A 72,089-nucleotide genomic window follows, 5' to 3' on the forward strand; every position below is an offset into this window, starting at 1 on the left:
TACCACAGGTATTTAAGAAAGAAGAATTTTAGTGCTAGTCAGAGGAAATGAGCACTTGAAATCAAAAACTAATGATTCAGTATCTAAATTTATTAATATGTGCATTAATGTGGCTTGCTAGGATTTTTCAAGTTATTTAAAACAATTTTATGTGTTTTTACTTTTAATCATTTTGGTAAATTAGGAAATAATTCAGTAAGTTAGCTAATAGTTTATATATTTTTATGTTAACCCTCAAACAACAAACAGTTGGAATACATCCAAGTTGTACTCAGTTTTAGTATAATTGTTGAGCTATATATCAATAAAAAGAGGAAACAAAGAACTTTAAAAATGCCACTAAGCCATGTTGCCTAACTGCTTTTCTTATAAACTACCAGTGCCGCAAATGACAGTTGAACATATATCAGAATATTCCCAGATATAAAAGCATATTAATGTTAAGAATTCAAACCTCTTTTTAATATGAGTTTTAAAATCAAACTAATGGAGCCTATTGACCTCCAGATAAAGTTTGTTGAGTGAATATATGTGCTATTTTTACTTCCTCTTAAAATCTGATTAAATTTCAGTGAAGAGTCTTTTAAGATATAAACCCATTACAATAAACAGAATAACAGAAGAAAACAGAGGAACTATTTTAGAAGCTGGAAGGCAGATGGGAAAATGGTAGCTAACTTGACACACTGAAAAAAGCCAAATCTGAAACCCTTGGTATGATAAATTTAAGAAGCAATCTCATTTAAACAGAGATCCCTAAACACATGAATAACTTGCAGAAAAAAATATTTTTTGGAAATGAGTTAAATGAGCACTAAAAGCATAAGAATTGGTTGAAAACTTGCTTTAAAATCACTAAGACTCAGATCTCATCTATCACAATGTCTTGAAGTTACAAGTTTTCTCTTATGCTGACAGAAAACTATAGTTACGTTTTGTGACAGCTTTACTGTGAATTCATATATCACACTACTTACTCACTTAAAGTATATACTTCAATAGTTTATCGTATATTCATAAAATTGTGCGACTGTCATCACAATTTTAGAAGATTTTCATTACCTCAAAAGACACACCATACCCATTAACTATATCCAACCCCACATTCCTTCCAGCTCTAAGAAATCATTAATCAAATTAGTTAAATGTATAAAATGTTAATTAATTAAATTGTAGTTAATTAACCTTTCAGTCCCTATGTTTTTACCTAATACTCTGTGTGTGCATGTGTGTGTGTGTGTGTGTGCTGGCATGTCTGACTCTGTGACCTCATGGACTGTAGCCTCCAAGACTCCTCTGTCCATGGTATTTTCCAGGCAAGACTACTAGAGCAGGCTGACATTTCCTTCTCCAGGGAATTTACCTTACCCAGAGATTAAACTCGCATCTCATGTCTCCTGCATTGTCTGGCAGGTTCTTTACCAGCTGAGCGACAAAGAAAGCTCAACATTTAATATAAATTGACTAACCCAATATATGCCCTTTTATGAAGATTCTTTCACTTAGCATAGCATTTTTAACTTATCTATGTTGCAGTACGTAGCAGTATTTGTTTTGCAAAATAGCACTCCATTGTTCATATACACATTTTGTTTATCCATTTTTCCACTGATGGACATTTATTTCTGCTTTGGAGTAATTTTGAACACAAAAATACTGCTGTGAGTATTTGTGTACTTGCTTTTGTGCAAGTATATGTTTTTTTTCCTTTTCTTTTAATCTTATTTTATTAATATTTATATATTTTATTTCTTTTATTTCTTTTGGGCAAATATGTTTTATTTATTTTATAAAGAGGAGAGTAAAAAAGCTGGTTTAAAATTCAACATTCAAAAAATGAAGATCGTGGCATCCGGTCACATCACTTTATGGCAAATAGATGACAAAACAAAGGAAGCAGTCACAGACTTTATTTTCTTGGGCTCCAAAATCACTGCAGATGGTGACTGCAGCCATGAAATTAAAAGATGCTTTCTTCTTGGAAGAAAAGCTATGACAAAACTAGACAGCATATTAAAACAGAGTCATTACTTTACTGACAAAGGTCCATCTGGGCAAAGCTATGGTTTTCCCAGTAGTCATGTATGGATGTGAGAGCTGGACCATAAAGAAAGCTGAGAGCTGAAGAACTGATGCTTTTGAAGTGTGGTGTTGGAAAAGACTCTTGAAAGTCCCTTGGACTGCAAGATCAAACCCGTCAATCCTAAAGGAAATCAATTCTGAATATTCATTAGAAGTACTGATGCTGAAACTGAAGCTCCAATACTTTGGCCACCTGATGAAAAGAACTGACTCATTGGAAAAGACCATGATGCTGGGAAAGATTGAAGGCAGGAGGAGAAGGGGACAACAGAGGATGAGATGGTTGGAAGGCATCTCCAACTCAATGGACATGAGTTTGAGCAAGCTCTGGGTGTTGGTGATGGACCGGGAAGCCTGGCGTGCCGCAGTCCAAGGGGGTCGCAAACAATTGGATGTGACTGAGCGACTGAACTGAACTCAACTGATGCTTTATTTCCCTTTGGTGTGAAATGCCTAGGACATGGTAATTCTATTGTTATCATTTTGAAAAACTAACAGATTATTTTCAAAAGTGGCCGACCATTTTACATCCTACCAGCAATGCATGATATTCCCAACTATTATTCCCATGATATTGTCACAAAAACTTACTATTGTCTGTCTTGTTTATTTAGCCATCCTATGGGTATGAAGTAGTATCTCATTATGGTTTTTATTTACACTTTAGAGGTATATATTTTTGGAAATAGTATCAAAAATACTGCCCTCTGAGATTCCACACATACACAGAAATTAAATTAAAAGCAGTGTACTGAACATGGAAAGCTTTATCCTCTCATTCTGCCCCCCCAAACTCTAGCAGCTATATAGAGGTGAATGGAAAAAAATCCACAGGCATTCTGAATAGCTCAGGAGGAAGTGTCTGCAATATAGACAGCAAATAATCCTCAGACAAAATCCCATTAAAAAGGTAAAAATTGATAAGCCCCACCTATACAACTCAGAGTTTCCAATCAACTTTTCACTGCTTTAATTTTAAATATAAGCTCTGAGCCATGGATTACCAGACATTTTTCAAGCCTGTAAAATCAAAGGCAAAAACCAACAAAAACAGGAAAGAAGTAATTAAAGCTAAAAGAAAAACAAGAGCTGTGTAAGGAGGAGAAGACTGAAAATATAATAAATCTTAACATCACTATTCTGAGAGGATAAGTTATTGCATCCATGAACCCACATCCTATTTACACAGCGCTATATTAAAAAACTGTAGTGGGTAGCCATTCCCTTCTCCAGGGGAATTTTTCCGACCCAGGGGTCAAACCCAGGTCTCCTGCATTACAGGCAGATTCTTTACCATCTGAGCCACAGGGGAAGCCCATATAAAGAAACATTCAGAAAACAAAAGCAATAGCTTTCAGAGTTTACAAAAAGAGGATTAGACATGAAAACCTCAATGGATAGTTTAGAATAAGGAAATCTTCTAGAAAGTACGCCCCAAAAAAAAGAAAATGAAAAAAACAATAAAGTAAAAAATGCTAGAAAATTTCAGTAGTTTCAATACCCAAATGATAAATGTTTCAGAAATAAAAAACTGTGAAAATAGAGGGAAGAAACCAATAAAAGCATTCAAGTCATTTTCAAGGTGCAAAAAGACCTGAATTACCAGTTTAAGAGTTCACAAAGTACCATAGTGAAATTATATAAGACTAGAAGCAAAGAGAAGCTCTTTCAAACATCCAGAAAAGAATATGCAAAGACAGGCTTCTAAAGGCAGTGAAAGGAATGTAATAAATTTTTAGAGCCAGGGGAAATTAATTCACCCCTCTTGAATGCAGTCACCTACTTCCATCCAGGCCACCCAGTCTCACCTCAGTCCTAGAAGACTGTAGTACCTGGCTTAATATCTTACCCACTGACACTGTGCTTCTAATGATTTTTATGATTTCAATGTCCATGAATATTTCACTGACACTTCCCAAATCTTGGCCTCTTAATTCCTTGACCACTTTACCTCCAATAATCCTGCCCTTCCTCTGTCTCCTCAAAAACTTCATTTCTTGTCATTACCAGTAACTAGACCACTCTCACCAACCATAATCTTAGTTTCTAGGATCTCATTCACTGACTACCACCTTCTATCTTTCCCTTTCATTCCTGCTCTCTCTCCAACAATCCTATGATCCACCATTACTTCCAATCTGTTAACCCTACCCGTGTTTCACTGCTGTCACTTTCCGCATGTTCATTCTTCCTCACCTGGTTGAGATTCCAACACCATTCATTGTAATCAGTCTCCCACATACACTCTCAATCCTCTTGCCACATTCTTCCTGAAACATACTTTCTCAGTGGAATTTTTACCCCAGTTAAATCAAATGTCTAACCAGTCTACAGTCTATGCTGACATGTAAGCAGCTGAATAAAGCTATAGAAGAGGCATAAAACTTTGCTGACTGCTCTCAATTTAAATTCATAACCACTATCCCCAGGTGGGGCTTTAGAGTTGTCTGCAATTCCAATTTCATTTCCTTTTTACTTTAATTACTTGTTTTCCTATGTATCTATTTTAATATACTGAAATAAGAATCCTATGAGGGCAGACTTGTTGTTTTGCTTACCAATGTATCCATGGAAATTAAAATGGTGTCTGGTACACAATAGATATATTTATAATTTGTTGATTTAATTGTACATCTTCTTTCTTCTCAAACTCCAACGATTCTACCCTCCTAACTTTCAGATGATGGTTTTGCCTGTTTTACAAAGAAAATAAATGTAATCAGAAAGACCCAAATAAGTGTAATAAATTATTTTTACAAATTGTTTTTTTTAAGATGCAATGACAATTTAATGGAAAAAAGGAAGTCTTCTAAACAAATGATGCTGGAAAAATTGGACATGCATATGCAAAAAAAACCCCAAATTATGTCTCACACTATAAAATAATTAACACAAAATGAATCATAGATCTAGTGATAAGATGAAACAAAAAACTTCTAGAAGAAAATATAGAACAGTATTTTCACAAATATTTTACATCATTGAAAGCATAATGCATGAATAAAAATCAATAAGTTGGACTTCATCAAAATCAATAACTTTGGCTTTGTGAAGATTCTGTTAACAGAATGAAAAGACAAGTCTCAGACTGGGAAAACATATTTTCAAATCACATTCCTGACAAAGAACTTGTATCCAGAATATATAAAAAACTTTTAAAACTCAACAATATTTTCTTTCATGAAGCAACCTTTTTTAAAATTGAGCAAAGAAACTAGACACTTTACCAAAAAAAGATGTACAAACAACAAATAAACACTAAAAGATGTTTACCATCCCTAGACACTAAACAAATGCAATTTAAAACACAATGAGAAATCACTGCATACCTATTGAGATGACAAAAAATATTGACAATACCAAATGCTTATGAGAACATGGAGCAACTGAAGTGTTCATATCTTGTTGGTTTTAGTTAGGAAAACAATTTGACAGTTTCTAATTAAGTTAAACATACATCTACCATAAGGCCCAGCAACTCTATGCTTAGGAATTTACCAAAAAAGAAAAAGAAAATTTGTGTTCACGCTAAAATCTGTATGAGTTGTTTATAACAGCTTTATTTGGAATTGACAAGAAGTAGAACAACGTAGCAGAGAAGACAATGGCATCCCACTCCAGTACTCTTGCCTGGAAAATCCCATGAACGGAGGAGCCTGGTGGGCTGCAGTCCATGGGGTCGCTAAGAGTCAGACACGACTGAGCAACTTCACTTTCACTTTTCACTTTCATGCATTGGAGAAAGAAATGGCAACCCACTCCAGTGTTCTTGCCTGGAGAATCCCGGGGATGGGGGAGCCTGGCAGGCTCCTGTCTATGGGGTCGCACTGAGTCGGACATGACTGAAGTGACTTAGCAGCAGCAGTAGCAGAACAACCTAGATGTCCTCCAGTCAGTGAAAGGATAAGCAAAATGAGGTACATCCATACAATGAAATACTACTCAGGAATAAAAGGAGCAAAACACTGATTCATGCTACAGTGTGGATGAATCTCCTATGCATTTTTCAAAGTGTAAGGAGTTGGACCTAAAATGCTACAAACTGTATGCTTTCACTTTTATGACTTCTTGGAAAAGGTAATACTATAGGAATGGAAAACAGATCAGTGATTGCCAGGGACTGGAAATAGGACAGGAGGTGACTACAAAGGGCCAATACAAGAGAATTTTTGGAGTATATCAGGATGGCAATGATAGACCCAAGACTTTATGTCTTTGTTAAAGCCTTGGAATGGTGCATAACAAGGAGTCAATTTTAGTAAGTGCAAATTTAAAGATAAAAGAAAATGAGAAAAATATTACCTCACACTCCACTAAACTCAATTACTTATCCACATTAGGATACAAATACTCTCCCTTCTCTGACATTAAAATGAATGAGCCCTTTCTTTCCTGTTTCACTAGTTGAGCTGGAACAACTCATCTCAACAGCTCTTGCCCTTGGATTGAGATTTATACCACTGTTCCCCTAATTCTCAGGTCTTCAGACAAACTGAATTGTGCTACTGGCTTTCCTGGATCCAGCTTACAGACTGCAGGTGGTGGGATTTCTCAGTCTCCATAACTATGCTTCAAAATGCCTGAGTTTTAGAAAACAAGGGGCAGAATTATTATATCAGCAAATCACTCCTATCCCTCCTGCAATACCTATTTGGCATCCATCTATGGACAAAAGCCTTTGTGGGAGCTATAAAATCCAGCCCCAAACACCCGGAAACCCAGGGGGAGCCTCATTCATGAGTCCATAAGGTAATAGGTGTGCAGACCTCAGTCCTGGCTGTGGACCCTGTGGCCCAGGGACCAGCTTCAGCTCCTCCCAGTTGTAGTCCAGGAGTTCCTGGAGAATGCTGTCTCAGACTATCACACAGAGATTGAAAGAGCCTTCGTGAAAGCCCAAGAATCAGGAAAGAAGTTCCAGCTCACCACTGGAGACTAGATACAGCAGAGGGGACAAGAGGAAGAGCTTAATTTTACTAGCATCATCCCGCTCCCAACACAGCACAGCTCAGTGCCAAGAGAGACATTTTGGCCCATGATATCTCCTGCAGGGGACAGTGAGATGTGTGAGTGCCTGTGCAGGACACTGCCCTTTCCTCTCACTCCATCCAGGCTGCTGAGCCTCGAGCTGTATGATAAGTGGGCAGGAGGAGGCTGGGAAGGTGACAGATAGAATTCACAGAGGGCATTAAAGGTATATGGGTCATCCTACTAACCAAGTCATGCATGCATGCTAAGTCACTTCAGTCCTGTCCAACTCTTTGCAACTCTATGGACTCTAGCCTGCCAGGCTCCTCTGTCCATGGAATTCTCCAGGCAAGAATACTGGAGTGGGTTGCCATTTCCTCCTCCAGGGGATCTTCCTGACCCAGGGATCCAACCCACATTCCTTCTTATGTTTCCTGCATTGGCAGGCAAGTTCTTTACCACTCATGCCACCTAGGAAGCCTTCCCACAAGCTTCTGGGGCATCTCACCACAAATTCCCCCAACTGGCCATGGGCACCCCAATATGCTATGCTCTTCACCCACCCATCCCTGTGCAGGTTCCCAGTGGCAGCAAGAGGGAGCTTTGGCAAAAGGCTAATGAGCAAGCAAAGAAAGCTGGCCCAAAACTGCAAGCTAGGAAGAGACAGCAAGCTTGAACTACAGCACCAGGTACAATGTACTTGGGAAAAGCAAAATGGAGGCTGTCAGCACACATCCTGGTGCACTGCAGGATTGAGAGGAGGAATACCTGCTTAAGAATTCTGCCACGAGAGTACTATTCTCCGTACTCATCTTATCCAACCTGTGAGCAGCATTTAAGAGTTTATCACAGCCTCCTTCACACTTTCTTCAACTGACCTCCAGGACAATTGCTCTGTTCTCCTCCTACCTTCCCAGTTACTTTCCCAGTTTACTGGCTTGTCCATTTATCCATTCATTCACCAACTATTTATATGAAAGTGAAAGTCGTTCAGTTGTGTCTGACTCTTTGCAACTGCATGGACTCTACAGTCCATGGAATCCTCCAGGCCAGAACACTGGAGTGGGTGACCATTCCATTCTCCAGGGGATCTTCCTAACCCAGGATCAAACCCAGGTCTCCCACGTTGCAGGCAGATTCTATACCAGCTGGGGAAGCCCAAGAATACTGGAGTGGGTAGCCTACCCTTTCTCCAGTGGATCTTCCCAACCCAGAAATTGAACCAGTGTCTCCTGCACTGCAGGGGGATTCTTCACCAGTTGAGCTACCAGTGTACCTTCTCTGAATACCAGATACTATTCTAGGTGCTGGAAATACAGCAGTAAATAAAATGGGCAAAATTTTCTGATTTAGGGGAGCCACATGCTCCTGATGGGACTTCTTTGATGACTCAGCAGTAAAAAATTCACCTGCAATGCAGGAGACTTGGGTTTGATCCCTGGGTCAGCAAGATGCCCAGGAGAAGAAAATGGCAACCCATGCTATTACTCTTGCCTGGGAAAACCTATGGACAGAGGAGCCTGGTGCCTACAGTCTATGGGGTAGCAAAAAGTTGGAAAAGACTGAGCGACTAAACCACAACCACTATCATGCTTGTGACATAAAGTTAGTTTACAGATAAAGAGGGAAAGAATTCCCTCACTTATTTTCTTCCCTCAGTCTTTTCTCAAGTTGATTAAGGTTTCAGAGAAGGCATTTCTGAATGAGTGTTTGTCATTATACAAGTCTCCCACTCTCCCCACCGATGTCTCAATTATTTTTTCACTCAAGGGTTTATCACCATCTAAGGAACTATTTGTTGTTGCTCAGTTGCTAAGTTCATGTCCAACTCTTTGTAACCCATGAGTTATAGCATGCCAGGCTTCCCTTTCACTGTCCCCCACAGTTTGCTCATCTGTTGTCCACTGAGTTGGCTGATGAACTATATATTTGACTTATTTATTTACATTTTGTATGTCTCTCTGGAATATAAATACCTCAAGGCCAGGGCCTTTATCTCTTTCATTCATTGCTCCAACCCCAGAATACAGGACCAAAGTAGAAGATCACAAACTACCTATTGAATCCATAATCCTGAGGAGCAGCAATATTACATTTTACAGATGAGATGTTATACAATTGATCAGAATCACACAGGATGTACTGGCAAAACCCAGAAGCTGAATAAGGAAAGCTGCTTCTTTTTTTTCACTTTGCCTTTAACCAGCTCTGCAAAAAATTGTCATTGCAAAAGAAGAGAGGGAAAATCACATGAACCACTGCCCTTCAGTTGCTTTTAATAATATAAAAAGAGCAGAAGATATTGAAAGGGCTGGGAATCTTTTCAAATATTAACAGTCTTTGGCCCATTTAGAGTTTATGTTGAGCACCTAAAAGGAAGTGCATACAAAGGCAGAGCCACCCATGCCAACTCATCTATTTTTTCCCCTTCCCTTTCTTCACATGCCTTGCAGCTTGACTCACTCCAGTGGAAGACTACAAATATTCACTGAGCTATCTGGTGTGGGTAATGGACACCCAACCCATGTGAGGCAGTCAGAGGTTGAAAAGTGAAAGGAAATGACTTAGAAGGAACAGGAGTCCAAGAAGTGACCAGCAAACTGTGAGAATGCACAGAAATAGGAGTAATATTGAGAAGTAAGCCAAAGATCATGCCAGGAAGTTGCCCTGGAAATCAGTGCTGGTATGGTCCCATTGAGCTGCTGTACTGAGGAACACAAACCACTGGCTAAAACTGTAAAAATGTCAAGGCTATATCAGCGGGCCTACTTACATATTTATTTGATCCTATACCATTTTGAATTTTTAACAGTTTAGGTCTCAGAGTTATCCAAAAGTACTTTTATTTCTACAATATTTGCTAAAGAAGTTTTCCATCTGATATAGGAAGGCATTTCTGCACTCATCTATTTTAAATAATCAATCCCTTAACTGCCAACACAAGCCAAATGAAGAATTAACATAAAGCTTGGAGATTACTGGGATGGTTGTCAACTACTTTATTTTTTTAACTTTGAAACTTTTTATTTGGAAATAATTTCAAACTTACAAGAGGTTGCAAAAATATATTATGGTGAACACTCTTTACCCAGACACTGATGCTGGGAAAGACTGAAGGCAGGAGGAGAAGGGGGCGACAGAGGATGAGATGGTTGCATGGCATCACTGACTAGATGGACATGAGTTTGAGCAAGCTCTGGGAGTCGGTGATGGACAGGGAGGCCTGGTGTGCTGCAGTCCATGGTGTCATAAAGAGTTGGATGCAACTGAACTGAATTGAACCTTTCCTTAATATTTTGCCCCATTTTTTCGGTTTGTCTTTTTCTTGGATATAATTGCTTTACAATGTTGTGTTTGTCAGTTTCTGCTGTACAAAGAAGTGAATCAGCTATATGTACACATATATCCACTTCCTCTTGAGCCTCCCTGCCCATCAATCCCACCCCTCTAGGTCATCACGGAGCACCAAGCTGAGCTCCCTGAGCTATACAGCAGCTGCCCACTAGCTATTTAACACATGGTAGTGTATATATGAGGAGAAGGCAACGGCACCCCACTCCAGTACTCTTGCCTGGAAAATCCCATGGACGGAGGAGCCTGGTAGGCTGCAGTCCATGGGGTCGCTGAGAGTCGGGCACGGCTGAGCGACTTCACTTTCACTTTTCACTTTCATGCATTGAAGAAGGAAATGGCAACCCACTCCAGTGTTCTTGCCTGGAGAATCCCAGAGACAGAGGAGCCTAGTGGGCTGCCATCTGTGGGGTCGCACAGAGTCGGACACGCCTGAAGCGACGCAGCAGCAGCAGCAGCAGCAGTGTATATATGTCAATTCTAATTTCAAAAATTGTCATTTTGTGATTCTTCACTTCACTAGAACTCTGAGAGTGCTGACAGGACTGCAAACTTCCTTGTCCCAACTGGATAAATTTCCTTGGACAGTGAAGGGATGGAGAAACAGAGGGAGGTATTTTATATTTCTCAGTCCTACAAGGGCACAGATCTCTGAATCATTCCCACTAAAAAATATCCAGAAACCTGAAGAAAATAAGAAATGAAATTCCAGAATAAGCCATCAAGTTAAGGAAAGAGCACAAAAACAAATATAGCCACATTGCTGGTTGAAGAATAACCCCACAGCTGGTCTAAGATTCTGTCAACACAGCTTCCAGGGAGCTCTGGGGAAGCAGGCCTGGTTCCCATTCTAGAGCCTCAAGTTCAGGAGTTTATCTGGATGGGGCTTGCTCAGCCAGGAAAGGACGAGTGATAAATGAGACATGTATTCATGCCCGAGGGTTCTGCTCTCTGCCTTTTTCAGCAGTCACCTTGTGTGTTGTCTAAACCTGAGATTTATGAGATAAATACACCTATCTCAGAAGAGAGGGCCTCTCAGCACACATCCGGATGACTTAGGTATGGTCTATAGACATGCCCCAGCCTCACACTTTACAGTATGTAGAACGCTGACTTGGGGAAGGGGGTTGATTGGTGTCCCTCCCGAGATGCTGACAGGCTCTCACTGACTCAGACATTGCCCTTCACAACTGTCTGCCCTGCTGACATCTGGAAGCTAATACCTCCATAAATGTCCTGAGGACAGCTGCTGACTGTACAAACTTTCCTCTGTATTATTTGGAAAAGGAATCTTATCTGATTGACCCAACAAGTATATTTGTCTTTCTACTGGTACAAATCTACTTGGGACAATTGACAGTTGTCAATACAGAGTTTGTGCACGGAATTCAGCATTTTGCCGTGGGGCTTCAGCTGACAGGAGAGTAAAAGCCCTATTTTAATATATTCTACACACGCACACAGAAAATCATACATAGAGATTTATACATTCATACATATACATGTATACATAAAATAGCATATGTATAAAACATCTACATATATATTTATATATATATGTATATTACACATATGCATATATACATTATAATACATTCAAGGAGGTTTCCTAATTGTTTTTAGAGTGAGACTGGTGTTACAGAAGAAAAGAATTATAGGCTTAAGTAGTCTATTAAACAAAATTTTTTTTTTAAATATAAACATACATGGTTTGAAGAAATTTGGCTTCATCTTTATGATAAAAATATTTTCCCAAATTTAGTTACAGATTTTCACATTTTCAAACTCCCCCAGGAAGGCAACAAAGTACAAATTAATACAGCAGATGTAGGTGATGCCCCAACACTGTCTAGAAAGTTTATGTGAAATTGAGCCTGAAACTGAAAGCTTTGACTCCCAAAACCACTAATTTTAGAACTATATTGCCCATTCCCACAAAGACTGTGATTTCCCCCACATCTAACACCACACTTACTCAGAATGAGATTAAAAAAAAAAAAAAAAAAAAACCCAGTGCTCCTGAATTAGATGAATCCTAGAGAGTTTAGCATCTTTGCCAAAGGAATCATCCTCTCCAGTTGGGGTGGTCTTACAGAAGAATACAAACTGGAATCTTTTAACAGCAAACTAGAATCTTAGAAGTCAAATTATTCTCCAACCTTCCCATTAAATGATCAAAAAAGAAACTAGCCATTTTGCAAATATATAGCAAGTAATATTTTTCAGCCACTGAACATAGCAGAAAATTATTTATTAAAAGAATTATGGTTTATAAATGTCATTATGATATTGTAATATTTAAAAAGTCAGCAGATTACATCAGAATGATGGAAAACGCCTCACCAGAAAGCAGCATGTTTTCTAAATAAAACAAAGACCATTAGTTTTGACACTCCTTCTGCTTCTGCTGCTGCTACTAAGTCGCTTCAGTCATGTCTGACTCTGTGCGACCCCATAGACGGCAGCCCACCAGGCTCCGCTGTCCCTGGTATTCTCCAGGCAAGAACACTGGAGTGGGTTGCCGTTTCCTTCTCCAATGCATGAAAGTGAAAAGTGAAAGTGAAGTCGCTCAGTCGTGTCCGACTCTGTGCGACCCCATGGACTGCAGCCTACCAGGCTCCTCGGTCCACGGGATTTTCCAGGCAAGAGTACTGGAGTGGGGTGCCATTGCCTTCTCCGCTCTTTCTGCTAGAGCACTAATTAATGTAGCATTTGCCTAAAAGTACAGAAACACTTCACTTAAAAAAAAAAAAAAAACCTGTATATATATACATATACATGCTTAGATGCTCAGTTGTGTCTGACTCTGCAACATGAATTGTAGCCCTCCAGGCTCCTCCGTCCATGGGATTTTTCAGGCAAGAATATTGGAGGGGTAGCCATTTCTTCCTCCAGGGGATCTTCCCCACTCAGGGATTGAACCCGCATCTCTTACATCTCTTGTACTGGCAGGTGGATTCTTTACCACGAGCGCCACCTGGAAAGCCCAGTATGTGTTTGTGTGTGTGTGTGTGTGTGTGTGTGTGTGTGTGTGTGTGTGTGTGTGTGTGTATAATAAAATTATAATTGTTTACTATTTGAACTTTATTAGTAAAACTAGTACTGTAAATAGCCTCTTCTTGGTTTGACAAGCAGTAGAGAAGAATCCCCTGACTTTCCTTCCACACAAATGTAAAAATGTACAAATAAAGATTTATCTGTGCTTTTTCTTTTAAACCTTTTTAAGTCCTTTCCTGCTTCATTCCAGGTACTTGCATGTAATCGTAATGAAAGCCTATGAATCAGGCTTTATTGTTCCCACTTTATTGATGAGAATAATGAAACTTGCAACATGTAGATAGACAACTTGCTGAAGGTCTCACATCTAGTGAGTTGCAGAACTGAGACCAAACCCAGGTCTTCTGGATCCAAATCCTAAGTTGGTTCCACCTTGCAAGGTTATTCAGTTACATACATGTGTATGTTTTATTTTGTAAAATGGCATAGGAAGAGAAAATGATTCCTGGGAAATCCAAATATTGAGGTAAATTGAGGTGAATGTGTCTTTACTTTTTCCTTCTGTGTCCTTAACTCCCCTTTCCTGGCTACACATTCACTTGGCACTGCGGAATATTAGCACTGCCCAGGAAAATTCAAGGAAGTTGAAGGTGAGCAATGAGGATTCTTCTATATCATTAAATACTTTCACACTCACTGCATTTGACTGGCAGATACAAAGAGGCTTCTTTGTGACATCCATCACCCTGCCCAGGACTGTTCCAAGTTTGGTCTCAGTGACAAATACTTGAAGTTAATCATGCGTTTGTCTCCACATTTACCTTGAAGACATTGATCAAGCTGTGCTGACAGAGTTGTGATGAAATATCAGGCTCTGGGAAATGCTGAGCTGGCTTTGAATCTCCTGTGGTTTGAGCACAAGGCAACAGCTCTGTGTGTGTGGGGGGGGGGGGGCGGGGGCAAGACAGCTGTCAGTTTTCTTTGGCTTTAACTTCTCTCTCTTCAATCTGAGGCCACGTATGTTTTGGTCAAAGTTGCAAATTCTATAACTGTCCCAGATCTTTATCATGAAGTTCATGACTGGCAATAGAAAAAAACAGACTTTCAGGCTAAAAATAGTATCATTTAAGTAACTGAAGGTCAAAGAATCATAATATAGCCCGGGGAATAGACTCTCATTTATTCTCTGTTGCCTAAACAATGAAACAGAACTTCTTTAAACTTCTTTATATAATATCTTTAAGAAAAAAAGTGAGAAAGAGAAGAATAATGAAAAGATATTTGTCTTACATGGTATTAAACTTATTCTAAAATTTTAAAATAGATAAATTTACTCAAATATACATTTTCTATTTTGTTTCTGTTTGAAACAAATTATACTTGCTTATGTTACTCAATATTTTTTAGAGGTAATTACATTTAAGTTTATAAACCTATATCACTCTGTACATGGTATACAGTTCAATTAATCACCTTTTACAGTAAATTTCATTTAAAAACAAATTTAAAAGTAGCAATCATACAAAATTATTATGCTACTATGCTAGATACAAGAACTAAAGTAAAGAATTTTGTCTCTTGTATGGTGATATACTCTCAGTTCAGATCAAGCCTCTGGTTTATGCTGGTAACAAATATATACTCTGGACAAATACAAAAAATTACTCAAGGGTTCTAAAGAATACACAAAGCCGAGAAAAGTAGACAAAATTGGAGAAGCAACCAGACTGTTCTTCCTCTTTTTTATAGCTTTGCCCTGAGGTGGAAGGGATGGTACAGGCAATTAAATTAGGGGGGAAAAGTAGTGACATTCACTCTAGGTGCTCACTCTAGACACCTCAGTTCATTTCAAGAGAAATCTAAGGATGGAAGTGCAAACACACAAGCATATTTCAGTTGATAACTCCTGCACACACATCACCTCCCTTTCTATGTGTTGACTCTAAGCTTGAAATATCCCTGGAATCATTCCCTCTTTCTGCAGTAGCTTTCCCAATAGTTTTGAGCTATGTTTTTTTCTTCTCTCATTTCTCCAAGAGCCCAAAGGCATCTGCTTTTTTTATTTTCAGGAACTTCTACCAAAATCTTATCTGCTGATGGTTTCCTTATTTTAACTTCAATGCTTCTACAGGTTAATTTTTTTTTAATAAATTTTCTGCAAGTTTAAGGATTTTAGGTAAAGAAGAAGGCAAACATAGTACTTCAGTCTGTCCTTATTATTGGATACAATTTAATGATTGATTTTTAAGGTTTATAAGATGTAATGAAATGTGCATTTATAGTCATTATTGTTAGGCCTGAAAACAAATGAACATAAATTTTTTACAAACTGTTATAGAAATGAGGCATACAAACATGCAATTTTATAATACATATAAATACATTCTAAACATTCATATTTGCCATATAAACATTAAAATATATTTTAAATATTCCTGATATATTTTAAATATTCTTTTATATACAAAAAATCACACCCTTAAGAGGTTGTTTACTTTAGCATTATTTATGAAGCAAAAAAAAAATAGTACATTCAAGATATCTAACAATAGGTGAATAATGCATAGCACATCTACATGTTAAAGTACAGTAAGGTATAGAAATAAAAATTTTAATTCAATATTTAATATTATGTGCAAAAGTTCATAACTTACAAAAATCTGAACTGTTATACACAGTACTGTGTCAGTTTTTTTATATTTAGTTATATGTACACATTCCTGATGAAGAAGGAAATAGCAACCCACACCAATATTCTTGCCCGGGAAATCCCATGGACAGAGGAGTCTGGAGGGCCACGGTGTCACAAAGAGTCAGACCCAACTGAAGCAACTTAGCACACATGCACACATTTTTAAAGGACTTGAAGGAAATATATTAAAATGCAATTGGTACCTAGTTGTTGAATTACTCTAACTTAATCACTAGCTACTATTGTTTCTACCATGAAACCTAAAATATTTTGTTTTTATTTTCCAACTTTACAAAACAAGCACATATTATTATAATCAGAAAAGACATGGGCATAAAAATGTCTTTTTAAAAAGGTAAGTTCATTTTTAAATATTTTTAATAATTGGCAAAAATAAATAAATCTGTTCTCCTAGCTTCCAGTTAATCTAGCTCTAGGCTGTATTTATTTTTCTACTTACAATGAAAGCTATTCAGTCTCCTATGGTCAATTTTTTTTTTTTCAGAGTAATTTCTGGTTATTTCTGCTTTGTCTTGATGATACCTATTATTATCTCTGTATGAAGACTCCTTCAAAATATTTCTACACTATCAAGAAGGATTAATTCAAAGCAAATCCAACTAACAATAACTGAAAGGGTTAGAAAAAATAATTTTACACTTTTCCCATCACTTCCTCCTATACTAATGAATTTGGGGACACTTAAAGCTGAAGGTCTTAGAATTGTTGTCTTTTGTGGCTTCTCTTGTCTATCATGAATGATTAAGTGACTTATAAAGACAATTGTTAAAAAAAAAACCAATTATGTTTGAACCTCTAACTAATCATTTTCACTGCAATACAATATCCTGTTCAGTTCAGTTCAGTCGCTCAGACCTGTCTGACTCTTTGAGACCCCATGAATCACAGCACACCAGGCCTCCCTGTCCATCACCAGCTCCCGGAGTTCACTCAGACTCACGTCCATCGAGTCCATGATGCCATCCAGCCATCTCATCCTCTGTCGTCCCCTTCTCCTCCTGCCCCCAATGCCTCCCAGCATCAAAGTCTTTTCCAATGAGTCAACTCTTCACATGAGGTGGCCAAAGTGTTGGAGTTTCAGCTTCAGCTTCATTCCTTCCAAAGAAATCCTAGAGTTGATCTCCTTCAGAATGGACTGGTTGGATCTCCTTGCAGTCCAAGCGACTCTCAAGAGTCTTCTCCAACACCACAGTTCAAAAGCATCAATTCTTCAGTGCTCAGTTTTCATAATAAAGTCCAACTCTCACATCCATACATGACCACTGGAAAAACCATAGCCCTGACTAGATGGACCTTTGTTGGCAAAGTAATGTCTCTGCTTTTGAATATGGTATCTAGGTTGGTCATAACTTTTCTTCCAAGGAGTAAGCATCTTTTAATTTCATGGCTGCAATCACAATCTGCAGTGATTTTGGAGCCCAAACAAATAAAGTCTGACACTGTTTCCATTGTTTCCCCATCTATTTCCCATGAGGTGATGAGACCAGATGCCATGATCTTCATTTTCTGAATGTTGAGCTTTAAGCCAACTTTTCCACTCTCCTCTTTCACTTTCATCAAGAGGTTTTTTAGTTCCTCTTCACTTTCTGCCATAAGGGTGGTGTTATCTGCGTATCTGAGGTGATTGATATTTCTCCCAGCAATCTTGATCCCAGCTTGTGCTTCTTCCAGCCCAGTGTTTCTCATGATGTACTCTGCATAGAAGTTCAATAAGCAGGGTGACAATATATAGCCTTGACGTACTCCTTTTACTCTTTGGAACCAGTCTGTTGTTCCATGTCCAGTTCTAACTGTTGCTTCCTGACCTGCATATAGGTTTCTCAAGAGGCAGGTCAGGTGGTCTGGTATTCCCATCTCTTTCAGAATTTTCCACAGTTTTTTGTGATCCACACAGTCAAAGGCTTTGGCATAGTCAATAAAGCAGAAATATACGCTTTTTAGGAACTCTTTCTTTTTCGATGGTCCAGCGGATGTTGGCAATTTGATCTCTGGTTCGTTCCTCTGCCTTTTCTAAAACCAGCTTGATCATCTGGAAGTTCACAGTTCACATATTGCTGAAGCTTGGCTTGGAGAATTTTGAGCATTACTTTACTAGCATGTGAGATGAGTGCAATTGTGCAGTAGTTTGAGCATTCTTTGGCATTGCCTTTCTTTGGAATTGGAATGAAAACTGACTTTTTCCAGTCCTGTGGCCATTGCTGAGTTTTCCAAATTTGCTGGCACATTGATCGCAGCACTTTCACAGCATCATCTTTCAGGATTTGAAATAGCTCTAATGGAATGTCATCACCTCCTGTAGCTTTGTTTGTAGTAATATTTTCTAAGGCCCACTTGACTTCACATTCCAGGATGTCTGGCTCTAGGTGAGTGATCACACCATCATGATTATCTTGGTCGTGAAGATCTTTTTTGTCCAGTTCTTCTGTGTATTCTTGCCACCTCTTCTTAATATCTTGTTTCTATTAGGTCCATACCATTTCTGTCCTTTATCAAGCCCATCTTTGCATGAAATGTTCCCTTGGTATCTCAAATTTTCTTGAAGAGTTCTCTAGTCTTTCCCACTCTGTTGTTTTCCTCTATTTCTTTGCATTATTTGCTGAGGAAGGCTTTCTTATCTCTTCTTGCTAATCTTTGGAACTCTGCATTCAGATGTTTATATATCTCCTTTTCTCCTTTGCTTTTCACTTCTCTTCTTTTCACAGCTATTTGTAAGGCCTCCCCAGACAGCCATTTTGCTTTTTTGCCTCTCTTTTCCATGGGGATGGTCTTGATCCCTGTCTCCTGTACAATGTCACGAACCTCATTCCATAGTTCATCAGGCACTCTATCAGATCTAGGCCCTTAAATCTATTTCTCACTTCCACTTTATAATCATAAGGGATTTGATTTAGGTCATACCTGAATGGTTTAGTGGTTTTCCCTACTTTCTTCAATTTCAGTCTGAATTTGGTCATAAGGAATTCATGACCTGAGCCACAGTCAGCTTCTGGTCTTGTTTTTGTTGACTGTATAGAGCTTCTCCATCTTTGGCTGCAAAGAATATAACCAGTCTGATTTCAGTATTGACCAGCTGGTGATGTCCATGTGTAGAGTCCTCTGTGTTGTTGGAAGAGGGTGTTTGCTATGACCAGTGCATTTTCTTGGCAAAACTCTATTAGTCTTTGCCCTGCTTCATTCTGTATTCCAAGGCCAAATTTGCCTGTTACTCCAGGTGTTTCTTGATTTCCTACTTTTGCATTCCAGTCCCCTATAATGAAAAGGACATCTTTTTTGGGTGTTAGTTCTAAAAGGTCTTGTAGGTCTTCATAGAACCATTCAACTTCAACTTCTTCAGAGTTACTGGTTGGGGCGTAGACTTGGATTACCGTGATATTGAATGGTTTGCTTGGAAACGAACAGAGATCATTCTGTGACCTTGCTTCTATCACAGTCACATCCACAGCTGAGTATTGTTTTTGCTTTGGCTCCATCCCTTCATTCTTTCTGGAGTTATTTCTCCACTGATCTCCAGTAGCATACTGGGGACTTACCGACCTGGGGAGTTCCTCTTTCAGTATCCTATCATTTTGCCTTTTCATACTGTTCATGGGGTTCTCAAGGCAAGAATACTGAAGTGGTTTGCCGTTCCCTTCTCCAGTGGACCACATTGTGTCAGACCTCTCCACCATGCCCACCTGTCTTGGGTGGCCCCACAGGGCATGGCTTAATTTCATTGAATTAGCCAAGGCTGTGGTTCTAGTGTGATTACATTGACTAGTTTTCAGTGATTATCGTTTCAATGTGTCTGCCCTCTGATGCCCATCTTGTGGGGCTTTCCTTATTCAAAGTTACAGCTAAATACTATGTTAATGAGAATCAAGAAACCATGGTAATTAATTATCAAGGATCAGCTTATTTAAATCACCATCTCTTTCCTTCTTTCTCCCATCTTATATCTTTCTCATGTCAGAATCTGGATATTGACAAAAAGTTGTTTAAGAAGAATTCAATTTTCTCTGTTTTAATTTAAGATAATTAAGTTAAACTTGGTATATTTCCTGGATAGAAAGACTCTTTCCTCGCCCATGTCCTGCATCTGGCTAACTTTCTTTCCAACTGGTGTCAGCTTAAATGTCACTCCCAGGAGAAGTTCTCAAGCCCACAGTCTGTTATCACAATCACACTTACACAGTCAATTGTTTGATCATGTGCATAATGACTATTTTCCTCCCTAAACCATTGGTTTGATGATAGCAGGAACCCTACTTGCCTTCTACCCCATTGAATCTCTAGTACTTACCTCAGTGCTTGACACATGGAGGGCATATGATAAAAATTTCATGAATGAGTTAATTAAAAATCACTTTTTCTCTCGTATTACACTTTAGTCAAATTTAAGGATTTTTTTAATGCATTTTATTCAATATTTAGCTTCTGGCATCTGGGTTGCCCCCCGCCTTTAATTCTATACACAAGGAAGAGTAAAACAATTGGAAGAGGGATAGTTTAGTGTTTGGAGGCATAACTGCTTGTGCTGGCTGCCATTTCTGAGTTGTGCAACTGTGGCTAGTCAATTAAACTCTGAGTCACAGTTTCATAATCTACTGAAAATAATGATACTTTTCATACATCTTTTACACAGTGCTTAAAAGGATCAAGAGAAAATTAAAGTGAAATTACAAACCCTAAAATACAGACCAAAAGTAAGATGTCATGCTAACAGTTTTTACACATGGAGTTTTTTTCATTTTTATTGATTGCCTCTCAGTTCAGTTCAGTTAAGTTCAGTCGCTCAGTCATGTCCAACTCTTTGCGACCCCATGAGTTGCAGCACGCTAGGCCTCCCTGTCCATCACCAACTCCCGAAGTTCACTCAGACTCACGTCCATACAGTCTGTGATGCCATCCCGCCATCTCATCCTCTGTCGTCCCCTTTTCCTCCTGCCCCCAATCCCTCCCAGCATCAGAGTCTTTTCCAGTGAATCAACTCTTCTCATGAGGTGACCAAAGTACTGGAGTTTCAGCTTTAGCATCATTCCTTCCAAAGAACACCCAGGACTGATCTCCTTTAGAATGCCTCTCAACATATATACTATATATATATATATATATACTTGTAGGTGAAAATGAAAACCTTTATAGTACTCTGTTATAGCCCATATCACTATAACATCATTGAATATAACACTGATCTATCACATAGATAAAAGAATTGATTACAGCAAAAGCATAATAAACAGAGTTTAGACCAAATTTTGAACAAATGTTTCTTAAACAAAAATGAGAAGTCTCACTGTGCCTTTAAGTTTTATATAAAGAATGTTTGTTGCAATGGTGAATGGGATTGATTCCCTAAGTTATCTTTCTGATTTTTCAGTTAGTATATAGAAATGTAAGTGATTTCTGTGTATTGATTTTGTATCCTGCAATTTTGCTAAATTCACTGATTAGCTCTAGCAATTTTCTGATACTATCTTTAGGGTTTTCTATGTACAGTACCATGTCATCTGCAAACAGTGAGAGCTTTACTTCTTCTTTTCCAGTCTTGATTCCTTTTATTTCTATTTTTTCCCTCTGACTGCTGTAGCTAGGACTTCCAGGACTATGTTCAATAATAGTGGTGAAAGTAGACACCTTTGTCTTGTTCCTGATCTTAGCGGGAAGGCTTTCAGTTTCTCACCATTGAGAATAATGTTTGTGTATGCTTATCATATATGTCCTTTATTATGTTGAAGTAGGTTCCTTCTATGCCCATTTTTTGAAGAATTTTAATCATAAGTGGGTGTTGAATTTTGTCAAAGACCTTTTCTGCATCTTATTTCCATGGTGGCTCAGATGGTAAAAGCGTCTGCCTACAATGTGGGAGACCCGGGTTCGTTCCCCTGGGTCGGGAAGATCCCCTGGAGAAGGAAATGGCAACCCACCCCAGTACTCTTGCCTGGAAAATCCCATTGGCGGAGGAGCCTGGTGGGCTGCAGTCCATGGGGTCGCAAAGAGTCGGACACGACTGAGCGACAAATTCAATTCAATTCAATTTAGATTGTCATATGGTTTTTATCTTTCAATTTGTTTATGACCCACCTCCTAGAGTAACAGAAATAAAAACAAACATAAACAAGTGGGACCTGATTAAACTTAAAAGCTTTTGCACAGCAAAGGAAATTATAAGTAAGGTGCAAAGACAACCCTCAGAATGGGAGAAAATACTAGCAAATAAAACAACTGACAAAGGATTAATTTCCAAAATATACAAGCAGCTCTTACAACTCGATACCAGGAAAACAACCCTATCAAAAAGTGGTGAAAAAGACCTAAACAGGCATTTCTCCAAAGAAGACATACAGATGGCTAACAAACACATGAAAAGATTCTGAACATAGCTCATTATTTGAGAAATGCAAATCAAAACCACAGTAAGACATCACCTCACACCGGTCAGAATGGCCATTATCAAAAAGTCTACAAACATTAAATGCTGGAGAGGGTGTGGAGAAAAGGGAAAACTCTTGCACTGTTGGTGGGAATGTAAATTGATGCAGCCACTGTGGAAGACAGTATGGAGATTCCATAAAAAACTAGGAATAAAATCATCATGCTGCTGCTGCTACTGCTGCTAAGTCGCCTCAGTCATGTCCGACTCTGTGCGACCCCATACATGGCAGCCCACCAGGCTCCCCAGTCCCTGGGATTCTCCAGGCAAGAACACTGGAGTGGCTTGCCATTTATATGACCCTGCAATTCCACTCCTAGGCATATACCCCGAGGAAACCAGGGTTGAAAAAGACATATGTATCCCATTGTTCATTGTAGCACTATTTACAATAGCTAGAACATGGAAGCAACCTAGATGCCCATTGACAGATGAAGGGATAAAGAAGTCGTGGTACGTATATACAATGGAATATTAGCCAGCCATTAAAAGGAACACATTTGAGCCAATTCTGATGAGGTGGATAAACCTAGAACCTATTGTGCAAAGTGAAGTAAGTCAGAACGAGAAAGATAAATATCTTATTGTAATGCACATATACAGAATCTAGAAAAATGGTTCTGAAGAATTTACTTACAGGGCAGCAATGGAGAAACAGACATAGAGAAAATAGACTTGTGGCTATGGGGAGAGGGGAGGAGAGGGTGAGATGTATGAAAAGAGTAACATGGAAACTTACATTACCATATGTAAAATAGATAGCTAACGGGAATTTGCTGTATGGCTCAGGAAACTCAAACAGGGGTTCTGTATAAACCTAGAGGGGTAGGATGGGGAGGGAGATGGGAGGGAGGTTCAAAAGGGAGATGATTCATATTGAGGTTTGACAGAAAACAACAAAATTCTGTAAAGCAATTATCCTTCAATAAAAAATTAATTTAAAAAAAGAATTTTCAAAGAAAATGGTGAAATTGTTATTGTTGTTCAACGACTAAGTTGTGTCTGACTCTTTGGGACTCTATGGACTTCAGTATACCAGATTCCTCTATCCTTCACTACCTTCTGGAGTTTGCTCCAGAATTCATGCCCATTGAGCCAGTGATCTCAATGGCTCAATGGACCATCTCATCCTCTGCTGCCCCTTCTCTTTTGCCTTCAATCTTTGCCAGCATCAGAGTCTTTTCCAGTGAGTTGGCTCTTTACATCTAATGGCCAAAGTATTGGTGCTTCAGCATCAACAGTGAAATTGAGCCTCACTAAAAAGCATCCTCTCTTTCTCTATCCTTCTCCTCCTAGACATCTCAGAATTGAATTTATGGTGGTAAAATCATTAAGAAGTGAGTCTCGTCATCAGACATGTAAGCTAAAAACCAAAATGCCACTAGTAGCTAAACGTGACGTGATGTGAAAGTCGTTCAGTCATGTCCAACTCTTTGTGACCCCATGGACTATACAGTCCATGGAATTCTCCAGGCCAGAATACTGGAGTGGATAGCCTTTCCCTTCTCCAGGGGATCTTCCCAACCCAGGGATTGAACCCAGGTCTCCCGCCTTGTGCAGTAACACTATACTAAATGATTAAAGACTGAAAACTTTATTTTGCCAGGAGCAGGAACAAGAAAGGATTCTTAGTCTTACCACTTCTATTTAACATAGTACTGAAAGTCCTAGCCAGAGAAATCAGACTAGAACAAAAAACAAAAAGCTCCTAAACTGGAAGGGAAGAAGTAAAATTGTTTGTTTGCAGATGGCTTTATCTTATACTTAGAAAACCCTAAACTTCATCAAAAAGCTATTATAAATAATAAACCAATTCAGTAAAATTGCAGGTCACAAAATCAACATACAAAAATAAGCTGCAACAAACTATCTGAAAAAGAAATAAAGAAACATTCCCATTTACCATAGCATCAAACAGAGTAAAATACTTACGAATAAATTTAACCAAGAAGGCAAAAGATTTATACACTAAAAAGCACAAAAACACTGTTGAAATAAATGGAAGAAGACACAAAGAAGTGGAAAGATATCTTGTGTTCATGGATCAGATAAGTTAATATTATTAAAATCTCCTTACAATCAAAAATTATGATATCCCTCTCAAATTCCAATGACATTGTTTATAAAATTAGGAAAAATAATATCTTAAAATTTGAATGGGACTACAAAAGACCCTGCATAGCCAAAGCAATCTTACAAAGAGAAAAGTTGGTGTCATCACACTTCCTCATTTCAAACTATACTACAAAGCTATAGTAATCAAAACATTATAGTAAAAACCAGTATGATATAAAAACAGACACACAGACCAATGAAACAGAATTAAGAACTCAGAAATAAAAATACACAAATACAGTCAACTAATTGACAAGGGAACCAACAGCCCTCAATGGGGAAAAAACAAGTCTCTTCAAAAACTGGATGTTCATATACAAAAAGTGAAATTATACATAAAATGAAATTTATCTTAAACCACTCACAAAAATTAACTCAAAATTGATTAAAGATTTAAAATAAGACCTGAAGCCATAAAACTCATAGAAGAAAACAGGAAAATCCCCTTGACAGTTTTGGCAATGAATTGTTAGATATGACACCAAAAGCATGAACAACAAAACAAAAATGTAATACAGGATTATACCAAATATAGCTTCTGCAAGGCAAAATAAACCATCAACGAAAAGAAAAGGCAACCTATGAAAAGAGAGAAAATATTTTCAAATCATATCTAATAAATATGCAATGTATGCAAGGGAATTGTACAACTTAATAGCAGAAAAACAAATAACATTTAAAAATGGGCAAAGTGCCAGAATACACATTTTTTTTCAAAGATGACTATACAACTGGCCAACACACACATGAAAAAATGTTCACTGATCATCAGAGAAATGCAAATCAAAACTACAATGAGTTACCTGTTAGGATGACTATTATAAAAAAAAACTGAGAGATAACAAGTCCTAGTGAGAATGCAGATAAAAGGGAACACTTGCATACTGTTGCTTGAAATGTAAATGTGTACAGCCTCTATGGAAAACAGTATAGTGGTTCCTTGAAAATTAAAAAAAGAACTACCATATCATATAGCAATTCCACTTCTGGCTCCATACCCAAAGGAAGTTAAATCAGGATCTGAAGAGATAACTGCACTCCCATGTTCATTGCCATTTGTAACAACATAGATGAATCTTGAGGGCATTATGCTAAGTAAAATAATTCAAACAGAGAATACTGTATGATCTCACTTATATGTGTAATTAAAAAACAAAAAACCTTATAGCAATATAGAGTAGATTGGTGGTTCCTAGGAGAAAGGGGAGGGAAAGGGAACATGAGTGAAGGTGATTAAATAGTACAAGCTTCTAGTTATAAGAGGAATAGTCTTGAGGATCTATTGGTGACTGTGATTAATGGCACTACATTCAATACTTGGAAGTTGCTAAAGAAAAAAAATCTTAAAAGTTCTCAGCACATACACACAAAAAGTAACAACTATTTGAGGTAATAAATGTGTTAAGTAACTTTAGCATGGTAATCATTTTGCAATATATACATGTCAAATCATCAGTTGTACACACTAAACTAATGCAATGTTATATGCCAATTATATCAACAAAGTTGGGGGAAAATATTAAATGTCAGCATTAAGTCAACCTGTCTTTCAAGGAGTGGACTTAATTAACCTAAAAGAGAATAATGTATAAAATTAGGATTCTAATTTACAATTAGAAATAGGGTTGTCCTATCTCACATCAGCAAAAGAAGTTCTCTCTCCCAAAGGCAGATCTTCAAAGAAAATCAAACTTTAATGGGAAAGGTCCTTAGTGAAAATAGACTCACAACATAAGTGAGTTATATAATTTCAGTAATTCATGCCTGAAGTATGACTCTCCACAAGAAGTCCATTAGCCAGTATATTCTCTCTGTGTCTAGAATTGACACTATCTATGCCTGCTTCACTGGGTCACTTTTTCTTGACTTTAGGCTGAATAATGTCTCCATTGATTATTATTTTTCCTTTAGATGTGCTTATGTGTTCAGTCAAGTCTTACACTTACCCTGCCATTAAATTGGTTTTCTCTTCATTTGACTATATTTCTCTGCTCTGATACACTGTCTATTGATTTTATAATTTATTTCTCAAAGAACAATCTCATTACCTCTATTTACAAGCTCTCAGGGGTACTTCACAGCTGCCTCCAAGTACCAATCTCAGCACAAACAAGAAAAAAACATTGTCCAGATAAGACATTAAATTATTAAGCCAGCTCTCAAATATAGAAAAAAAAAAAGTGGCATCTGGTCAAAATTATATTAAAACAAGACAAGGGAAGATCTAAAAAGATTTTTCATGGCCTATTTGACAAATGATTTAACAAATTCTTAGGGAACATAAAATAGTTTTTCATTTAATCCATTAATGTGGGTAATGAAGTAGCAAAAGGTATGAAAAATTAATTTCTTACACCTTATTAATTCATGTTAAGAAATTTATTTCCATTTATAATTCATCAGTATTACTCTTTTTCACTGATACCTGACTGTACATTTATAAAGCATCACCCTTGATAAGCAATTAATTTTAATAACAATAGAAAAAATGTTGAAAACATGTTTGGATTACCAATAATCTCATGAACGAGACTTTTGATAGAGTCACATAGTGTATAAAAAAGAATTTGGGCAATGGTACAACTCAAATATCTACAAATATAATGACTGTCATAAAATGTCAAAAAGAAGTTCTAGGAGCATTAAAACAAGTTTTAATTTTGTCATGAATTTGCATAGATTATACTGTCTTAGTGGGAGGTTAAGATGACAGGCATTAGAATGTCACATTAATGTATTTTGTGTTATTGGCATGGAAAATAAATTTGATGTCTACATTATAAATTTTTATTTTAGCAAAAAGTGCACATTTTTTAATTGATGTCTCCAAAGAGAGTAGGATCTTTTTTCAATGAAATATTAAAAAAAGATAAAAACCACAATGATACAGAAATGATAAATGGATGTCATTCTGCTTCTGCCCTGGGTTATATAGAATTCTAATAACATTTCAATAATTTTTATCCAATACATTGTTGTAATAGGAACACATGTCCAAGATGATCACCACTAGCATACTTGCCTTGAAGCTGTTTTATTTAAAGCTCATTTTGCTATTCATTTATGCCCAGACTCATTCCTCAAAAGATTTATGTTTGACACTTGTGCCATTTTGGATGTTTCAAAAGAAAGTACACAAACATTCAAAATTTTGTACCTTAAAGGAGAACTATCTTTCAGCAACTTTGTAGTATAGGTTCTGATCTCAGTGAAGCCAAAACTTTCAAACACTTAAATCTATAAGCTTTATTGATGGAGAGTGGGCATTTGTATTTATCAAATATATATTGCTAGTCCCTAGATGTTTTATCCTTGAAATCAAGCATGTTACTGAACCAGTAACCCTACCACCCCTCAATAACTGATAATAGACTGCAACCTCATTTTGTTAGTTATCCAAGCTGTCAGTATCATGGATTTAAAAATTGCATAGGATGATGTCAACATCTTGATAATAGGAGACTCTCCTTTTTCTCTCTCCTCTTCAATGTGCAGCTAGTAAAACACCCATAACTCAGCAAAGTGTCCTCTGTCCAACACATCAGGTTGCCAGAGAGATCCATACATCTCCCTGTGTGAGAAATGTAACAGTGCCTGTATCAGAACATATAGAAGAAATGGAACAAGGAGAACAGAGGTGGCTCCCACAGTTCCAGGCCTCCTGCAGTGGTGCTTTGAGCCCACAGCTCCAGACAGCCCAGCAGCAGCAGACGAGGTGGCACATGTGACTCTAGCCCCAGTTACAGAGCTGCCCACGGCCACAGGGAGTGGGGCAGCAGTGTGGGTAGGACCCATTACCTCACTTCCATGGGGATGCCCATGATTCTGCCCCCTCCACCACCCACAGTGACAGCACAGTGAGCAAACCAACAACCCAACAGAGAGAGGTGACCAGGGCCCCCTACACTCCCCTTTGCCCCACCACAGTAGCAAAGACTGCCACTTAGGTCACCCCAGACACATCAGGGGTACTGGATATCCTTGTACCCTGGCCATGATGTCAGTGACAGCAGCAACACCATCAGCACCACAGCACCAGAGAATCCAGAAGAACAGGCAGTAAAGAAGAGGACACTGGCAACACCTCTAGGAGAGAAAGTGGAGGGTAGAAAGTGCCAACATCAAATACAGCCAAAGGCATACAGATAAGAGAGACCAGAAACTTGAGTTACAGTATCACCTACTGTAAAACAAGAGAACAGCATGGTCTCTAATTACCAACCTGTTGAACTGCTAAAATCATGGTTTAAAACACACACACACACACACACACACACAGAAAATACTATACCTAAATAAAAAAGGTGTTCACTATCAAATGCAACAGCAGAGGAACAACTGATAAGCACCATGAAAAACCAAGCTAATATCATATCACCAAAGGGAAAAAATCTCCAGAAACCAAACTTAAAGCTACAGAAGATTGCAGTCTAAGTGGTAAAGAAATCAAAATAGCTACCATGAAGAAACTTAAGCTATAAGAAAACTCAGAAAGGCAATTCAATGAGCTCAGAAATTAAAATTAATGAAGAGAAGAAATATTTTACTGAAGAGATTGAAATTCTAAAAAAGAACCAAACATAAATTTGGGAGCTGAAGAACTCAGTAAATGAGATGGATACAGTAGAAAGAAGCAGAAAGAGAGCAGACCATATGGAAGAGAGAATTAGTGAGTTTGAAAACAAAAATCTAGAAATAATTCAGGTATAAGACAAGAGAGAACTGAGATTTTTTTAAAGTGAAAAAAAAAAATTTAAGAATTAACTGAGTCCATTAGAAAAAAACAACATAAAGATAAAGGGATCCCAGAAAGAAAAGAGAGGGAGAAGGAAATAGAGGATTTATTTAAAGAATTAATAGCTGAGAACTTCCAAAACCTAGGAAAGGAACCAAATATTGAAGTCCATGAGGCTGAGAACACCCAGTTATTTCAATGCAAAAAACCTTCTTCAAGACACATATTAAAACTGTCAGATTCAGTGATAAAGAAAGAATTTTAAAGGAAGGCAGCCAAAAATATACAGTAACCTACAAAGTAGCAGCCATTAGGTTATAAGCATATTTCTCAACAGAAACTCTACAAGCCAGGAGAGAGTGGAATGACATATTCAAAATATTGAAAGGTAAAAACTTTCAGCCATGAATATTTTATCCAGCATAGCTATCCTACACATATGAAAAAGGAATAAAGACTTTCTTAGACAAACGGAAGCTAAAGGAGTTCATCACCACTAGACATGCCTTACAAGAAACGGTGAAAGGAGTTTTCCTACTGAACTGAAAAGGCAAAAGTACACAAAACTTTAAGTAAGGTCATAAATTGACAGACGGAACTAGAAAACTGCTACTCTATATCAGAATAGGTTGTTAATTATAACATAAAGATTAAAGAGAAAGAAGGCAGGAAAAATAACTATAGCTACTTTGACTTGGTAATGAACCCACAACATGAAAAGGGATCATTTGAGACAACAAGAACATAAAGCAGAAGAAGAAAAGGACAAAATAAATATAGTAGGTGAATGAACAATGAGATTCTACTAACAGAAAAAGGGCTATTTTATCTGAGACATTTTATACAAAACTCCTGGTAACCACAAACCATAAATCTGGAGCAAGGACACATAAAATTTTAAAAAATAGGAAACTGAGAGAACATTATAGGAAACCACTAAACTAAAATAGCACAAAGGAACTCAAGGGGAAAACAATGAAGGTAAAGAGCAATCAGAAAATAAGAGGTGACATTTAAACACTAAGTAAATTGCACAAAACAAATTCTGAATGCCAGCAGAGGACATCAGGCACCCAGAAAAGCAGCCCATTGTCTTCGAAAAGAGGTAGGAAAAAATATAAAAGACAAAAAAAGAGACAAAAGAGGTAGGGACGGAGCTCCGTCCCAGGAAGGGAGTCTTAAAAAGAGAGAAGTTTCCAAACACCAGGAAACACTCTCACTGCTGAGTCTGTGAGGAGCCTTGGAAGCACAGAGGGCAACATAACAGGGAGGAAAAATAAATAATTAAAACCCACAGATTACAAGCCCAGTGGTAACTCCCCCAGCGGAGAAGCAGTGTAGACACCTGCACCCACCACTAGCAAGCGGAGGCTGGGCAGGGAGGCGTGGGCTCCATTGCTTAGAGTAAGGACCTGACCTGAATGCCCTGAGGGCAATCGGAGCAAACTAACTTGGGCTAGCAAACCAGACTGTGGGATAGCTACCTCATGAAAAGCCCTAAGACACCTCCAGGCCCGCACACATAACAAAGGACTGAACAGAACTAGCCGGCTGCAGACCATCCCCCTCCGATGACAGGCACCCAGAGCCAGAAGGGGGCAATCGCAGCCCCAGAGAGACTTTATCTACCAAACTGCAAGCAGGCTTCTTTGCTAAGACTACTTGAAGTTCTGGACAGTCATCATCTGCCTGAGAAGGTGCGCTGTTTGTACACCCAGAAAACCGAGTGGCAGGGACAGGGGAGGCTATAAGTTGCAGCAACCACACTCACCAAACACCTCATCACCTAAGCTGCACGGACCTGGGAAGTGCACAAACGCAGGGCCAATGGAGTCATGCCTCTGAGGACTACCTGAGTGCCTGAACATGAGCGGCTTAGACCTGGGAGGTGCATGCAGCCCAGGGCCGGCCTTAGACGGTTCCCAGCAGAGCAACCTAGAACCTGAGCAGTGTGGGCAGGGAGGGCACACGTGCCATGAGCAGGGGAAGGCCCAGTGTGGCTGAGGCACTGCGAGCACTTGCCAGTGCTATTTGTTTACAGCGTCCATCCCTCCCCACAGCACGACTGAACAAGTGAGCCTAAAAAAAGTGTCCACCACCACCTCCTTTGTGTCAGGGCAGAAATCAGACACTGAAGAGACCAGCAGCAGAAGAAGCTAAGACAGAGGGAACCGACTTGAAAGTGACAGGTGCAATAGACTAAAACCCTGTAGTTAGTACCAACTACAGAGGAAGGGGTCTATAGATCTTGAGAAATAGAAACCAGACCAGGGAACTATCTAAAAATGAACTGACCCCACAATGCCCACAACAACACCAAAGAAAGTCCTAGATATATTTTGACTATTTTTACGATCATTCCTTTTTTCTAATATTTTTTTAATTTTTAAGTCCTCTATTACTCCTTAAATTTTCACTTTCATAACCTACTACTACTATCCAAAACAAAAAAGACCCTATTTTTTAAAAGCAAACTTCATATATATATATATATTTTTATAATTTTTGTGACTTTTTTTTTCCTTTCTTTTTTTACTTCTTTTCTTTAATATTGTATTTTTGAAATTCCAAACTCTACTCTAGATTTTCAGTCTTTGCTTTCTGGTATTTGTTATCAATTTTATACCTTTAAGAACCCAATCTTCAGTACCCATTTTTACTTGGGAGCAAGATTACTGGCTTGACTGCTCTCTCCCCCTTTGGACTCTCCTTTTTCTCCACCAGGTCGCCTCTGTCTCCTCCCTCCCCTTCTCTTCTCTATTCAACTCTGTGAATCTCTGTGTGTTCCAGATGGTGGAGAACACTCAGAGAACTGATTACTGGCTGGATCAGTCTCTCTCCTTTTGATTCCCCCCTTTTATCCTCCTGGCCACCTCTGTTTCCTTCCTCCCTCTTCTCTTCTCTGTATAACTCCGTGAATATCTCTGAGCAGTCCAGACTGTGGAGCACACATAAGGAAGTGATTACTGGCTAGCTTGCTCTCTCCTCTTTTGATTCCACCTCATCTCATTCGGGTCACCTCTATCTCCCTTCTCCCACTTCTCTTCTCCACGTAACTCTGTGAACCTCTCTGGGTGTCCCTTGCTGTGGAGAAACTTTTCATCTTTAACCTAGATGTTTTATCAACGGTGCTGTATCGAAGGAGAAGTCCTGAGACCACTGTAAAAATAAGACTGAAAACCAGAAGCAGGAGGCTTAAGTCCAAATCCTGAGAACATCAGAGAACTCCTGACTCCAGGGAACATTAATCGATAGGAGATCATCAAACGCCTCCATACCTACACTGAAACCAAGCACCACCCAAGGGCCAACAAGTTCCAGAGCAAGACATACCATGCAAATTCTCCAGCAACACAGGAACACAGCACTGAGCTTCAATATACAGGCTGCCCAAAGTTACTCCAAAGCCACTGACATCTCACAACCCATTACTGGATACTTCATTGCACTCCAGAGAGAAGAAATCCAGCTCCACCCACCAGAATGCCGACACAAGCTTCCCTAACCAAGAAACCTTGACAAGCCACCTGTACAACCCCACCCACAGCTCCCACAGCGAGGAAACTCCACAATAAAGAGAACTCCACAAAGGGCCACAATACAGAAAGGCCATCCCAAACTCAGCAATATAAACAAGATGAAGAGACAGAGGAACACCCAGCAGGTAAAGGAACAGCATAAATCACCACCAAACCAAACAAAAGAGGAGGAGATAGGGAATCTACTGATAAAGAATTCCAAATAATGATAGTGAAAATGATCCAAAATCTTGAAATCAAAATGGAATCACAGATAAATAGCCTGGAGACAAGGATTGAGAAGATGCAAGAAAGGTTTAACAAGGACCTAGAAGAAATAAAAGAGTCAATATATAATGAATAATGCAATAAATGAGATCAAAAGCACTCTGGAGGCAACAAATAGTAGAATAACTGAGGCAGAAGATAGGATTAGTGCAGTAGAAGATAGAGTGGTAGAAATAAATGAATCAGAGAGGAAAAGAGAAAAATTAATTAAAAGAAATGACGGCAATCTCAGAGACCTCCAGGACAGTGTTAAACGTCACAACATTTGAATCATAGGAGTCCCAGAAGAAGAAGACCAAAAGAAAGACCATGAGAAAATCCTTGAGGAGGTAATAGTTGAAAACTTCCCTAAAATGGGGAAGGAAATAATAACCCAAGTCCAAGAAACCCAGAGAGTCCCAAACAAGATAAACCCAAGGCGAAACACCCCAAGACACATATTAATCAAATTAACAAAGATCAAACACAAAGAACTAATATTAAAAGCAGCAAGGAAAAAACAACAAATAACACACAAGGGGATTCCCATAAGGATAACAGCTGATCTTTCAATAGAAACTCTTCAGGCCAGGAGGGAATGGCAAGACATACTTAAAGTGATGGAAGAAAATAACCTACAGCCCAGATTACTCTTCCCAGCAAGGATCTCATTCAAATATGAAGGAGACATCAAAAGCTTTCCAGAAAAGCAAAAGCTGAGAGAATTCAGCACCACCAAACCAGCTCTCCAACAAATGCTACAGGATCTTCTCTAGACAGGAAACACAAAAAGGGTGTATAAACTCGAACCCAAAACAATAAAGTAAATGGCAACAGGATCGTACTTATCAATAATTACCTTAAATGTAAATGGGTTGAATGCCCCAACCAAAAGACAAAGACTGGCTGAATGGATACAAAAACAAGACCCCGTTATATGTTGTCTACAAGAGACCCACCTCAAAACAAGGGACACATACAGACTGAAAGTGAAGGGCTGGAAAAAGATATACCATGCAAATAGAGACCAAAAGAAAGCAGGAGTGGCAATACTCATATCAGATAAAATAGACTTTAAAACAAAGGCTGTGAAGAGAGACAAAGAAGGCCACTACATAATGATCAAAGGATCAATCCAAGAAGAAGATATAAAAATTATAAATATATATGCACCCAACATAGGCGCACCGCAATGTGTAAGACAAATGCTAACAAGTATGAAAGGGGAAATTAACAATAACACATAATAGTGGGAGACTTTCATACCCCACTCACACCTATGGATAGATCAACTAAACAGAAAATTAACAAGGAAAGACAAACTTTAAATGATACAATAGACCAGTTAGACCTAATTGATATCTATAGGACACTTCACCCCAAAGCAATGAATTTCACCTTTTTCTCAAGTGCTCACGGAACCTTCTCCAGGATAGATCACATCCTGGGGCCATAAATCTAGCCTTCGTAAACTCAAAAAAAAATTGAAATCATTTCAAGCATCTTCTATGACCACAATGCAGTAAGATTAGATCTCAATTACAGGAGAAAAACTATTACAAATTCCAAAATATGGAGGCTGAACAACACGCTGCTGAATAACCAACAAATCACAGAAGAAATCAAAAGATAAATCAAAATATGCATAGAAACGAATGAAAATGAAAACACAACAATGCAAAACCTGTGGGACACTGTAAAAGCAGTGCTAAGGGGAAAGTTCATAGCAATACAGGCATACCTCAAGAAACAAGAAAAAAGTCAAATAAATAACCTAACTCTACACCTAAAGCAACTAGAAAAGGAAGAAATGAAGAACCCCAGGGTTAGCAGAAAGAAAGAAATCTTATAAATTAGGGCAGAAATAAATGCAAAAGGAACAAAAGAGACCATAGCAAAAATCGACAAAGCCAAAAGCTGGTTCTTTGAAAGGATAAATAAAATTGACAAACCATTAGCCAGACTTATCAAGAAACAAAGAGAAAAATCAAATCAATAAAATTAGAAATGAAAATGGAGAGATCACAACAGACAACACAGAAATACAAAGGATCATAAGAGACTACTATCAGTAATTATATGCCAATAAAATGGACAACGTGGAGGAAATGGACAAATTCTTAGAAAAGTACAACTTTCCAAAACTGAACCAGGAAGATATAGAAAATCCTAACAGACCCATCACAAGCACGGAAATTGAAACTGTAATCAGAAATCTTCCAGCAAACAAAAGCCCAGGTCCAGACGGCTTCACAGCTGAATTCTACCAAAAATTTTGAGAAGAGCTAACACCTATCCTACTCAAACTCTTCCAGAAAATTGTAGACGAAGGTAAACTTCCAAACTCATTCCATGAGGCCACCATCACCCTAATACCAAAACCTGACAAAGATACCACACACACAAAAAAGAAAGAAAACTACAAGCCAATATCACTGATGAACATAGATGCAAAAATCCTTAACAAAATTCTAGCAATCAGAATCCAACAACACATTAAAAAGACCATACATCATGACCAAGTGGGCTTTATCCCAGGGAGGCAATTATTCTTCAATATCTGCAAATCAGTTAATGTAGTACACCACATTACCAAATTGAAAAATAAAAGCCATATGGGATTATCTCAATAGATGCAGAGAAGGCTTTGACAAAATTCAACATCCATTTATGATAAAAACTCTCCAGAAAGCAGGAATAGAAGGAACAGACCTCAACATAATAAAAGCTATATATGACAAACCCACAGCAAACCTTATCCTCAATGGTGAAAAATTGAAAGCATTTCCCCTAAAGTCAGGAACCAGACAAGGGTGTCCACTTTCACCGCTACTATTCAACATAGTTGTGGCCACAGCAATCAGAGCAGAAAAACAAACAAAAGGAATCCAAATTGGAAAAGAAGAAGTAAAACTCTCACTGTTTGCAGATGACATGATCCTCTACATCAGTTCAGTTCAGTCGCTCAGCCGTGTCTGACTCTTTGCGACCCCATGAATCGCAGCACGCCAGGCTTCCCTGTCCATCACCAGCTCCCGGAGTTCACTCAGACTCGCGTCCATCAAGTCAGTGATGCCATCCAGACATCTCATCCTCTGTCTTCCCCTTCTCCTCCTGCCCACAATCCCTCCCAGCATCAGAGTCTTTTCTAAGGAGTCAACTCTTCGCATGAGGTGGCCAAAGTACTGGAGTTTCAGCTTTAGCATCATTCCTTCCAAAGAAATCCCAGGGTTGATCTCCTTCAGAATGGACTGGTTGGATCTCCTTGCAGTCCAAGGGACTCTCAAGATTCTCCTCCAACACCACAGTTCAAAAGCATCAATTCTTCGGCTCTCAGCCTTCTTCACAGTCCAACTCTCACCTCCATACATGGCTACTGGAAAAACCATAGCCTTGACTGGACGGACCTTAGTAGGCAACGTAACGTCTCTGCTTTTGAATATGCTATCTAGGTTGGTCATAACTTTTCTGAAGACTCCACCAGAAAATTACCAGAGCTAATCAATGAATATAGTGAAGTTGCAGGATATAAAATCAGCACACAGAAATCCCTTGCATTCCTATACACTAATAATGAGAAAATAGAAAGAGAAATTAAGGAAACAATTCCATTCACCATTGCAATGAAAAGAATAAAATACTTAGGAATATATCTAACTAAAAGAAACTAAAGACCTATATATAGAAAACGTTAAAACACTGGTGAAAGAAATCAAAAAGGACACTAATAGATGGAGAGATATACCATGTTCATGGATTGGAAGAATCAATATAGTGAAAACGAGGATACTACCCAAAGCAATCGATAGATTCAATGCAATCCCTATCAAGCTACCAGCACTATTTTTCACAGAGCTAGAACAAATAATTTCACAATTTGTATGGAAATACAAAAAACCTCGAATAGCCAAAGCAATCTTGAGAAAGAAGAATGGAACTGGAGGAAGCAACCTGCCTGACTTCAGGCTCTACTACAAAGCCACAGTCATCAGGACAGTATGGTCCTGGCACATAGACAGAAATATAGATCAATGGAACAAATAGAAAGCCCAGAGTTAAATCCACGCACCTATGGACACCTTATCTTTGACAAAGGAGGAAAGAATATACAATGGATTAAAGACAATCTCTTTAACAAGTGGTGCTGGGCAAACTGGTCAACCACTTGTAAAAGAATGAAACTAGAACACTTTTTAACATCATACACAAAAATAAACTCAAAATGGATTAAAGATCTAAACGTAAGACCAGAAACTATAAAACTCCTAGAGGAGAACATAGGCAAAACACTCTCCAACATAAATCACAGCAGGATCCTCTATGACCCACCTCCCAGAATTCTGGAAATAAAAGCAAAAATAAACAAATGGGACCTAATTAAAATTAAAAGCTTCTGCACAACAAAGGAAACTGTAAGCAAGGTGAAAAGACAGCCTTCAGAATGGGAGAAAATAATAGCAAATGAAGCAACTGACAAACAACTAATCTCAAAAATATACAAGCAACTTATGCAGCTCAATTCCAGAAAAATAAACGACCCAATCAAAAAATGGGCCAAAGAACTAAACAGACATTTCTCCAAAGAAGACATACAGATGGCTAACAAACACATGGAGAGATGCTCAACATCATTCATTATCAGAGAAATGCAAATCAAAACCGCAATGAGGTACCATTTCACGCCAGTCAGAATGGCTGCAATCCAAAAGTCTACAGGCAACAAATGCTGGAGAGGGTGTGGAGAAAAGGGAACCCTCTTACACTGTTGGTGGGAGTGCAAACTAGTACAGCCACTATGGAGAACAGTGTGGAGATTCCTTAAAAAACTGGAAATAGAACTGCCTTATGACCCAGCAATCCCACTGCTGGGCATACACACTGAGGAAACCAGAATTGAAAGAGACACGTGCACCCTAGAAGTGTTCATCACAGCATTGTTTATAATAGCCAGGACATGGAAGCAACCTAGATGTCCATCAGCAGACGAATGAATGAGAAAGCTGTGGTACACAATGGAGTATTACTCAGCCATTATAAAGAATACATTTGAATCAGTTCTAATGAAGTGGATGAAACTGGAGACGATTATACAGAGTGAAGTAAGCCAGAAAGAAAACACCAATACAGTATAGTAACACATATATATGGAATATAGAAAGATGGTAACGATAACCCTATATGTGAGACAGCTAAAGAGACACAGATGTATAGAACAGTCTTTTGGACTCTGTGGAAGAGGGAGAGGGTGGGGTGATTTTAGAGAATGGCATTGAAACATGTATAATATCATATAAGAAATGAATCACCAGTCTAGGTTTGATGTAGGATACAGGATGCTTGGGGTTGGTGCACTGGGGGATGGTGCACATCCCCCCAGAGGGATGGTATAGGGAGGGAGGAAGGAATGGCGTTCAGGATTGGGAATACGTGTACACCCGTGGCAGATTCATGTTGTTGTATGGCAAAACTAAAACAATATTTTAAAGTAATTAGCCTCCTGTTAAAATACATAAATTTAATTTTTAAAAAAGAATCACCCTGACAAAAAAAAGAAATCCTCAGAATGATAAGAAATAATGCATCCATTACAAACCAAAATTAAAGCAAAATTATGATGCTTATTTAAATAAGCAAAATCAGAACATTTAATTGGAATGAAAACAAAATCATTTAGAAAAATCAAATAGGTGTTGAGAGAATCCCTGGGGAAAAAGATCAAAAGATAAAGAAATGGAAACTAGAACAAAAGAGGTAAGAAAACTAAATAATCACTCTAGGAATTACAGCATTCAGCTCATAGATATTGCATAAAATGAGAGCAAAGAAAGCAGACAGTGGAAAATTACTCAAGAAATAGAACACAAAATATATTTCCAGAACTGGAGTACAAGGGTTTTCAAGTTAAAAGAACCCAGCAGGAGTCTAGAAAAAAAGGATTCACATGAAAGCACATTTTTATGAGCTTTCAGAACATCCAGAAAAAGCAGAGATTCCCAAAACTTTTCAAAGAGAGAATTGAAACAAAAAATGCAAAAAGAAAAAAAGAAGCACATTTACTTCCAAAGAATCTAGAAACAAAATAATCAAAATAAAATTAGAATTGTTGAAAGCAACACTGGAGTAAGAATAGTATGGAGAGAGAGCTTAAAATTCAAAAAGAGCATAGTTTCGACTTACAAATTGTGCCCAACTATTATTCATATATCTATATAGAATAAATATATTTCAAGAATGAAAACAATCATTATTGATTCTTTGATTCATCATTGATTCGTCATCGATCTCTTTTTTCTCCAACTTTAAAAGTACGATTATAAAAGTACGATTGACAGATCAAAATTTTCCATATCTAAGTTGAACAATGTGGTTTAAGAAGTACAGGGTGATGATTTAATATACACATACTAACATAGTTACTACAGAATAAGCTTTAATAAAATGAGAGAAAGCATGAAGATTAATGACAACATGGAACCCAGAAAAAGGAATTCCAGTTCTTGAAAGGTATCCTTTCTTCCTTCCTGCCTGTATGACTCACTTATTTCCTTTTCTTTTTTTCTTCCTCATTTTCTTAGTTTTAACTTGAAAACAGGTACCATGATTTAAATTCTATTACCTGAAACTTGCATATGTTTTCAACTCTTAATGCCCATTCCTTTGTCCAGAATAACTGTGGGTGTCCTCTCTCTTTAATGAGTTCTGTGGTTATAGACAGAATGGTGAAGAGATAATCCCAAGAGTAGAGTGACTAGGGAGAGAATCACGGGGAAATTCCCAACTGGATGAAGAATATGAGGAAAGCCAACTGAGAACCTCAGGAGCCAGAATGAAAATCAGAATAATATGTTTTCCCCTGGGCAAGTAGCAATGGAATTAAAGCTTCAGGGGAAAGTTTGAAGACTTAGATTATAAAAATCCTCAAAGCTATCAGAATATTTCATGCTTTCATTAAAATTTCTGCATCATTTCTTTACTACATATATACAGAAGCAGTTGAGGAAAATTTGTTGCAACAAGCAACTTTATTGCATACCAAAGAAATAGTTTTAGAAGAAATTAGCAATTACTTTGTCAAATATTGTACTCAGATCTGTGGTTAGCCTGTTTTTATATGCATGCATTGTTCTGTAGTTCGTTTTGAATGAAGAGGAAAATAAATCAGTTCTTTAGCACATTGTACCAGTTACTATGTTTTTGTCAATAAGCTTTCCACTTGGAAACATCACTTAGAAGAAATCGTTTATTACATTTCCCTGTATTTTTATACCAGTACTTTGAAGAAATTGGTTGGTAGTGTAGGAAGCTGAAAGCAATGGGTATGTAGCCTGACTAACTGTTCTCCCTATGCTAATACTATACATATTAACTGTCTCTATAGTTTTAATTGATTATATGAGAATCATTAATAACTGTTAGTGATTTATTTCTTGCATACACTTAAAAAGTTAGACATTTAAGAGACATGGTACTTGTATCAGACCTGCACTAGCCACAGCTCCTCAGAACAGGCAGAGCTATGTTTGATTCCTTGGCATCATCGGGCAGGAAGAATTCTGAAGTTTTTTTATTCTTTTCCTTCCACATCGGTCCCAATGTCCTTGTTTTCCTTTCCCTCGCTTCTCTCTTTTTTTCTTCAAGTTTAACACCTGGAGTATGTATAAGCTTCTGTGGTGCCTGTACACCGTATTTGATGCTCAGCTAAAGTTTTCCTTCACCTAAAACTGCAAGGAAATTAACACTTGCAAAATTGTGAGTTTTGAGCCAGTGAGTGCCATTTCTTAAAGAAACAAAACTTAAGAGGTTCATGTGAGTAAATCTCCCTGCGTCAACAGCTAAACAGTTATTTGGAGTGCTCTGACAAATCTTGCTTCTTTTTCTCATTCAAGGAACAGGCTATTAAAGAGATTAATAATAAGGATGGATGTTGTCCTGTTCAGAAGACTTATTCAATTATACTCAATTTTTCTTATCTTTCCACCTGGCTCAGCTTGCAGTTTTAGTGTTTACTTTTCTGAGTGTAAGTATACAGTGTACAAGAAAGCATAAGCCAGTAGAAGAATAGATGGGAAATATCTACAGGGTATTCATGAATATGGCCACAAAGTTAAAACTGAGTTAATAGTTTTGAGTGTTGAAAATTTATAATTTTTTGTGTGTGACTATATCTTTAGAAGAAATTTCATGTTTTTTTCTTTCATAGGTTGGGTTTGTAAATGACTTATTTATGTATGATGTGAAGTGTGGTATGAGGCTGGATTTTGTGTCTCTACCTATAAATAAAGAGATGGGCCCACTTGAATGTTGACTTTCTCATTGACTATGCATTATACTGTCTCATTTACCTTCAAGTGCAGGTAGTTTAGGTCATCTAATTTTCTCTGCTTTTCAAATTCCTCAAAGTTGGTATGTCCCAGAAGTATTTTCTCAAAAAATTTCCTAATTTGTTCACTGTATTTGTTATTTGTGTGGATAGTGTCATATTTCCATTGCTAACATTTGTCTACAAGTGGTCAACTTTAGAGTTGGTTTAGATTGCTAAATATTTAAAACATAATTAGTATATTATGAAAGAAAAGAGAAAGAATTTCAACTCTGAAGATTTATGAAAATAAATGCACAGGAATTTCTGTAACATTATACTCATAGATTCAGTGACAGAAACTATTAGAAGGAGAAAGTAAATATATAAGAAGAGATTATAAGGGAAACTTGGTGACAGAAATGGGTGAATTCAACAAGGACTGTGGAGGAAGAGAATTGAAGTGTAGAGGAACTGAATTGAAAAATTTTCTATTTATCACTGGTTATGAGTGCCAAAGAACTGATGCTTTTGAACTGTGGTGCTGGAGAAGACTCTTGGGAGTCCCTTGGACTGCAAGGAGGTCCAACCAGTCCATCCTAAAGGAGATCAGTCCTGGTTGTTCATTGGAAGGACTGATGCTGAAGCTGAAACTCCAATACTTTGGCTACTGATGTGAAGAGCTGACTCATTGGAGAAGACCCTGATTTTGGGTGGAACTGGGGGCAGGAGGAGAAGGGGACAACAGAGGATGAGATGCCTGGATGGCATCACCCACACAATGGACACGAGTTTGGGTAAACTCTGGGAGTTGGTGATGGACAGGGAGGCCTGGCGTGCTGCGATTCATGGGGTTGCAGCATCGGACACGACTGAGTGACTGAACTGAACTGAACTGAATCTACTAATAATCATCCATTCTCCTCCCCACAATCATCATTCTTACTCTATCAATCTGATTATTTGCTCCATAACATTTACTACTACTTAAAATTATTTTGTTATAAGTATTTATTTAGTTGCTTAATATCCACCACTTAATATTCTAATATGTAGAATCTATGAGATAAGGACACTTGTCTGTCCTGTTCATAATGCATACCTACCATGTGTCTGTGCTTGATACATATTTAAATGAATGGACACTATCAATAAACCTTCATATGAGAGCAAAAGAGGAGTACATTAGGATGACAAAAATCTCTGGAACATACACTGTTAAATAATTTACCTAATATTCATGTTATTCACTACAATTCCACTTTTTTGAGTACCTATTATGTGTGATGAACTAGGCAAAGCAATTTGTATATACTAAGTCTAATACTCACAATAACCTAAGAGAAAAGTATTACTAGGCCTAGCTTAGAATGAGGAAACCAGAGCATAAAAATATCTTTGAAGTTAGGAAGCTGGTAATTAGTTTGTCCATGTGTTGATCTTTATTCAGCTATAGATAAGTATACAGTTTTTGTTGTTGTTTCTTTGATTAATTTATTTATTTTAATTGGAGGCTAATTCAGTTCAGTTCAATTCAGTCGCTCAGTCATGTCCGACTCTTTGCGACCCCATGAATCACAGCACGCTAAGCCTCCCTGTCCATCACCAACTCCCGGAGTCTACTCAAAATCATGTCCATCGAGTCAGTGATGCCATTCAGCCATCTCATCCTCTGTCATCCCTTTCTCCTCCTGCCCCCAATCCTTCCCAGCATCAGAGTCTTTTCCAATGAGTCAACTCTTCAAATGAGGTGGCCAAAGTATTGGGGTTTCAGCTTTAGCATCAGTCCTTCCAGTGAACACCCAGGACTGATCTCCTTTAGGATGAACTGGTTAGATCTCCTTGCAGTCCAAGGGACTCTCAAGCGTCTTCTCCAACACTACAGTTCAAAAGCATCAATTCTTCAGTGCTCATCTTTCTTCACAGTCCAACTCTCACATCCATATATGACCACTGGAAAAATCATAGCCTTGACTAGACAGATCTTTGTTGGCAGAGTAATGTCTCCGTTTTTGAATATGGTATCTAGGTTGGTCATAACTTTCCTTCCAAGGAGTAAGCGTCTTTTAATTTCATGGCTGCAATCACCATCTGCAGTGATTTTCGAGCCCCAAAAAATAAATTCTGACACTGTTTCCACTGTTTCCTCATCTATTTCCCATGAAGTGATGGGACCAGATGCCATGATCTTCATTTTCTGAATGTTGAGCTTTAAGCCAACGTTTTCACTCTGCACTTTCACATTCATCAAGAGGCTTTTTAGTTCTTCTTCACTTTCTGCCATACGGATGGTGTCATCTGCATATCTGAGGTTATTGATATTTCTCCCGGCAATCTTGACTTCAGGATGTGCTTCCTCCAGCCCAGCATTTCTCATGATGTACTCTGCATATAAGTTAAATAGGTAGGGTGACAATATACAGCCTTGATGTACTCCTTTTCCTATTTGGAACCAGTCTGTTGTTCCATGTCCAGTTCTAACTGTTGCTTCCTGATCTGCATACAGGTTTCTCAGGAGGCAAGTCAGGTGGTCTGGTATTCCCATCTCTTTCAGAATTTTCCACAGTTTATTGTGATCCATACAGTCAAAGGCTTTGGCATAGTCAATAAAGCAGAAATAGATGTTTTTCTGGAACTCTCTTGCTTTTTTGATGATCCAGCAGATGTTGGCAATTTGATCTCTGGTTCCTCTACCTTTTCTAAAACCAGCTCCTTCCATGAGGATTCCCTAACTTCATTCTTATCAATGACACCACTACTTTGTCCAGATGCCATATTGCTTTTATTAAAGGAGTATTCCATTTAGTAGTAGATGAAAAAAAAAGCAGGTTCAAGGGCCAGACTTACTGTGTGGCCTCTTTAAAATCAGTATCTTTCTTAAGTTCCTTTATCTGTGAAGATGAGATTATTAACATCTACTTCATTAGTAGGTAACACATATAAAATGGCTTCCCTGGTGACTCAGATGGTAAAGAATCTGCCTGCAATGCTAGAGACCCAGGTTCGATCCCTGGGTCCAGAAGATCCTCTGGAGTAGGAAATGACAACCCACTCCAGTATTCTTGCCTGGAGAATCCCATGGCCAGAGAGGCTTGGTGGGCTACAGTCCATGGGATTGCAAACAGTCAGACATGACCGAGTGATATAAAACCCTTTTACAGGAGTGTTTAGGTCATAAAGTGTTCAACCAATGCTGTTTATATAATCATCATCATCATTCTAATCACCCACTTCATATATTGTGTGATAGCCACTTGAGTAGGTAAGCATCTGTGCTAACCCATAGATTGTTGTGTGTGTGTGGTTTTTTTTTGTTTGTTTGTTTGTTTGTTTTTGCTGTCACATTGTATGAATTCTTTATATATTTTGGATATTAACTTTTTATTAGATATTTGATTTGCAAATATTTTCTCATATTTGGTAGGTTGTCTTTTAATTTTGTTGATGGTTTACTTTCTTGTGCAGAAGCTTTTTAGCTTGATGTAGTCCTACTTGTTTATATTTGCTTTAATTTTCCTTCCTCAGGAGACACATCCAAAAATATATAGGTAAGACCCATGACAAAAATGTAATGCCTATTTTTTTCTTGTAGACGTTTTATGGTTTCAAAAAGTCTTTAATTACCATTTTGAGTTAATTTTTGTGTATAGTGATAAGCAGTGGTCTAGCTTCATTCTTTTGCATGTAGCTGTCCAGTTTCACAAACACTGTTTATTGAAGAGACTCTCCTTTCTCTGTTTCATGTTCTTTGCTCTTTTGTCATGTATCAATTGTCTTCATATATGTGGATTTATATAGGTTCACAATTATTTTCCACTGATCTATGTGTCTGTTTTTCTGTCAATACTATGGTGTTTTGATTATTGTAACTTGGTAGTATAATTTGAAACCAGGGTGTATGATACCCCCAACTTTTTTCTTTTCTCTCAGAATTTCAGAATTACTTTGACTATTTGGGGCTTTTATAGTTTCATAAAAGTTTGGGGGTTTTTTGTTCTGTTTCTTTGAAAAATACCATTGGGATTTTCATAGGGATTGCTTTGAATGTATAGATTGCTTTAGGTAACATGTACATTTTAAGAACGTTAATTCTTCTAATCCATGATCACTGAATATCTTTCTATATCTTTTTGTCTTCAATTTCTTTCAACAATGTCTCATGGTTTTAAGCATACAGGTCTTTCACTTTCCTGGTTAAATTTATTCCTGGGTATTGTCTTTAGAAATGAGGTGAGTATCTTGGAGGCAGCATATAGTTGGATCTTGTTTTTCTTCCTTCTATCCACTCTGTGTCTTTTGAATGGTGAATTCAATCCATTTACATTTAGAATAACTATTGATCAATAGAGACTTGGTTTTGTCTTCACCTCTTCTTTTCTTTCTTTTCTTTTTGTTTTTTTTGATGGCAATATGTTTTATTAGCGTATTCTATAAATGTATCTAGTGGTGAATTTTTTATTTTATGTATTTTTAATATAAATTTATTTATTTTAATTGGAGGTTAATTACTTTACAATATTGCATTTATTTTGCCATACAACAACATGAATCTGCCACAGGTATACACGTGTTCCCCATCCTGAACCCCCCTCCCTCCTCCCACCCCGTACCATCCCTCAAGGTCATCCCAGTGTACCAGCCCCAAGCATCCTGTATCCTGCATCAAACCTAGACTGGCGATTCATTTCTTATATGGTATTATACATGTTTCAATGTCATTCTCCAAAATCATCCCACCCTCTCCCTCTCCCACAGAGTCTAAAAGTGCGTTCTGAACATCTGTGTCTCTTTTGCTGTCTCACATACAGGATTATCATTACCATCTTTCTAAATTCCACATATAGTGATGTCTTTGGGAAGGATGTTCAGTGCCTGGAGGGATGGGAGCTTGTCCTTTGTCTGGTCTGTTAACAGTTCAGTTTTCTTCCTCTACTTCTGAATAGGAGCTAATCCGTGGGGGTGTTCCTGGCATTGGTGAAGATGCCCTTCCCTAAACTGTGTAAGTCACAGAAAACTCAGCAGTAAAGACGGATGTTAACTCACAGAAGTGGAGATCCAGAAATAGGAGCCAAATGTCAATAATCGGAGAAGGCATTGGCACCCCACTCCAGTACTCTTGCCTGGATAATCCCATGGGCCTGGTAAGTTGCAGTCCATGGGGTTGCTAAGAGTGGGAATGTCACTAAGGACTTTGGCTGGTTTGGGGTTTGTTCCTATGTATCCATTCTTTCCCTTGAACAGGGTTCAATATCCCTGCCCACATTCACATGATTTACCACACCCCATTGGAAAAAACTTTGATGCTGGGAGGGATTGGGGGCAGGAGGAGAAGGGGACGACAAAGATGAGATGGCTAGATGGCATCACTGAATCTATAGACGTGAATATGAGTGAACTCCGGGAGTTGGTGATAGACAGGGAGGCCTGGTATGCTGCGATTCATGGGGTCACAAAGAGTCAGACACGACTGAGCGACTGAACTGAACCGAACTGCACTGATGCATGAGTATACTGTATTGGTGTTTTCTTTCTGGCTTACTTCACTCTGTATAATCGTCTCCAGTTTCATCCACTTCATTAGAACTGATTCAAATGTATTCTTTATAATGGCTGAGTAATACTCCATTGTGTATATGTACCACAGCTTTCTTATCCATTTGTCTGCTGATGGGCATCTAGGTTGCTTCCATGTCCTGGCTATTATAAACAATGCTGTGATGAACACTTCTAGGGTGCACGTGTCTCTTTCAATTCTGGTTTCCTCAGTGTGTATGCCCAGCAGTGGGATTGCTGGGTCATAAGGCAGTTCTATTTCCAGTTTTTTAAGGAATCTCCACACTGTTCTCCATAGTGGCTGTACTAGTTTGCACTCCCACCAACAGTGTAAGAGGGTTCCCTTTTCTCCACACCCTCTCCAGCATTTGTTGCCTGTAGACTTTTGGATTGCAGCCATTCTGACTGGCGTGAAATGGTACCTCATTGCGGTTTTGATTTGCATTTCTCTGATAATGAATGATGTTGAGCATCTCTCCATGTGTTTGTTAGCCATCTGTATGTCTTCTTTGGAGAAATGTCTGTTTAGTTCTTTGGCCCATTTTTTGATTGGGTCGTTTATTTTTCTGGAATTGAGCTGCATAAGTTGCTTGTATATTTTTGAGATTAGTTGTTTGTCAGTTGCTTCATTTGCTATTATTTTCTCCCATTCTGAAGGCTGTCTTTTCACCTTGCTTACAGTTTCCTTTGTTGTGCAGAAGCTTTTAATTTTAATTAGGTCCCATTTGTTTATTTTTGCTTTTATTTCCAGAATTCTGGGAGGTGGGTCATAGAGGATCCTGCTGTGATTTATGTTGGAGAGTGTTTTGCCTATGTTCTCCTCTAGGAGTTTTATAGTTTCTGGTCTTACGTTTAGATCTTTAATCCATTTTGAGTTTATTTTTGTGTATGATGTTAAAAAGTGTTCTAGTTTCATTCTTTTACAAGTGGTTGACCAGTTTGCCCAGCACCACTTGTTAAAGAGATTGTCTTTAATCCATTGTATATTCTTTCCTCCTTTGTCAAAGATAAGGTGTCCATAGGTGCGTGGATTTAACTCTGGGCTTTCTATTTGTTCCATTGATCTATATTTCTGTCTATGTGCCAGGACCATACTGTCCTGATGACTGTGGCTTTGTAGTAGAGCCTGAAGTCAGGCAGGTTGCTTCCTCCAGTTCCATTCTTCTTTCTCAAGATTGCTTTGGCTATTCGAGGTTTTTTGTATTTCCATACAAATTGTGAAATTATTTGTTCTAGCTCTGTGAAAAATAGTGCTGGTAGCTTGATAGGGATTGCACTGAATCTATCGATTGCTTTGGGTAGTATCCTCGTTTTCACTATATTGATTCTTCCAATCCATGAACATGGTATATCTCTCCATCTATTAGTGTCCTTTTTGATTTCTTTCACCAGTGTTTTAACGTTTTCTATATATAGGTCTTTAGTTTCTTTTAGTTAGATATATTCCTAAGTATTTTATTCTTTTCATTGCAATGGTGAATGGAATTGTTTCCTTAATTTCTCTTTCTATTTTCTCATTATTAGTGTATAGGAATGCAAGGGATTTCTGTGTGCTGATTTTATATCCTGCAACTTCACTATATTCATTGATTAGCTCTGGTAATTTTCTGGTGGAGTCTTCAGAAAAGTTATGACCAACCTAGATAGCATATTCAAAAGCAGAGACGTTACGTTGCCTACTAAGGTCCGTCCAGTCAAGGCTATGGTTTTTCCAGTAGCCATGTATGGAGGTGAGAGTTGGACTGTGAAGAAGGCTGAGAGCCGAAGAATTGATGCTTTTGAACTGTGGTGTTGGAGGAGAATCTTGAGAGTCCCTTGGACTGCAAGGAGATCCAACCAGTCCATTCTGAAGGAGATCAACCCTGGGATTTCTTTGGAAGGAATGATGCTAAAGCTGAAACTCCAGTACTTTGGCCACCTCATGCGAAGAGTTGACTCCTTAGAAAAGACTCTGATGCTGGGAGGGATTGTGGGCAGGAGGAGAAGGGGAAGACAGAGGATGAGATGTCTGGATGGCATCACTGACTTGATGGACGCGAGTCTGAGTGAACTCCGGGAGCTGGTGATGGACAGGGAAGCCTGGCGTGCTGCGATTCATGGGGTCGCAAAGAGTCAGACACGGCTGAGCGACTGAACTGAACTGATGTAGAGGATCATGTCATCTGCAAACAGTGAGAGTTTTACTTCTTCTTTTCCAATTTGGATTCCTTTTGTTTGTTTTTCTGCTCTGATTGCTGTGGCCACAACTATGTTGAATAGTAGCGGTGAAAGTGGACACCCTTGTCTGGTTCCTGACTTTAGGGGAAATGCTTTCAATTTTTCACCATTGAGGATAAGGTTTGCTGTGGGTTTGTCATATATAGCTTTTATTATGTTGAGGTCTGTTCCTTCTATTCCTGCTTTCTGGAGAGTTTTTATCATAAATGGATGTTGAATTTTGTCAAAGCCTTCTCTGCATCTATTGAGATAATCCCATATGGCTTTTATTTTTCAATTTGGTAATGTGGTGTACTACATTAACTGATTTGCAGATATTGAAGAATAATTGCCTCCCTGGGATAAAGCCCACTTGGTCATGATGTATGGTCTTTTTAATGTGTTGTTGGATTCTGATTGCTAGAATTTTGTTAAGGATTTTTGCATCTATGTTCATCAGTGATATTGGCTTGTAGTTTTCTTTCTTTTTTGTGTGTGTGGTATCTTTGTCAGGTTTTGGTATTAGGGTGATGGTGGCCTCATGGAATGAGTTTGGAAGTTTACCTTCGTCTACAATTTTCTGGAAGAGTTTGAGTAGGATAGGTGTTAGCTCTTCTCAAAATTTTTGGTAGAATTCAGCTGTGAAGCCGTCTGGACCTGGGCTTTTGTTTGCTGGAAGATTTCTGATTACAGTTTCAATTTCCGTGCTTGTGATGGGTCTGTTAGGATTTTCTATATCTTCCTGGTTCAGTTTTGGAAAGTTGTACTTTTCTAAGAATTTGTCCATTTCCTCCACGTTGTCCATTTTATTGGCATATAATTACTGATAGTAGTCTCTTATGATCCTTTGTATTTCTGTGTTGTCTGTTGTGATCTCTCCATTTTCATTTCTAATTTTATTGATTTGATTTTTCTCTTTGTTTCTTGATAAGTCTGGCTAATGGTTTGTCAATTTTATTTATCCTTTCAAAGAACCAGCTTTTGGCTTTGTCGATTTTTGCTATGGTCTCTTTTGTTCCTTTTGCATTTATTTCTGCCCTAATTTATAAGATTTCTTTCTTTCTGCTAACCCTGGGGTTCTTCATTTCTTCCTTTTCTAGTTGCTTTAGGTGTAGAGTTAGGTTATTTATTTGACTTTTTTCTTGTTTCTTGAGGTATGCCTGTATTGCTATGAACTTTCCCCTTAGCACTGCTTTTACAGTGTCCCACAGGTTTTGCATTGTTGTGTTTTCATTTTCATTCGTTTCTATGCATATTTTGATTTATCTTTTGATTTCTTCTGTGATTTGTTGGTTATTCAGCAGCGTGTTGTTCAGCCTCCATATTTTGGAATTTGTAATAGTTTTTCTCCTGTAATTGAGATCTAATCTTACTGCATTGTGGTCATAGAAGATGCTTGAAATGATTTCAATTTTTTTTTGAGTTTACGAAGGCTAGATTTATGGCCCCAGGATGTGATCTATCCTGGAGAAGGTTCCGTGAGCACTTGAGAAAAAGGTGAAATTCATTGCTTTGGGGTGAAGTGTCCTATAGATATCAATTAGGTCTAACTGGTCTATTGTATCATTTAAAGTTTGTCTTTCCTTGTTAATTTTCTGTTTAGTTGATCTATCCATAGGTGTGAGTGGGGTATGAAAGTCTCCCACTATTATGTGTTATTGTTAATTTCCCCTTTCATACTTGTTAGCATTTGTCTTACACATTGCGGTGCGCCTATGTTGGGTGCATATATATTTATAATTTTTATATCTTCTTCTTGGATTGATCCTTTGATCATTATGTAGTGGCCTTCTTTGTCTCTCTTCACAGCCTTTGTTTTAAAGTCTATTTTATCTGATATGAGTATTGCCACTCCTGCTTTCTTTTGGTCTCTATTTGCATGGTATATCTTTTTCCAGCCCTTCACTTTCAGTCTGTATGTGTCCCTTGTTTTGAGGTGGGTCTCTTGTAGACAACATATAACGGGGTCTTGTTTTTGTATCCATTCAGCCAGTCTTTGTCTTTTGGTTGGGGCATTCAACCCATTTACATTTAAGGTAATTATTGATAAGTACGATCCTGTTGCCATTTACTTTATTGTTTTGGGTTCGAGTTTATACACCCTTTTTGTGTTTCCTGTCTAGAGAAGATCCTGTAGCATTTGTTGGAGAGCTGGTTTGGTGGTGCTGAATTCTCTCAGCTTTTGCTTTTCTGGAAAGCTTTTGATGTCTCCTTCATATTTGAATGAGATCCTTGCTGGGAAGAGTAATCTGGGCTGTAGGTTATTTTCTTCCATCACTTTAAGTATGTCTTGCCATTCCCTCCTGGCCTGAAGAGTTTCTATTGAAAGATCAGCTGTTATCCTTATGGGAATCCCCTTGTGTGTTATTTGTTGTTTTTTCCTTGCTGCTTTTAATATTAGTTCTTTGTGTTTGATCTTTGTTAATTTGATTAATATGTGTCTTGGGGTGTTTCGCCTTGGGTTTATCTTGTTTGGGACTCTCTGGGTTTCTTGGACTTGGGTTATTATTTCCTTCCCCATTTTAGGGAAGTTTTCAACTATTACCTCCTCAAGGATTTTCTCATGGTCTTTCTTTTGGTCTTCTTCTTCTGGGACTCCTATGATTCAAATGTTGTGACGTTTAACACTGTCCTGGAGGTCTCTGAGATTGCCGTCATTTCTTTTAATTAATTTTTCTCTTTTCCTCTCTGATTCATTTATTTCTACCACTCTATCTTCTACTGCACTAATCCTATCTTCTGCCTCAGTTATTCTACTATTTGTTGCCTCCAGAGTGCTTTTGATCTCATTTATTGCATTATTCATTATATATTGACTCTTTTATTTCTTCTAGGTCCTTGTTAAACCTTTCTTGCATCTTCTCAATCCTTGTCTCCAGGCTATTTATCTGTGATTCCATTTTGATTTCAAGATTTTGGATCATTTTCACTATCATTATTTGGAATTCTTTATCAGTAGATTCCCTATCTCCTCCTCTTTTGTTTGGTTTGGTGGTGATTTATGCTGTTCCTTTACCTGCTGGGTGTTCCTCTGTCTCTTCATCTTGTTTATATTGCTGAGTTTGGGATGGCCTTTCTGTATTGTGGCCCTTTGTGGAGTTCTCTTTATTGTGGAGTTTCCTCGCTGTGGGAGCTGTGGGTGGGGTTGTACAGGTGGCTTGTCAAGGTTTCTTGGTTAGGGAAGCTTGTGTCGGCATTCTGGTGGGTGGAGCTGGATTTCTTCTCTCTGGAGTGCAATGAAGTATCCAGTAATGGGTTGTGAGATGTCAGTGGCTTTGGAGTAACTTTGGGCAGCCTGTATATTGAAGCTCAGTGCTGTGTTCCTGTGTTGCTGGAGAATTTGCATGGTATGTCTTGCTCTGGAACTTGTTGGCCCTTGGGTGGTGCTTGGTTTCAGTGTAGGTATGGAGGCGTTTGATGATCTCCTATCGATTAATGTTCCCTGGAGTCAGGAGTTCTCTGATGTTCTCAGGATTTGGACTTAAGCCTCCTGCTTCTGGTTTTCAGTCTTATTTTTACAGTAGTCTCAAGACTTCTCCTTCGATACAGCACCCTTGATATAACATCTAGGTTAAAGATGAAAAGTTTCTCCACAGCAAGGGACACCCAGAGAGGTTCACAGAGTTACGTGGAGAAGAGAAGTGGGAGAAGGGAGATAGAGGTGACCCGAATGAGATGAGGTGGAATCAAAAGAGGAGAGAGCAAGCTAGCCAATAATCACTTCCTTATGTGTGCTCCACAGTCTGGACTGCTCAGAGATATTCACGGAGTTATACAGAGAAGAGAAGAGGAAGGAAGGAGACAGAGGTGGCCAGGAGGATAAAAGGGGGGAATCAAAGGGAGAGAGACAGATCCAGCCAGTAATCAGTTCCCTGAGTGTTCTCCACCATCTGGAACACACAGAGATTCACAGAGTTGGGTAGAGAAGAGAAGGGAAAGAGAGGAGACAGAGGCGACCTGGTGGAGAAAAAGGAGAGTCCAAAGGGGGAGAGAGCAGTCAAGCCAGTAATCTTGCTCCCAAGTAAAAATGGGTACTGAAGATTGGGTTCTTAAAGGTACAAAATTGATAACAAATATCAGAAAGCAAAGATTAAAAATCTAGAGTAGAGTTTGGAATTTCAAAAATACAATATTAAAGATAAGAAGAAAAAAAAAGAAAGAGGGAAAAAAAAGTCACAAAAATTATTTTAAAATAGATATATATATATGAAGTTTGCTTTTAAAAAATAGGGTCTTTTTTTTTGAAAAGTAATCAGATTAGATCAGATCAGATCAGTTGCTCAGTCATGTCCAACTCTTTGCTACCCCATGAATTGCAGCATAGTAGGTTATAATTAAAAGAGTAATAGAGGCTTAAAATTTTTTTTAAGTTTTTTAAAAAGACAAAAAGAATGATTAGAAAAATTGTAAAAATATATCTAGGACTTTCTCTGGTGGTGTTGTGGGCATTGTGGGGTCAGTTCATTTTTGGATAGTTCCTTGGTCTGGCTTATATTTCTCAAGATATATAGGCCCCTTCCTATGTAGTTGGTACTAACTACAGGATTTTAATCTATTCACCTGTCACTTCCAAGTCGATTCCCTCTGTTTTAGCTTCTTCTGTTTGCTGGTCTCTTCAGTGTCTGATTTCCGCCCTGACACAAGTTGGGTGGTGGTGGACACTATTTTTAGGCTCACTTGTTCAGTCGCATTGTGGGGAGGGAGGGATGCTGCAAACAATAACACTGGCATGTGCTCGCAGTGTCTCAGCCACACTGGGCCTGCCCTCACTCACAGCACGTGTGCCCTCCCTGCCCACGCAGCTCAGGCTCTAGGTTGGTCCACTGAGAACCGTCCGAGGCTGACCCTGGGCTGCATGCACCTCCCAGGTCTAAGCCGCTCAGGTTCAGACACTCAGGTAGTCCTCAGAGGTGCAAACTCCATTGGGCCTGTGTTTTGTGCCCCTCCCAGGTCCATGCAGCTCAGGTAATGAGGCATATGGCGAGCGTGGTCGCTGGGACTTACCACCTCTCCCGTCCCTGCTGCTCAGTTTTCTAGGTGTACAACAAGTGCACCTTCTCGGGCAGATGATGACTGTCCAGAACCCCAAGAAGTCTTAGTTAGCAAAGAAGTCTGCTTGCAGTTTGGTAGATAATGCCTCTCTGGGGCTGCTATTGCCCCCTTCCAGCCCTTCCAGCTCTGGGTGCCTGTCACTGGAGGGGGATGGTCTGCAGCCAGCTAGTTCTGTTCAGTCCTTCGTTCTGTGCATGGGCCTGGCGGTGTCTTAGGTTAGAGCTTTTGCATGGTAGCTATCCCACAGTCTGGTTTGCTAGCCCAAGTTAGTTTGCTCTGATTACCCTCGGAGAATTCAGGCCTGATCCTTACTCTAAGCAATGCAGCCTGTGCCTCCCTGCCCAGCCCTAGCTTACTAGTGGAGGATGCATGCGTCCGCACTGCTTCTCCAGTGGGGGAGTTATTGTTGGGCTCGTAATCTGTGGGTTTTAGTTATTTATTTATTTTTCCTCCTTGTTATGTTGCCATCTGTGTTTCCAAGGCTCACCACAGACTCGGCAGTGAGAGTGTTTCCTGGTGTTTGGAAACTTCTCTCTTTTTAAGACTCCCTTCCTGGGATGGAGCTTCATCCCTACCTCTTTTGTCTTTTTTTTTTTCTTTTTTCTTTTTGTCTTTTATATTTTTTCCTACCTCTTTTCGAAGACAATGGGCTGCTTTTCTGGGTGCCTGATGTCCTCTGCTGGCATTCAGAAGTTGTTTTGTGGAATTTACTCAGTGTTTGAATGTTCTTTTGATGAATTTGTGGGGGAGAAAGTGGTCTCCCTGTCCTATTCCTCTGCCATCTTAGGACCACCCCATTCTGAGGATTTCAATTACAACCATTACTTTTGTTTAAGTGTTTCCTATTTCTCCTTGCATTGTCTTTGTTTCTTTTAGTTTTCTTTTAAAATTTTTTCACACTCATATATTCCTGTGACTTGTGTACAGATGTTTAGAGCTTTAGAGGTTCAGTTTCCATTGAACATTAATGGAAAGTCTTTTCCTTGTGGGAGAGACACCTAGTATCCAAAATGGAAGGAGACCTGAGGGTCTAACTGCACCTGGTACAGACCTTCCTCCACTCCAAGAATGCACTACTACCTTAATGAGTCATAGGACACCTTAGGAGTGAGTTTTGCAAACTGTGCTGGTTTCCGTGAGGTAGGTCTGCTATAACAAGCAACTTCTCATACTAGAAACAAAAACCATAACATTCACAGAGTTTCCTTGACATCTGCCTTGACTTTTTTTTTTTTTTTTTTTGCAGTGTGTGTGCATGTGTGTCACTCTCCCTTTGCTGACCAGACTCCAGTCACATTCATTTTCTTTCAAGTGTTCTAGCACTTCAAGTTCATTCCTATGCTTATTTCAGAATTAGGGCAACACTTCTGTTTACAAACTGTATACAGCAGATACGGACTAAAGGAGCAACCATCAAAAAATCAGGGACAAATAGAACTCCATGGCTTTAGGAACCAAAACCTTTATAATGTATCTATTCAAGTAGCATAAAGTAAATCAATTCACTGTTGACCATAGGAAATCACATGTTTAATATAGCATGCTTAAAAATACATGTTCTGTAAAGGTATATTAATTGATGGGAAAAGGGCTCACCTTTAGAATTCCTTTCAGTAACAGTTTCTAGTACTATAAAGGATTGACTTAAACAATGTTCACAAACTTGATCATTACATGAAATTAAGGGGCTTCCCTGGTGGCTCAGATGGTAAAGAATCCACCTGCAATGTGGGAGACCTAGGTTTGATCCCTGGGTTGGGAAGATACCCTGGAGGAAGGCATAGCAACCCACTCCAGTATTCTTGCCTGGAGAATCTCCATGGTTAGAGGAGCCTGGCGGGGTACAGTCCATGGGGTCACAAAGAGTCAGACGTGACTGAGCAACTAAGCACAGCATGGCAAGAAGGTAAACTAAATCCATATTTTTGCAAACCTGAGTAGTGGTGATGATGTTGTTTAGTTGCTAGCCATGTCTGACCCTTGCAACCCCATGGGCTATATGAAGCCCACCTGGCTTCTCTGTCCATGGGAATTTTCAGGCAAAAATACTAGAGTGAGTTACCATTTCCTCCTCCAGGGAATATTCCAGACCCAGGGAACGAACCCACGTCTCCTTCGTCGGCAGGAAGATTCTTTGTCACTGAGCCACCTGAGAAGCCACTAAACCTGAGTCTTGCAGACTAATATTTCTTTGACAATAGTAGAGAGTTTCCATGATTAAAGTATTTTACATTCTTGAGATTCAGGAGTGATTACCCTGTCCAAGATCCCTTCTCTGAGAGTTGCCACCACCTATTCCTGGAGGCATTTGTACTTCCATGGCTATAATCCACCGGGCAGTTTACATAAGGGTTAGTGATGGAAACCCTGGGCTAGGCCAGTAAAAGTTTCTCTCCAGGAATTAACAACTGGACCAAACAGCAGCAGATTCAGTCAATGGTGGTTCTTCTTTGTCACATGATGTAGTTTCTTAGGTCAAAACCCCACTCTGAGGAAGCTGTGATAGAGAACTATGCAAACAGAAGATAGAAAACCATTCTTTCAGAAGAAAAAGACAATAAGAGATGCCTTGAAATGGTCCAGTGTGTTACCAGAGAGAGCTTTGCTCTGGGTCCTGGCGAATTTCAGTTCTAGTCCCTTTCTATCACCCACTACCTTTCCATCTTGGATACATGAGGAAATCCTGTACTCTTCTGGTTAAGCCCTCTTTTCTACAAAAACAAAATAAATCACTATATACAAAGTTATGATTATTATTTTACTGATGTAAAGACAAACCTGACAACTGCCATATAAATGTTAGAGCTGCCATATAAATTTTGAATGAAATATTGGAATTACATTGCAAATTAGGTGCCCTTCTACACTTGCTGCTGCTGCTAAGTTGCTTCAGTTCTGTCCGACTCTGTGCGACCCCATAGACGGCAGCCCACCAGGCTGCTCTGTCCTTGCGATTCTCCAGGCAAGAATACTGGACTGGGCTGCCATTTCCTTCTCCAATGCGTGAAAGTGAAAAGTGAAAGTGAAGTCGCTCAGTCGTGTCTGCCTCTTCACAACCCCATGGACTGCAGCCCACCAGGCTCCTCCATCCATGGGATTTTCCAGGCAAGAGTACTGGAGTGGGGTGCCATTGCCTTCTCTGCCTTCTACACTTAAAAAGAGATAAATTCTGAAATGAACCTTTAATGATAACTTATATGTTATGTCGTCAGACTCATAGTCAAAATCTGTAAGATAAACTAAGTGTCCTAAACCAAACTATATTTTGATTTAATAAATGTGAATGACAATTTGACCTTTTAAACCTGCTTGATAAATAAGGACCAAATATGTTTGCTTTTTGTGTGTTTCTTCATCCCATCCATCATTTTCAGAATTTATTTTGATATAAATGAGAGCTGTTCTTCTCAAAGGACTGAAAGAAAATCAAAGAGTACGACTTTCTCTTGGAGAATTTCTGGTCTTGGTGAAAGTCCCTTTGACTTTTGACCTTGGAATAAAGAAATTTTCTAAAGCTGAATTTCTGAGTGTGGACAAATATGTCATGGTGTGAATGTGTCTGTGGATGTGTTTAAAACTGCCAAATATAAATCTTGCAGTTAAGAGCCTGCATGAAAATTACATTACCAAGTTAAAATATAGCTTGAAGAAATAATTATCAATCCAAAGTGCATTTATGCTTAGAAATGTTTAGTCTATTGTAAATGAGCCACCAAGGTATTAGATTACCACATGCCTAGAATTAGAGAATGATTTACATGAACTCCTGTGCTAAAAGGAATAAGCACATTAGCACGAAGGAGCATGAAACAGAATTACAGGACTATCTAATAACTGACTATAGGTAACATACTTTCAGGGAACCACATAATAACAACAACAATAATAATAATTAATATATGTATAATACTCTATTGTGTTAAAACACCTCTTTAATATAGTTTAACATTACCTTATTGGAACTTCTCAACAATCCTGTGAAATATATATTCACTATTATTTCCTAAAGAAGATCTTGAAATTCAGGTTGTTGAATACTTGCTTAAGTAACACAGCTAAGAAATGGCTGAATTCAATCTGAATTCAATCTAAATCTAAAAATTCTTATATCAAAATCTGTCACCTTAAGTAAAAAAGAATACTGCCACCTAAAGAAAAAAATTTAGCTGGGAGGACTCAAATCACTTTAACATTGCATTTTTTTCCCCAGAATGAAGTCACAATCCATAACATAGCTCAATAGCTAAGCAATCAACACACCAGAAAGTGGAACACTCTGCTTTGCCCTCTGTGCTGTGCAGATGAAGGCCTGTTCTCCATGTCCAAAGACTCTGGTGCTTTCCAGGAGTTCTCCCAGGGTCAGTAGCAGGGTGAAGCATGTGGTCAGCTTCAGGCAGTTAGTCACTGACAATCAGGATTAGCAAAAAGGAAAGCTCCAACAAGCGATAGCCACCATTCAGTCAAACCAGAGGAGTCCCTCTGTCACTGTGTAAGGAGCCCCATGGACCATTATAAGGCCAACAACAGGAGTAATATGAAAGCTAAAAGAACACTTTGAAAATAGAACACACAAACCAGTGAATTACCTTTGTCTTACTTGCCATGACTTTTCCCTGTTTAAAAAAGAAATAAATAGACATATATCCTGTCTTGTCCTCCTTCCCTAACCATTCAAGCATCTTCCTTTTGTATTTTTTTTTAATAAGAAATAGCAATTCCTACCTCATAAAATTGTTGAGGATAGTTTAAAATAGAATGCATCTAAAAAGTGCTGAGAACTATGGCTAGCAAGAAAAAGGTTCAATAACTATTGGTATTTTTATCATTTTTATGAAGAACCAAAACCACACAGCCCAATATCTACATTAAGTTGATTCTACTCTTCCAAAGCACTCTTTCCCAAGAGGATGGAAAGTGAAAATATTTTTAACTTCAGGAACTTCCTCCAAATCCACATATCAGAACTTTCAACAAGCCCTACTTACCTCCCTTCTCAGGATAGTAGACACTCACTGCTTTGTCAAACAACTACTTATACTTTCACTCTTGCCCAGAAATCCTTCTTCCCTGTAACCACTGAATCTAAACTATGATGTCAAAAACTCTGTTAAATCTCAACCAGTTCACTGCATGGAAAGACCTATCTTGAACCACCTCCAAAAATCTCATGAATATCCTGGCTCTCACCTGCCCCCTCAGGATTATTCATAAGATTTCCAGACACTGATGTTTCTTACCAGATTAAGAAAAAATGTAGTTTGCTTCTAAGTTAATGCTTATTTTGGTGAGTCAGCAGTTAGCATTATTTTTTTATCATGCATATCTTTCATCTCTATAATCACATATTTTTCCCAAATGTGGCCCACAGGGCTCTGAGACACTGCAGTGAACTCACGGGGTGCACTGGAACATGTGAGATTTTGAGGAAAATACATCAATCCCCAACATCTGTCAGACACTGTGTGGACCATTTTAACATTAGATTGTTATATTCCTTTGGAGATGTCATATCTTTGTGAAACTGGGTTTTCAGTTGTTGCTATGAGAAAAATCAAGTACTACATGATAGTGTGAAAAGAAAAATGCACAAGAGGATGATATCAAAATTTGAGAAATGTTAAGGACTGCCCAAGTGGCTCAGTGGTAACAGAATCTGCCTGCCAGTGCAAGAGATGCAGAAAACATGAGTTCAGTCCCTAGGTTGGGAAGATACCCTGGAGGAGGAAATGGCAACTCACTCCAGTAATCTTGTCTGAAAATTTTCATGGACAGAGAAGCCTGGTGGGCTATAGTCTATGGGGTTGCATGACTGTAGCAACTGAGCACAGACATGCAGTGCCCAATAAACACACATGACCCATTGGTAAGTTCAGTTCAGTTCAGTTGCTTGGTCATGTTCGACTCTGCGACCCACTGGACTGCAGCACGCCAGGCCTCCCTGTCCATCACCAACTCCCGGAGCTTACTCAGATTCATGTCCGTTGAGTTGGTGATGCCACCCAACCATCTCATCCTCTGTCATCCCCTTCTCCTCCTGCCTTCAATCTTTCCCAGCATCGCGGTCTTTTCCAATGAGTCAGCTCTTCACATCAGGTAGCCAACATATTGGAGCTTCAACTTCAGCATCAGTCCTTCCAGTGAATATTCAGGACTGATTTCCTTTAGGATGGACTGGTCGGATCTCCTTGCAGTCCAAGGGACTCACAAGTCTTCTCCAACACCACAATTCAAAAGCATCAATTCTTCTGCGCTCAACTTTCTTTAGAGTCCCACTCTCCCATCCATACGCAACTACTGGAAAAACCATAGCTTTGACTATAGGGATTTTTGTTGGTAAAGTAATGTCTCTGCTCTTTAATATGTTGTGAAGGTTTGTCATAGCTTTTCTTCCAAGAAGCAAGCATCTTTAATTCCATGGCTGCAGCCACCATCTGCAATGATTTTGAAGCCCAAGAAAATAAAGCCTCTCACTGTTTCCATTGTCCCCCCATCTATTTGCCATGAAGCGATGGGACAGGATGGCATGATCTTTGTTTTTTGAATGTTGAGTTTTTTGGTGGGTTTTTTTTTTTTTCTTTTTGGACATAAGATTTTTTATTTTTATTTTTTTTTCCTTTTTTAAAAAATTTATTTTGATAGGAGGCTAATTACTTTACAATATTGTGGTGGGTTTTGCTATACATTCACATGAATCAGCCATTGGTGTACATGTGTTTCCCATCCTGACCCTTCCTCCCACCTCCCTCCCCATCCCATCCCTCAGGGTCATCCAAGTGCACCAGCCCTGAGCACCCTGTCTCATTTTAAGCCAACTTTTTCACTCTCCTCTTTCACTTTCATCAAGAAGCTCTTTAGCTCTTCTTCACTTTCTGCCATAAGGGTGGTGTCATCTGCGTATCTGAGGTTATTGATATTTCTCCCGGCAATCTTGATTCCAGCTTGTGCTTCATCCAGCCTGGTATTTTGCATGATGTACTCTGCATATAAGTTAAATAATATACAGCCTGATCCACCCAGTCAACTCTAAAGGAAATCAGTCCTGAATATTCATTGGAAGGACTGATGCTGAAGCTGAAACTCCAATACTTTAGCCACCTGATCCAAAGAACTGACTCATTGGAAAAGACCCTGATGCTGGGAAAGATTGAAGGTGGGAGGAGAAGGGGACAACAGAGGATGAGATGATTGGATGGTTGGATGAGATGAGATGGTTGGATGTCCACCAATTCGATGGATATGAATTTGAGTAAGCTCTGGGAGCTGATGATGGACAGGGAAGCCTGACATGCTGCAGTCCATGGGGTAGCAAAGAGTTGGACATGACTGAGTGACTGAACTGAACTGAAACCAGCAATCCCTTGTGACAACGAATGCTTCTCTGTTTCCTCAGGGGAAATGAGGGACAGAGAGCTTCAGTAAATGGAGCAGTTTTAAGTCCCAAGGTCTGGTGTTTCCTAAGTGAAGGCAGGAAAAACTCACTCTGAAATTCTGCTTAGGGACTTCCCTTGTGGTCCAGTGGTTAAGAATTCACCTTCCAATGCAGGAGGAGCAGGTTGATCCCTGGTCAGGGAACTAAGATCCCACATGCCTCATGGTCAATAAAACATAAAACAGAAGCAATATTGTAACAAATTCAATAAAGACTTTAAAAATGGCACACATCAAAAAAGTCTTAAAAAAAAGAAATTCTGCCTTAATGAAGCCTCAGAACTAATAGGGATAAATAGAAAGAACAAACGATAATGCTAAGTCACGTCTGACTCTTGCTACCCTATGGACTGTATCTTGCCTAGCTCCTCTGTCCATGGGATTCTCCAGGCAACAATACTGGAATGGGTTGCCACTTCCTTCTCCAGGGGATATTTCCGACCCAGGAACTGAACCCATGTATCCAGCACTGCAGGCAGATTCTTTACCAGCTGAGCTACGCGGGGACAGATACACAAAACCAAATACCAAGTTTGCCTTGCCCAGCAACATAGTCTACAACACACACACACAGACACACGTGCACACACGCACTGCAAGAAGTGGTTCAGATGAGAAAAATTGCTCTTCTCAATTGTTTCCAACATGTTTAAGTCCTCAAGGCTTACTTTAAAAATCATTAATGTCAAAGAAAATTCCTAATAATGTGCACACAGAGTTAGCTCTGAGCAGGTTTAAAGTCAGCTGTTTGTATTCCCAGAATGGATGCTTCGAAGAATTTATTTGAAGAATTGATGCTTTTGAATTGTGGTTTGAAGACTCTTGGGAGGCCCTTAGACTGCAAGGAAATCAAATCAGTCAATCCTAAAAGAAATCAGTCCTGAATATTCATTGGAAGGAATGATGCTGAAGTTGAAGCTCCAATAATTTGGTCACCTGATGTGAAGAATTGACTCCTTGGAAAAGACCCTGGTGCTAAAATAGATTGAAGGCAGGAGAAGGGGACGACAGAGGATGAGATGGTTGGATGGCATCACTGACTCAATGGACTTGAGTTTGAGCATCCCTGGGAGTTGTTGATAGACAGGGAGGCCTGGCGTGGTGCACTCCATGGGGTTGCAAAGGGTTGGACAGGACTGAGCAACTGAACTGAACTGAACTGTTTTTATTCCCAGGGTCCTAAGTCTCCCCTTTCCAAGTGTTCCTAGCATGGCCCAGCCCACGTGGACTCAGGGACTCTTGTCCCTTCCTCTCCCCACTGTCCATGTGCTCCCATCCAAACCCTCTCATCTATACCATCATAGAAACTCTAGTCACCATACAACTTGTACCAGGGGTTTGGTGGTTAAATCTTATCTCCAAAAATGTTGTAAATGGCTATAATCCCCACAGAGGAGATGGTGGACATAAATGAAACAGGACAGAGTTACTGAAATTATCTTTTCTGCTAACAACTTATAAAAAAATGCAGGGTTAACAAGGACCTAATGTACAGCACATGGATCTCTGCTCAATGTTATGTGGCAGTTTGGATGGGAGGAGGGTTAGGGGAGAATGAATACATGCATGTGTGCCTGAGTCCCTTCACCAGTTCACCTGAAATTATTGCAACATTTTTAATGGGCTATGTGTACTCAATCACTTCAGTCGTTTCCAACTCTTTGTGACCCCATGGACTGTAGCCCACCAGGCTCCTCTGTTCATGGGATTCTCCAGGCAAGAATATTGGAGTGGGTTGCCATGCCTTTCTCCAGGGCATCTTCCTGACCCAGGGATCAAACCTACCTCTCCTGTGGCTCCTGCATTGCAGGCAGATTCTTTACCTCTGATCCACAAGGGACGTCTCTAATCGGCTATACCCCAACACAAAATAAGTTTAAAAAATTGCAGGGTCAAAAAGTCTTCACTCTGCTCTTACCCTCAAGGCTTTCTAATGGAGAAACTACTTCTGATAAATTTTCTTACCTTCAATATTTCTGTATCTTAGCTTTGTACAAACCTCCACATATTTGAAGTTTTCTTTAAAAAAAAAAAAAAAAAGCCTGGCCCCAGCAGGGGCTGGGTTCACTTCAGCCTTACTCGGGGCTGCCTTTTGGCGAGTTATGCATGCCTGAAGGGGATGCTGGTTACACTGTTTCTGAATTGGAATGTGCAGCTGAGTCTGTGATTGTTAGGTAAGAGTTCTGATTAATTCCATCTGTTTATAAACCACAGCACCAGGCATTCATTATGTAAGATTAACAAATAAATCAATTCAATTTGAAAAACAGATACTTAGCCTCTACTGTGTACCCAAGACCTCACATGTAAACAACTAAGAACGGCTTTTGGTAAAAGGTATGATCCCTCAACAGGCATCACTATTACATACACGCCTTGATTCAGATCATACTGATGTTCCAGTTTTATGACCTCTCAGCCTCAGTACTGTGTTCCCGTGGGAGACAAATTCAACACCAACTTTAGATGCTAAGTTAGGGGATTCAACAACCTCAGCTATGCAGATGATACCATTTTAGTGGCAAAAAGTGAAGAGGAACTAAAGAGTTTCTTGATGAAGGTGAAAGAGGAGAGTGAAAAGACTGGCTTACAACTCAACATTCAAAAAACGAAGATTGTGGCATCCAATCCTGTCGCTTCATAGCAAATAGGTGGAGAAAAAGTGGAAAGAGTGTCAGATTTCATTTTCTTGGGCTTCAAAATCAGTGTGGATGGTGACTGCCACCATGAAATTAAAAGACACTTACTCCTTGGAAGAAAAGGTATGACAAACTTAACATATTAAAGAGCAGAAACATCACTTTGCCAACAAAGGTCATATAGTCAAAGATATAGTTTTTCCAATAGTCACGTATGGACGTGAGATTTGGACAATAAAGAAGGCTGAGTGCTGAAGAATTGATGCTTCTGAACTGTACTACTGGAGAAAACTCTTGAGAGTTACTTGGACTGCAAGGAGATCAAAGCAGTCAACCCTAAAAGATATCAACCCTGAATATTCATTGGAAGGACTGATGCTGAAATTGAAGCTTCAATACTTTGGTCACCTGATGCAAAGAGCCAACTCATTGGAAAAGACCCTGGGGATGGGAAAGATTGAGGGCAAGTGGAAAAGGGGACGACAGAGAATGAGATGGTTGGATGGCGTCACTGATTCAGTGACGTGAACTTGGGCAAACTCTGGGAGATGGCAAAGGGCAGGGAAGCCTGGCGTGCTGCAGTCAATGGGATCGCAGAGTCAGACAGGGCTTAGTGACTGTACAACAATGGCAAAGGGGATTCATCAAGAAACCATGGGTTTCAATGCTGTGACACTCTAGAGTCTCATAGTGGGGAGTCAGTCCTGCAGCACAGAACCTTTTAAGTTTTTCCATGCTTGTGTCCTGCTGGAGAAAAGCCCAGATATTTGTGTGAAGGACTTTGATGGATGCATAGCCTATAGAGTGAGGAAAAATATTCAAGCTCTCTAAGCTCTCCAGAGCTTAGAGAGACAATGTAATTTCCTTGAAATGCAAGGCATTGTCATGTCCCAGAATGAATGAGTTGATGATTTGACCCTCTTCTGAGCAGTGGGAACAGTAAGGGCATTCAGAGCTCTCAGTGGCATGGTACATTCATCTGGCACTTCCTTCCTCCACACTACCACAGTGAAGGAAGGCTTTCAAACTTCTAGGTATGTATCCAAAATAATAGAGAACAGGGACTTAAACAGATGCTTGTGTGCCAGTGTTTGTAGTAGCATTCTTCACAGTAACCAAAAGGGAGAAACAACCCAAATGTCCATCAATGGACAAGTGGATAAACAAACTGGACTGTTATTCAGCCACAAAAAGGACTAAAGTTCTAAAACATGTACAACATGAATGGATCTTGAAAGTATTATGTGAAATAAGCAGACATTAAGAGGATAAAGCAGAGACATTACTTTGCCAAAAAGGGTCCGTCTAATCAAAAACCATGACTATGGTTTTTCCAGTAGTCATGTATGGATGTGAGAGTTGGACTGTGAAGAAGGCTGAGCGCCGAAGAATTGATGCTTTTGAACTGTGGTGTTGGAGAAGACTCTTGAGAGTCCCTTGGACTGCAAGGAGATCCAACCAGTCCATTCCAAAGGAGATCAGTCCTGGGTGTTCTTTGGAAGGAATGATGCTAAAGCTGAAACTCCAGTACTTTGGCCACCTCATGCGAAGAGTTGACTTATTGGAAAATACTCTGATTCTGGGAGGGATTGTGGGCAGGAAGAGAAGGGGACGACAGAGGATGAGATGGCTGGATGGCATCACCGACTCGATGGACGTGAGTTTGAGTGAACTCCAGGCGTTGGTGATGGACAGGGAGGCCTGGCGTGCTACGATTCATGGGGTTGCAGAGAGTTGGACACGACTGAGCGACTGAACTGAACTGAACTGAAGAGGATAAATGTTGTATGATTCCACTTACATAAGGTGTTTAGAACAGGCAAATGTATAGAGGAGAGAAAGTAGAATCGAGGTTGCTGGGCATTGTGGGGAGGAACAGCAACAGCAAGTTTCAGTTTGGGATGACAAAAGAGGTCTGGAAATGGATGGGGTGATGGTTATGCAACATTGTGAATATATTCAGTGCAAGTGTGTTGCATACTTAAAAAGGATTATGACTGCAAGCTTCATATTATGTATATTAACCACTGTAAAAAATAATCTTAAAAAACAGTGCTTCATAGTTTTAGTGATATCCTTCACAGTTGTTTTACTGAACCAAAGTGAAGTTGAGGCAGGTGAGTGATGTGAAAGATTGGCTGGTAGCCGCGGATGGTTGATGTGCTTTGCCCTTTGTCTGATGTTTATTTTGCTACATAAATCGTACTCCACACTCACCATTGTCCAAGGCTTAGTTTAGGCCATGATCATCTCCCACCTGTTCTATACTGCAAAAACCTCCAATAAGCTCCCCTATTCATTCATTACTCATTTTATTCCGTATTTTAAAAAACAGAAGTCAGATCTTACATCTTAACTCTAATCTCTGCTTTAGTCACCCTACAACTTGAATAATAACACATACCTTTGGGCAAGGTGTGATTCTCCCCACACACTTAGTCTGTCCCCTGGCCACTTGTACCAGTCTCCTCCTTGTCCCTGTTGTGTTCCTGCAGGGCTGGACTTCTTGTTTCCCAGGCCACATTCTCCAGGGGAAAGATTGGCACAGCAACTTGGCTAAGGCAACCTGAAACAGCCATCTCTACATGAGGGATACACGTGACGCTCAGTCCTGAGCGGTTCACTCCTCTTGCTGTGCAAAAGTTATAAGAGCACCGGCACGATGGGGGACAGTGCTCAGTATTCTCACACTTCCTTTCTAGTCCAACTCCTCAACTGCTTCATATCACCTTCCTTCAGTAGGTTATCATCGTCAGTAGGTTTCAGTCATATGTTCCTCTCCCCCAGGAATAAGTCTGCTGCTGCCTGCCAATGCAGGCAGATGCAAGAGACATGGATTTGATCCCTGAGTCAGGAAGATCCCTGGAGGAGGAAAGGGCAACTCAGGCTAGTATTTTTGCCTGGGAAATCCCATGGACAGAGTAGCCTGGCAAGCTATAGTCCATGGGGTCACAAAGAGCTGGACACAACTAAGGACACAGCTCACACACACACACACTCCTTAGCTGACTTGTGTATTTTTGTCACAGTTCACTGGGTGTTGATTTTTGGTTTCACTTTCTGAGAGCAACACTACCCAGTCCTATAAGTCAGCTCACTGTCACACATCCCAGCCTGGGCAACATCCTAGCCACGCAACCTGTAATCAATTTCCCTACACATGTTCTTCTAGGCTATTTGCTCCATGGAACACTTCCAGGTGATTTATTTCCCTATACCCAGGGTCTCTGGGAAATACAGAAACTCTGATCTCAACGTGCTAGTAAGAAATTTATTATCAGAAAAAACTATAAACATATGTAGAGAGAGAGGCAGCTTATTGATTACTACAGACATTGAGCATTAATAGATTCTTTAAAACCTAAACTTTAGTTCAACCCAAAACAATGTATGTACTCATTCAACAAATATTTTACTAAGATTCTACTAGACATTCTAAATTGGAAGCAATAAAAATAAATATGACATCATTCCTACCCTCAAGGGAGAAGAAGTAAAGATAAAAGGAAAGACATGTAATTCAGTGTTTTAAGTGTAATAATAGAGTTATTCACAAAATAGTGAGAGAGGTGAGGACTGGTTAAAAAAAAAATCCTAGGGCTGGAAATACATGAGAGTATTCCCTTCATTCATAAACTGAATCTTCAAGAATGAATAATGGTGCAATACAAAGAATCCCCATTGAGGCCTAGGATTAATCATAAAGAACTCTAAGAATTTGGGTAGAAGCATTTTACTTCTCCCTAGTCTCTGCTCAGGGATCTTATAGAATAGGTATGAAGGAGGACTTCATGTTTCCTCCATTTTTAACCAACTGAGTTTTGGGAGTCGAAGATTTATTTAATCTCAGCTACTATGACCAACATGGGCTCCCCTGATAGCTCAGCTGGTAAAGAATCTGCCTGCAATGCAAGAGACCCCAGTTCGATTTCTAGGTTTGGAAGATCCACTGGAGAAGGGATAGGCTACCCACTCCAGTTTTGGGGGCGTCCCCTGTGGCTCAGCTGGTAAAGAATCCACCAGCAATGCAAAAGGCCTGGGCTTGATCCCTGGGCTGGGAAGATTCCCCGGAGAAGGGTAAGGCTACCTACTCCTGCACCTGGCCTGGAGAATTCCATGGACTGTATAGTCCATCGGGTTGCAAAGAGTCGGACACGACTGAGTGACGAACATGCAGGAGCATGCGTTTCTAGTATGTAAAATACGAGTAATCATCATTCAAATGCCTGGCATGGGAGTATCAGAAAATTTTGCCATAATCTATTTGGAATAGAAAGAGACAAACAATATCTTGGAAAAGATAGGAATAAAATCCTTTCCTACCCATTTTCACTAAATGAATTTTCATGATAGTGTGGGGAAGGGTAGCCTTTGGGGTAAAACTGAGGAAGCATTCTGATGAAACTTATGTGAATTTTTCTCTGTCTCCATGAGGCTTAAATACAGACTTTGCTGACATGTGGGCCATTTCATATAGAATAGCATGTGGCTATTATAATCTTCTCATAAAATCTGCCTAAAAGTGTCATTTGACTTCTTTTGCATTCTTTTAAATTAGCCGTCCCATGGCTCAGTGGTAAATAATCTGTCTGCAATGCAGGAGACACAGGAGAGGCAGGTTCAATCCCTGGGTCAGAAATATCCCCTGGAGTAGGAAATGGCAACCCAATGCAGTATTCTTGCCTGGAGAATCCCACGGACAGAGGAGCCTGGTGGGCTACAGTCCATAGGGTCACAACAGTCAGGCATCACTGAGCATGCAGGCAGAGCAGAGCCACTAAGGGTCACATACCAAAATGTTTAGAGATAGTTCTTAGTAGCCATGACAAGCAGGAATCAGCTAGTCATGGAGGTGAAGGGGTGAGAGCATTTTAGACAGAGAAAAGATGGAGGTGTGGAGCCATGTGGCCAGCCACACGCCACACAGCAGTGTCAGCTAGAGAGGAGATGGGACTGGAAATAGGTGGGGACTGAGGGAGGGCCTCTTATCCCACAGTAAGAAAACTGATACTGTAGACAAATCATACTGAAGGCTTTAAGAAGCATAGTGAACATCAATCTGTGTTAAGAGTTGTAGTCTAAAATGTGATGTAGACCGAACAGGCTTTTGGACTCTGTGGGAGAGGGAGAGGGTGGGATGATTTGGGAGAACGGCATTGAAACATGTATAATATCGTATATGAAACAAATCACCAGTCCAAGTTCAATGCCTGATACTGGATGCTTGGGGCTGGTGCACTGAGACGACCCAGAGGGATGGTATGGGGAGGGAGGAGGAAGGAAGGTTCAGGATGGGGAACACGTGTATACCTGTGCCAGATTCATGTTGATGTATGGCAAAGCCAATACAATATTGTAAAGTAATTAACCTCCAATTAAAATAAATAAATTTATATTTTAAAAAATAATAAATAAATAAATAAATAAAAGAGTTGTAGTCTGTTAGCTGTTTAGAAAATGAAGTTGAAAGGAAATGAAGACTGAATGCCCACAGCCCACCTAGGAAGCCTGCAAGAGTTCAAGCAAATGAGATCAGGCATAACAGAGACAGACAGATGGGGACAGAATTTTGAAGTACTTATGGATTGACTGGATGTGGTTAGTGAGGAAGAAAGAACTCTCAGGAATTGATCCTCACTTTTTGGTTAGAAGAACTAAATGGACAGTGTTATCATTGGTTGGAATAAAAACTAGAAAAGAAACTACTCTACAAGGAGAAATAAAGAGTTATTTAGGCTGTGCTGAGTTTGAAGGGCAAATAAGACACACAGCAACAGGTGCGGGATGAAGAATGTGGACATAAGAAGGGTGTGTCAGTAGCACAAGTATGAGTCTTACTTAAAACCCTCAGGTCTGGTAAGATCAGCCTAGGAGAGTAATAGATGGAGGGGGGAATACTGGCTGATAACAGGAAGCAGAGCCTTGGAGAACAGACACAGAAAGGACTGAGAACCCAGAGGAGAAAGAAATTCCTCTAAAGTATCACAGAATTCAAGTTTTGAAAGTGCGACTTTGAAGAGAATAAAGATCGGCAGAATCCAGTTCAACAGAGGAGCTCAACAGTGTGTGTATGGAAAATACCCATGTGGCAAGCACTGACTTTTCTGAAGAACAACTTCTGACTTTTTATGGAGGAGGCAGGTGCCAGTGTGCATTGGGAATAGAGTACAAGGACAGTGAAGGAACAAAGATAACTTTTCTCCTACTAGAACTTGAGGATGTGAGTGGGACTTCATTACTTCTGAGTTCACCACTCAGTACTCTAAGATCCCCAGTGCAGAGGCTGAGAGGAAAGACAGTTGGTGGTGGTGCAAGTTGTAGCTGTGGCTGTGGTCTCTTGGTTTCCACTTTTACTCCTCACACCTCCGATAACCTGGACTGTAAATTCTGTACATCCCACCTTCTGGGAGGCAGCACATAACAGATTTTATCAGCCTACAGAGAGGAAAAAATATAAGACATCTCCACAGCCAAAGCCTCTCGGATTTTGCTGGAGAAATTAAAATTCAGTCTCTTTCATAATCACTCATAATCGTATCATTTTGTTTTCCTTCTTTCTTGTATTTTTTATCATTCAGAGAGAGAGAGAGACAGCCTGCCTTTGTGTCTCCTTGGTCCTCTGCAGTCCTCTGATACCCCTCCCCCAGCTCTACTGGAAAGAAACTCCAGGATTGCAGGGGTAGTGAATATGTTGCTCACCAACTGAGAAATGCTCAGTAATGAAGAAATGAATGAATAATGCATCTCTAACACCAGCCTTGCTACACATATTTGCACATCTTTTTCCTTCTCTAGACTGTAGAATCCTGGAGAGCAGAGCTGTCTTATGTTTTGTAGCATTTTTTGCCCCCAACTGTGAACTAGGTAGTTAAGGAATTTTTATCAGTGTTGAATGCATTCACACAGTAGTATGGAAAGCAACAGAGAGTATTATTCACTGTGAGACAAAAATGTATGGAATAAAGATAGCTTCTGCCCTTGAATAATTGGAAGAATTAAGCTAATACACGTGAAAAAGTTTGGAGAAAATGTTAACACTGATTCTGCCCCTAAAACTATTCATGGAGGTTAGAGAGCTGTGTATCCTGGAATTGGCAGGAAAAGTTTAGTAAAAGAGATTGACATTTTATTTGTCCCTTTGAGAAGCAGTCAGTTTCAAGTAAGTGAAGGGAGTATACATTAAATACCTGATAGGCATTGCCAAATTGCAGGAGGAGCCAGAATTAGCACAGCATAGCATGGTGGACGGAGAAGGCAATGGCACCCCACTCCAGTATTCTTGCCTGGAAAATCCCATGGACAGAGGAGCCTGGTAGGCTGCAGTCCATGGGGTCCCTAAGAGTCGGACACGACTGAGCAACTTCACTTTCACTTTTCACTTTCGTGCATTGGAGAAGGAAACGGCAACCCACTCCAGTGTTCTTGCCTGGAGAATCCCAGGGACAGGGGAGCCTGGTGGGCTGCCGTCTATGGGGTCACACAGAGTCGGATACTAAAAGTCATTTCTCTTCCTTAAGTGTTCTTAAGTAAAAGAAAGAAGTCCATTCTGTTATAACGTTAAAAAAAAAAAAAAAACTTAAGCTACTTATGGTGGTTATGTGTATCTGTTCTATTTTAAAGACTCATCTATGAATTCCATTTTGGCAGTCAGTGACAGTTTTTAATAGATCATTAGACACAAGAAAATATTTTTCACAGGGTTTTAGTTTGCCATTCTCACTGTAGCCAACAAAGAAATCACTGTCACTCATTTAACAGTGTTCATTCACA

Source organism: Budorcas taxicolor, chromosome 9 (genome assembly GCF_023091745.1).
Source record: "Budorcas taxicolor isolate Tak-1 chromosome 9, Takin1.1, whole genome shotgun sequence".
NCBI lineage: Eukaryota > Metazoa > Chordata > Mammalia > Artiodactyla > Bovidae > Budorcas > Budorcas taxicolor.